The sequence below is a fragment of the Pituophis catenifer genome, unplaced genomic scaffold, assembly GCF_029215685.1.
Source record: "Pituophis catenifer annectens isolate HBS135680 unplaced genomic scaffold, rPitCat1.0.hap2 SCAF_8, whole genome shotgun sequence".
NCBI lineage: Eukaryota > Metazoa > Chordata > Lepidosauria > Squamata > Colubridae > Pituophis > Pituophis catenifer.
This window is the reverse complement of record NW_027256888.1, coordinates 69,948,312-70,020,400: the sequence shown is the minus strand read 5'-3', so window position 1 is coordinate 70,020,400 and position 72,089 is coordinate 69,948,312. Positions and strand designations below refer to the sequence as shown.

Genomic DNA, 72,089 nt, shown 5'->3' with positions numbered 1-72,089 from the left:
AAGACAGGGATGTCCGTTGTCCCCACTTTTATTTATATTAACATTGGAAGTCTTGCTAAATACAATACGGGACTCAAAAATTTTGAAAGGTATAGTGATAAGGCAAGAGGATTATAGAATAAAGGCATTTGCAGATGATCTGGTTGTTACCCTATCACAACCAATGGAATCAATAATCCTGATGAACGACATTATACAAGACTATGGTAGAGTTTCAGGTTTTAAACTGAACTCAAAAAAGACTAAAATGATAGTTAAGAATATGACACAAGATCGTAAACACGAGCTTGAAAGGAGGGCAGGTTTTGAAATTGTACCTAAGGTAAAATATCTTGGAATTCAGGTTGCAGAATCAAATATGAAATTGTTTCAAAATAATTATGAGGTGTTGTGGCGAGAGGTTCAGAAAGACATGGAGACTTGGAAAAAGCTGCAACTGTCTTTACTTGGAAGAATAGCAGCAGTTAAGATGAATATTTTGCCAAGATTTCTGTTTTTGTTCCAAATGATTCCGGTGCTTAAAAGTGATAAACAACTGAAAGTCTGGCAGTCTGGTGTGAATAAGTTTGTCTGGAACGAGAAAAAGCCGAGAGTGAAATTGAAAATTATGCAAGATGTTCCAGAAAGAGGAGGCCTTAAACTCCCAAACCTACAGTTATATTATGATGCAGCAGCTTTAACTTTAACAAGTGACTGGTTTGGAAATAAAAAGGCTGGAATATTGAATGCAGAAAGTTTTGATCTTGAATTTGGATGGCATGCTTACTTATTCTATGAAAATAAAGTGGATAAAGTATTTAAAAGTCATATACTTAGAGACTCCCTGATGAAAGTTTGGAAGAAGCACCGACTCAAATGGGATTATAAAATACCGCTATGGCTGGATCTTGGTCATACCTTGTGGAATACAAATATAATGTCACTCGGGGGGTTTTTATATAAAGAGGTTCTTTTTACAGATGCGGGCAGATGGCAGCTGAAGACATTGCAGACACTGTTGGACGAAGGGATTAATTTAACCTGGTTACAATATAATCAATTACAAATGAGATGGAAAGAGGACCAAAAAACTGGTATTATGTTGCATGAGGAAGAATTGGTTAGACATATAAGAGAGAAAGGTCCAATGCATATTAAAAGGCTTTATAATGTTTTGTTAGAAAGAGATTCAGAAACGGAATTAGTTAAAGATTGTATGATTAAGTGGGCACAGAATTTTGAAGAACCAGTGATGCTGGAAACTTGGGAAAAAATTTGGGTTCAGAATGTTAAATTTACACAGTCGCAAAACCTGAGAGAAAATTTTTATAAAATGTTTTATAGATGGCATTTAGATCCTAAAAAGTTGTCATGTATGTACCCTAATGTTCAGCCAAAATGTTGGAGATGCGAATGTTTGGATGCTACGTATTATCATGTATGGTGGACCTGTAGGAAAGTTAAGGCTTTTTGGATAAAAATTTGGTGGGTCATGCAGAATGTTTTGAAGAAAAAAATTCAATTTTCTCCACAATTGTTTTTATTGGGTATAGTTAAGGGTTTTACACGGGGTGAAATAAAACTAATATTGTATATGATAACAGCAGCAAGATTGTTGATAGGTAAATACTGGAAGAATGAAGCTTTGCCTACTATCGAGGAATGGACTTTGAAGATGGCCAGTTTTGCAGAGATGGCGAAGATCTCAGCGTATTTAAAAGATTGTTCACAAGAGACTTATGAATGGGAATGGAAAAGGTGGATAGAATATGTTCAGAACAAATACCAAACTAGAAAGTATCAAATAGCTTTTATTTGAAAATAATGTATTAGAAATATTTTAATGTAAAGAGACAAAGAGGAAAAATTATATAGGGGGAGGGATGGGTTCAGGTTTATTTATTAGTGTTATTAGTTATGAGTATGTAATAGGGAAGTCTGGGGGGGGAGGGTTAGGGAGGGTTAGGGAGGATGGGAAGTTTGGGGAGGGTGGTGGGGGGGTGAAAAAAGGGGTGAAAATGTAATTGTAAAACTTTTGCAATAAAAAAAAAAAAGAATATCTGGATAGTCTCATGACAAAAAATACAGTGTCTATATAGCCTTTGACTGGGTGAAATGGTGTATCATAAAACAAAACTTTTTCAACCCAAATACCATTAATGGGCTACTGGACAGAACGCATCCAAAATCTGGAACCCATGACTCCTGTGGAATTGCGATTTGGCAAATTTTATAAAGCACTGTATGACATAAACATTGTTACAAAGCTTTTATGATATAATACAAAATGTTATAAAACATTTCCTGTGGTCAACTGCTGATCTTTAACAGTAACACATTTACAGAGGAACGTGGGCTACTTTCAAGGCAGATTCATCTCTGAATATCTATTTAAATTTTTAAGAACTTTTCAAGTACAGTTAGTCCTTGATTTACAGCAGTTTGTTTAGAGACGGTTCAAAGTTACCACAGCACTGAAAAAAGTGGCTCGTGGCCATTTTTCACACTTACGACAGCTGCAACATCCTGGTGGTCACATGATCAGAATTCAGATGCTTGGTAAGTGATTCATATATGCAGTATCCCGGGATCATGTGATCACTTTTTGGGGACCTGACAAGCAAAGTCGATGAGGAAACCAGATTCATTTAACAACCATGTTACTAACTTAACATCTGCAGTGATTCAGTTAACAACTGTGGCAAGAAAGGTTGCAAAATGGGGCAAAACTCACTTAATAAATGTTTCACGTAGCAAGAGAAATTTTTGCATTCAATTGTGGTCATAGGTTGAGGACCACTTGTACCAGGGGTGAAATCCAGCAGGTTCTGACAGGCTCTGGAGAACCAGTAGCGGAAATTTTGAGCAGTTCGGAGAACCAGTAGTGGAAATTTTGAGTAGTTCAGAGGAACCGGCAAATACCACCTCTGGCTAGCCCCAGAGTAGGGTGGGAATGGAGATTTTTCAGTATCCTTCCCCTGGAGTGGGGAGGGAATGGGGATTTTGCAGTATCCTTTCCCTGGAGTGGGATGGGAATGGAGATTTTGCAATATCTTTCCCCTGCCACACCCACCAAGCCACACCCACAGAACCGGTAGTAAAAAAATCTGGATTTCACCACTGTCCTGTACCTGCCATTGTTGAAAGCATTGGTAAGGACATATCTCTGAAACAATGACCCAAGAAGTCACTGATTGTCTAGTTTTACTATTATAGTTAAAATATTCCTGAATACTCACCCTGACTATCTATCTAAATTTAAAAGACATCGATGGAACCTAGCAGTTTTTATAAAAATAAAGTAGGTTATGCAAGTTTATTCAGTTATAATGTGGAACTAGACATAGAAGAGCAATCACTGTCACTATTTTAAACTCTGTGTGTGTGTGTGCTTGAAAACCTGATTTTTTTTTTCTGAAATCACATTTTTCTTCTGAATTCAGACTTGTTACTGTGCTGCAGATGTGGGCATTCAGACAATATTACATAATTTGCCAAATTCACTGCAATTTATTTGCATGCTTTGAGGCCTATCCCCATCTGCTCCCAAGCAAAGTACAAACCTTGAAAACATCTTTCTGCTTATCTCTTTGACATTCTTTCACCCTGACTCTAGGCCAAGGGTGTCAAACTCGCCATGTGACATTGTCGTCACGTGATGTTTCGTGATGTTTTCCCATTCACGGAGCTGGGGTAGGTGTGGCCTGCACGTAACGCATCCGGCCCGTGTACCGCCAGTTTGACATCCTTGCTGTAGGCCCTGAGAAGGGCAAGCTGAGGTGGTCTCCAGCTGTAGGAGCGAAAATGTTTACAAAATTAAATGTCGTAAGGAAAAGCTTTGGCCCTTCAGTAAAATTAGTCTTTGTAACTGTCCTAGAAAATATGAAGCTTTTATTTTGCGCACCACACAAAATTCATAGGCTGCCTATTTTTTAAGCCTGTCTAAGAGCTGTGCTTATTTTTTCCAGAAATAAAATACTTTTTTTGCCAAGCGTTGCAAACTCCAATCCACTCAGAGTGTATTTCAAACTTTCTGTTGCTCGGCCAACCAGCTTTTGCTCATTTGTTCCAGTTCAGGATAACCATCTAACTAGCTGCAAATTCCAGAAGAGTAGCCAGATTAATCTGTAGAAGTAAAAAATACAAACATAATTGCAGCTACTTTCAGTTTGTACTATAAGCAGGGGTTTTTTTGTATCCCATTCCTTTTCACATAATATTATTTGTTTGTAACTTACTTATATACAGGATGGTTCACAGAACAGAAGACAGAAAGTCCTGCTACAAGTAGCATATATTTTAAAAGTTAATTTTAAAAAAAAACCACAAGTGATAATTATTTGAGACAGATTTTAACAGCTAAAAGAGCTAAACTATAGTTGCAAGCTTACTTATTGGGCATAATATATCTTAAGTTATACCCTTTTTCTTGCATTGCAATTCCTTCTGTGGATAGCTCATGCTGTTATTTTTAGTAACATGCCTTTGGTATGATGAAATGAGCACATTTTGTACAACTACTGTTTTGATCTACAAAACTGATTTGATGCATTGTTTTTGGCAACATCTATCATTCAGTTCTTATGTGGGAAGCCAGCCCCGCTCCTAGAAGAATGAAATATTTTGAGGAATATTAAAAAAGGCAGGATATTATATTTCTCTAAATGAGAAATGGAGAAACATGTTTTTTTTAGAGGCAGGAAGCAGACTCAGTCTTTCTAAATAGCCCCCAGCAGATATTTTGTGCCCATTAAGGAAGATTGAGCCAGCCTATTCAAAAACCAGCCCCAGTCTCCCTGTCCCCAAGCAAAAACTGAGGAGGCAGCTTTTAGAAGTGCAGATTTGGTAATCCATTCAAGACAGGTTATTTTGAAACAAAGGCAAAATGGTAGGATTAGAAGCAACCCCCCACCCAACAGCCAACACAGGATGAAAGTCTTTAGACACAATAAGAATTGCCTAACTCCCTTTCAGAACACGAGCCCCTTCATTGCATAACCCCCAGAGCAGTCCAAACTTCAACCAAATTAGCTCAGACAAACACCCAGGATTTGCATTTCCTTTTTGCCTATAGAGCCAGCTATGATCCCTACATAACCCCTACATGACCCACATAGGAATCTGACAACAGCCAATAGAATATCAAAGGACAGGTTCTTGCACAGGAACAGGAAGCTCAAATACAAAGCCCAAAGAAGTTATTTTTTTAAAAAAACCATCAACTCCATTTTATCAGCTGCCCAGAATCACACATGATTGGTGGTTCTGTTTCATCAATAAACCATCTTTCCAACCAGCCTCCATGTTGTTTCCAGCTTCTTTCTCCCAACTTGGAACTGCACCAGATGGATATTTCTTCAAAAACAGTTATTTTATGGTCCACTGTTACAGGGAAAGGATTGATCTTCATTGTCGGTCTAATTCAAAAGTGATATGATTTAACATAGTTTGCTTTTTAAAAAGTGGGAAATATGTAGAGTACTTTCATTTCAGAGATGGGTTTCAGCAGGTTCTGACCAGTTCTGGAGAACCGGTAGCGGAAATTTTGAGTAGTTCGGAGAACCGGTAGTAAAAATTCTGACTGGCCCCACCCCCATCTATTTTCTGCCTCCCAAGTCCCAGATGATCGGGAAGAAATGGAGATTTTGCAGTATCCTTCCCCTGGAATGGGATGGGAATGGAGATTTTACAGTATCCTTTTCCTGCCACGCCCACCAAGCCACGCCACGCCCACCAAGTCACACCCACAGAACCGGTAGTAAAAAAATTTGAAACCCACCGTTTCATTTGCACTATAACTTGACACATCTGTTCAGATACTAAAAGAAATCCCTGAATTTTAAGTAGAGGTTGGCAATCTGATCATCTCTAGAAATTTTCGATTGCAATCCCTCACCATTAGCCAGAACTGGTAGCAGTTGAGAGCAAAACCTGTTCTAATTTTTTTTCCTATTGTTCAAGTGGGCAGTAATAGGTACTATGCAAACTTCTACAAAACTTTCTGTTAATTTAGCTTTTGCAAGGGTCCCTATTTCTCTGGCAAATACATTTTACAATTTCTAATATGTAATTATGTACATATAAGTGTATGTGTAAGAGATTACAATATCTTGCCTTCTTCATCCTGATATCAGTTGAAAGAGGACTTCCATTTTAATCAGCTTTGTAAAAAATTTAATGAATTTTATAGTTTATAATTAACTTTATAGTTCTTTTTGTTACTTTGCTGCTGTTTTGAGCCTTCTGGTCTGGCTGGCTTCCAAAAGAGGCTGAGTAACTCTTTTGGCCTATTTGGGATGTTTAAAATCTTTAAATCCTTTTGGATGATTTCTTATAGAGCATGTTGTAGAAGAATCTTTGCAATAAACTGCATTTGCGGAGTAATGCTTTTTAAAACATCAATTTAGCAATGTTTGTAAATAGTGCACCAGCATTGCAATGTATTTATATGCTGTCGCCATTGGTATCATTGTTATTGTATTGGTCCTGAGAGAAAAGTTGTTAACTACTACTAAGACAGAGATAAACTTACTTCCTTACCTAGAATCATGTGTTGTTCCACTAAATTTGTATATGTGTTTCTCAGATTATTATTATTATATTATTTTTTCCCTACAAAAGCTATTTCCATATCTTCTAGTAAAAATTGCACAAAGTGCATTTTGCTGGCCACATTCTAACTTGGTTAGTCTTATTGGCGGTTACTGTTCTTCTGCTTGAACGATCTTAGCAGTGCTCAGAACTGCAGTGATGTAATATTGATGCAAATGATATACAGCCTTAAAACCACATTTGAGCCCAAAAGTGCCATTGCTAAACAAGACAGTTGTTAAGTGAATTTTGCCCCATTTTACGACCTTCTTGCCACAGTTAAGTGAATCTTGTGGTTGGTAAGTGAATTTTGCCCCATTTTACGACCGTTCTTGCCACAGTTGTTAAGTGAATCCTGTAGTTGTTAAGTTAATAACATGGTTGTTAAATGAATCTGGCTTCCCCATTGACTTTGCTTGTCAGAAGGTTGCAAAAAGGGATCCCATGAACCTGGGATACTTCAACCATCATAAATATGAACCAGTTGCCAAGTGCCTGAATTTTGGTCATCTGGCCAAATGGATCCTGCAATGGTTGTAAATGTGAAAAGTCGTCATAAGTCAATTTTTTTGTGCCGTTGTATCTTTAAACATTCCCTAAACAAATGGTTGTAAGTTGAGGACTACTTGTAATCAGTTATCGCATGTTAGGTAGCAATCTTTCACCCCTGTCTAGTTCTTTTCCTTGTTGTTCTGGTTAGTAGGTATAACTTATTGAACTAATATAAAGTAGTGAGGGCGAACCTTTTTGGCACCGAGTGCCCAAACTGGAACATGTGTGCACACTGGAGCCCCGGAAACTCAAAAACCGCCTGGTCTTCCGGTTTCCAGCGTGCACTGGCCAGCTGGTCTTCACACATGCCGAAGCATCAGGGTTGGATTCTACTTACCTTTACTATTGGTTCACAGCAGGGCCGCGCGCACATGCTCGCTTCACTCGCATGCATGCGCACTCTTCTGCACATGCGCAGAAGCGTTTTGATTATGTCGGTGGGCGGAGCCTCCCGCCGGTTTTACTACTGGTTCTATAGAACCGATGCAAACCGGGAGCAACCCACCACTGGCGCACATGCATGCCAGCCAGCTGATCTTTGCACACGCCGGAGCCCCGGAAACCCCAAGACCAGGTGGCCAGCGCCACATGCACACCAGCCAGCAGGTTTCGGGTTTCCAGGGCTCTGGCATGCGCAAAGACCAGTTGGTTGGTGTGCATGCCAGAAACCAGAAGAGCAGCTGGCAATGATGCGCATGCCCACAGAGAGGGCTCTGCGTGCCACCTCTGGCACACGTGCCATAGGTTCACCATCAGGGATATAAAGTCAGTCTTGTACTAATCTTGTAAGGTGGAAGTAAATGTCCAAGCTTATACATCAGACTAAACAACAGCAAACCATGACTAGCTTCTACAGATGCCTTTAATATATCAGTACATTATATTTATTATGGATTCCTGGTTATTCTTTTTAAGGTCTGTGGGGTACTCGGCTCATGGAAGAAACTACAACTCGAGAGAAATACTTGAAAAGTGTTTTGCGTGAGCTAATAACATATTTGATTTTTCTTGTGGTCCTATCAGTCTGTAAGTAGTCTTTGCTGATATTTTAATGTGATGGTAAATTGATATTTCATATATAATGGAATAGCGTTCCGAACGATTTCTTCATTCAAGGCCAGAATTATTGCTAATCCAGTCAAATTTGATGTTCTGAAAACTGCTAATTCATATATGCTATAATAACATCCAAAACCTGTTCGTATTGCTGTAGATTGATTCAAGTACAGGGGTTTAGTGCACCCTGTTATTAACACAGCTGCCTACAATTTCTGCTGGTTTGAATCTCTCCAAGGCTCAAGGTTGACTCAGCCTTCCATCCTTTCTAAGGTAGGTGAAATGAGGACCCAGTTTGTGGGGGCAATAAGCTGACTTTGTATAAAATATACAAAAGAATGAAGGCTATTGCTTAACACATTGTAAGCCGCCCTGAGTCTCCGGAGAAGGGCGGCATATAAATCAAATTAAAAAAAAAAAAAAAGATCTAGAGAAAATAGTCTTAAGAAATCATTTTGGTAAATCTAAAAGTATGTTACAATTTCAGTCTATAATTTAAAAATAAGAAGAGAAAATGTATACTCCGAGATTTTACAAAATCAGCTGCAGTGGATATATCAATTTTGTAGAATTCTACTGCCATAAAACAATGAATGCCATACTATTAGTTTTACAAGGTAGACCAGATCAGGAAACAGACACCTCCACACCCACCAAAAATATTACTTTTTATATGCTATAACAAGGGTGTCAAACTCGCAGGCCGCAGGTCGGATGCGTCATGTGCTGGCCCCGCCCCCACCCAGTTTAGCGAAGGGGGAAAAGTCCCGATACGTCATATGATGCTGCCATAGCGACGCGAGTTTGACACTCCTGAGCTATAATGTTAGAATCTGGAAAATCTGTTAGCCTTTCTCCTTCCTTCCTTCTGTCTGTCTATACCAAAGAGTCTCAAATTGACATAATCTTGAGTTTTCTTCTCATGTGTTCCTGTTTTCCTGGGTTACCTTCATGTTTGCCCAGCAGCTACTGCATATTTTCTTCAAGGCTATTTCCATAGTCCTCTACACTTATTGTATTCAAGTTATATTTCTTACAAAAGCCAGCTGTTGTGGGCCAATCATTTCCAGCACCACAATTCGAAAGCACGATTTTCCCAGTTTAACATTTTTATTAAGTTATAAGATTAAAATACAAAATACAAAACTAAATAGGAAGACAAAGGGGGGAGGGAAAGGGGGAGAAAAAATTGAGCAGAAACTGGGAAAAAGAAAAGAAGAAACATTGACTCCCGACTCCCTCCATTGCAATAAAATAATAGCATTAGCATCAAACCACAACTTTTTGTTTTTCCATCATAATATAAACTAGCCATTTCTATAAAAACATATCAATCTAATCAGTAAAACCCAAAATCAAAGTTTCATTTTTTTCCCACTTCAAGCACAAAGTTCAGAAGCAGTCTCCATGTGGAAACAAAGGTATTTATATTCCAGGGGTGTCAAATTCAAGGCCTGCGGACCGGATCCAGCCTGCGAGGTGCTTAGATTTGGCCCGCGGGCCACCCAGGAAACAGTGAAGGAACGGGCTGTGGTGCCTCTGCCAGTGAAAACGGAGATTGGGGAGGGCTGCAATAGGCTGTCGCGGCTGAAAATAGAGCTCGGAAGCCAGTTTTCACTGGCAGAGAATTCAGGCCACCACAGGCGCCACAAGCTGCCCACACCATCCCTGGCCACGCCCCCTCAGCCCCCCCTCCCGAGGTCAAACACAACCCTGATGTGGCCCTAATTGAAATCAAGTTTGACACCCCTGTTATTTTCTTTCCTTTAACCAAAATGGTCAATTTAGCCATTTCTGCCAACTCCACCCAATTCAAAAGCATGATGAGGTGTGTGTATTGATGATATTAAAAGAGCTATTCTCTCTTTAATTATGGGATTTTTTTTTATTTGTCCCTTTGAGTCAATCTTGACTCTTGACAATTACATGCACAAATCCTTGGTAATGTTTTTAAAACTAATTTGCCATTTCGTTCTTCCTACGGCTGAGAGAGAATAACTGAGTCAAGATCCCCCAGCAAGCTTCATGCCTAAGGCAGGGTTAGATCTCACAGTCTTTCAGTGTCTAGCTTGGTGGTTTTAACAAGCACAACAAACTGGTTCTTAGAACATGTTTAGGGATACATCAAATATTGAAAGAGCTCTGCTTTTGTCTGCAATGCAGTCTCCTGCAGAGTTTTATTTCTGCTAGAGAGTATAATTGGACAGGCGATTAACCAAATGTAGCTACCGTTAAGTGCTTCACTGAGTAAACCAACTTCACTGCAGATGCTTTTCTGGATACCAAAACAAATAAATTAGAAATGCATGTATATTTTTTATGTTTCTGCTTTTTCCTTTTTCAAATATTAAATATAAACAAATAGGTTTAGTATTAGAAACTAGTCCATGTTCTAATGCCGTGATGGCAAACCTGTGGCACACGGAGCCATATCAGTGGGCACGTGAGTGTTGCCCTAGCTCAGCGCCGGCCAGCTGATTTTCGGGCCTTCCGTGCCCACCAGAAGTCGGGAAACAGGCTATTTCTGGCCTCCGGAGGGCCTCCAGGGGGGTGGGGAAGGCCGTTTTCGCTCTCCTCAGGCTCCTAGAAAGGCTCTGGAGCCTCGGGAGGGCTAAAAATGGGCCTTCCAGTCCCATCGGAAGTCGGCAAATGGGCCATTTCCAGCCTCCGGAGGGCTGGGGAAGGCTGTTTTTGCCCTCCCCAGGCTCCAAGAAAGTGTACTGGAGCCTGAGGAGGGTGAAAAACGGGCCTACTGGGCCCACTGTGCCATCACGTGCCAAAAGCGGGGGGAGTGCAGGGGTGTTGCGCGTGCATGCGTGGGGGCCGGGGCACACTGAATTATGGGTGTGGCCATGCGTGGGTGTGACCCCCCCCTGCGCTCCCCCCGCTTTTGGCACACGACGGCAAAAAAGTTAGCCATCACAGTTCTAATGATTGGATAAGAGGACTGCCTTCCATGTACATTTTCTTCAGAAATTGAATCTAGATAATTTCAGTTTCAATCCAATTTTATGACAGCATTTATCCAGCAAATAAAACAAAGTAAAAGAAAGAAGAAAATAAACAACGAATACACATATACATCAGTCCGTCTTCTTATTTTAGATGGCTACAGGTTTCCCATTGTCCTAGCTTCTTTGAACACCAGTGTTCTTGGAAAAATATGAAGGATCTGATGAAAAGAATTTTAAAAAAAAACCATCTATATTTTTCAATTGACATTGGGAAAAGTCATACATAATATGTGGAGGAAAACCTACTCCTCATGCATTTAGCATTAAACATAGACAATCTCTAGCATCTAGGTTTATTCATCCTAAAGAGCTCCATGTGAGATTATTTTTGATAATAAAGTAGAAAAGAAAATATTACTTTACACTATCCTGTTACGGATGAAGATGATTAATAAATTTCTATCTGAAATACTTATTATTTCCAAATTCCTGTTTACAGTATCTTACGGAATGGTGAATTCTAACATTTACTACTACACAAGAGTAATGTCCCAGCTCTTTCTCGACACACCAGTATCAAAGATGGAGAAGACCAATTTCAGATCTTTGTCCACAATGGAAGATTTCTGGAAGGTACTAATTGAATGTAATTCTTGATACTAACGCTATATGTACCTCACACAGATTTAACATATTATCAAAAGAAAACAAAAAAACCCACTGTTCTAAGTAAGTTACGCATAGATTTGCTTTGTGAACAGTTGCATGGATAGATATGACCCGATTCATGGTATAACATAAAATGGTTCAACTTCCACTTGTGCACAATAGTAGTGAAAAGGATTTGGGTAAACATTGTTACAGATCATCTATAGTTTAATTTTAATAAACGTTTTATATTTTTTTATATTGCTATATTTTGAACAGGGAAATTAATTGCTAGTATATAAAATAGGTAAACAGTCTTTTCAGGTAACACTGTCACATGATTTGACACAATGAGAGTATCAATGAATGTCTGTATGTGTGTGTGTGTAGAGAGAGAGAAATAGAGAGAGAAATAAAGAAATAGGTATAGATAGATTCATTCTCCCTCTCCCCCCTTCTCTCTCTCGCTCTCCCTCTCTCTCTCTCTCTCTCTCTCTGTATGTGTGTGTGTGTGTGTATATATATATATATATATATATATATATATATATATATATATATATATGGAGAATGAATCTATATCTAGTAATATTTAATAATAAAAGTGATATTTAAAAATTAAATTAAATGTCCAAATGGCAAAAAAGTTTACGTGAGGCGACAGTGATCCTCAAAGCAACTTATAAGCTTTAATACGAATTTAAAATAATTCATTTTAAAAATATTTTTTAAATGGCTGGAATTCGGTAGAGTCCAGCAAGTCGTACCATCGCTGATCCTCAATCAAAAACATTTCGCTTAATCTTTCAGTTCACTGAGGGTCCGTTGTTGGATGGACTGTACTGGGAGATGTGGTACAATAATAAAACAGTAGCAGAAAACAGAAGTTTCATCTACCATGAGAATCTGCTTTTAGGAGTGCCTCGTATCCGGCAGCTAAAAGTGAAGAATGCCTCATGTTCAATACCTGAAGATTTAAAAGATGAAATAAAAGACTGTTATGATGTTTACTCGGTGACCAATGAAGACACTGCTCCGTTTGGGCTCCGTAATGGGACAGCGTATGTATTTCTTCACATTCATATAGACCAGGTGTGGGTAACTATGGCAACTTTACAACCTGTGGACATCAATTTCCAGAATTCCTGAGCCAGCTATGCCCCTGATATACATAGATGTCTTAATCTCACAGCTATTTAACCAGAATTTAAAGATTCTAAGGCAGGGATGTCAAACTCAATTTCATCAAGGGCCACATCAGGGTTGTATTTGACTTCGTGGGGCCAGGCTGGGCCAGCCCAACGTCACTTGTGCCTGTAGTGGTCCAAGTGCTCTGCCAGCAAAAACAGGCTCCCGAGCTCCGTTTTCGGCTGTGATGGCCTCCTGCAACCCTCTGGCAGCGAAAATGGAGCTTGGGAGGGCCCTCCAGAGCTCTGTTTTTGCTGGCAGAGGCACCACGGGCCGGTCCTTTGCTGTTTTCAGGGCGGGGCCACAAGCCAGATCTAAGCATCCCACGGGCCAGATCTCATGATTCTAATGTTGTGTTTCAGTTGGACGTACACCAGTGAAAAAGACTTGAATGGAAGCAGCCACTGGGGTTTGATTGCCACGTACAGTGGATCTGGCTATTACCAGGACCTTTCGAAAAGCAAAGAAGACACTTCTGCCTTGATTGCTGTCCTTAAGAACAACTTGTGGCTTGACAGAGGCACAAGGGCAGTATTTTTCGACTTTTCAGTCTACAATGCAAATATCAATCTCTTCTGCATTGTCAGGTGAGCCTGGAATGTTTGACTGTTGACTGACTATTAACTCTTGATTTGTAAAGCCACAATCTGGTGCATGTAGATCGGGTGAAATGCTCTGAAGTCTGCGGTTAAAAATAATTTTAGTTAAAATGTTTTAATAAAATACTTAAAGCATAGGATTTCCATAGGTATTTTTACTTATAACTTTGACTCAATTGTCCACACTTGGGTTAAAAAAGATTTTTAATATTAGCTGAGCCACAAAATAATAATCTATGACAAAATAACTTTTATTTTTAAATGCAGGTTATTGGTGGAATTCCCACCCACTGGAGGCCTCCTGACATCCTGGCAATTCCAGCCCGTGAAGTTAATCCACTACATTTCCACTTTCGACTTCTTCTTGGCTGCTTGTGAAATTGTGTTTTGCCTCTTTGTTATTTATTATGTGGTGGAAGAAATCCTGGAAATTCACATTCACAGGTTGTTCTATTTTAGGAGTCTTTGGAACTGTGTCGATGTTCTCATTATCACAGTAAGTAAACCCATTTAAATACTGACCAATTTGAAATATTCCTGAAACTTTGGAAGGAGTTGCCAACTCTCAAGCCTCTGATCAAAAAAGAGATGCCTCCTTGTTTGTCCTTTCTATACCATAACTGTTAGAGATGCCTTCCTTCCTGATGCTGCTAGAAAAAATATATAATTTAAAATAAAGCAGAGCCTTCCCATGTTTGATGAATTAGTAGCCATAGCAATGGAAGAGGAAGCCAGATGCTTATACTACAAAGCACTTTAAACTGTATTTTTCTACTTTATTTATGTAGCTGCCCATTTGACTTTTACGTGATGCTAGGAGGCTTACAATAAACAGATAAAAACACTTAAAACAAAATGTCTATGGAGTTTCTTAGTCATCCAGGTCATGTTTGCCCCAAAGGTGCTTTTTCAAAAGGCAACTGGACTTTCTTATTTTTTTCTTTTGAAGACATTTTGCTTCTCATCAAGAAGCTTCTTCAGCACCTTTGGGACTTAAAACAAAAATAAAAATGAATAGCCGGGCATCATCTTAATCCATCATACATACAATCAGATGGTTCTCTAAAATGGGCCCCAGGCTTGAGCATAAAGCAGGGATGAAATCCAGCAGGTTCTGACAGGTTCTGGAGAACCAGTAGTAGAAATTTTGAGTAGTTCGGAGAACCAGTAACGGAAATTTTGAGTAGTTCGGAGAACCGGCAAATATCACCTCTGGCAGGCCCCAGAGTGGGGTGGGAATGGAGATTTTGCAGTATCCTTCCCTGCTGTGCCCACCGAGCCACACCACGCCCACCAAGCCACGCCCACAGAACCGATAGTAAAAAAAATTGAATTTCACCACTGGCATAAAGCCATGTTTTCAAGACATTCTGAAAGGACCAGAGGGATGGGCTACAAATTTCAAAGTGGTATCCAACTGTGTGGACAATCTTTTTGAATCTCTTTTCAATACCGTTTCCTCAATATTCTATATATCTACTTACGGTACTAAAGATACCCCAAATGTTTTCTTCTGATGGTATCATGTGTTAATTAGAAGTTAAAAGAACAGTTGTCTTTATTGACAGGATTACAATATTATGCAGGAGCGGTAAAGTTAGTCCACTAAACTTTGTGTATGTTTTCTTTTCCCCCTGTTCTTTTGTTCTCAGCTATCATTGGCAGCTATTGGATTGAATATCTATCAAATATCTACTGTGGATAAGCTACTGAAGAAACTGCTGGAAGATCAAAATAGCTTCCCCAATTTTGAACCTTTAGCATACTGGCAAACCCAGTTCAACAATGTTGCAGCTGTTACCTTGTTTTTTGTCTGGATAAAGGTAATTTGAATTTTACTGAGATAATTCAAGTAAATGAAGACACTTTATAAGAACATTGTTTTTTTCTTTTGAAAAACTAAATATTTATAATTTGTATTCAAGGTCTATTGCTTTTTTAAATGTGTATCTATCCTAAAAGTCAGGAACAAAGAACATTTTAAAAGCCCTTCAATATACTGTAATAAATACAATCCTTGCAATTAAGGGGTTTTTTTTACTCCTTTCTGACATGGCATATAAAAATTATTTTAAAAGCGTTGGTTGACTAAAAGAGTTTTTCCTAAAAAGGAGGAGAAATCCCAATCCAATTTAGCTTTTCCCATAATTGCAGGATTAATAATACAGTTTAGAATTAAGTATATGACAATTCATGCTATGAATGAGTATTATGTGGTTGCATGGAAAATTAAAAAGCAGCTCCTAAAAATATTTCTGCCTAAAGCGGTGGCTCAGTTCACATGCTATGATAAATCATGGTTTATGAGGGGGAAAAAAATGTAAGCCCACCATTGGGCTTACACTTTCCATCTTACACAGCAGAAATTTAATAATAAAATTCACTGAAAATGAAAATGGCTTACAATTGATTTGCTTTGAGACAATCCACACAATACTAAATCATATTCCTAGGTTTTATACATGTTTTGGCAAAAGCAAAATTAAAGGTCATTTGAAGACCTTTTAGCCTTGCAAAAGAATAATAGGTAGGATAACTGTTTAGGTTCTAAAGCATTTCTCTCTCTTGTGCCATGCCAATCACATCTAGAGTAATGAAAAGCTTCCATCATCATGAATTTGTCCACTGGATAGAGGTCGCCTTCTAAAGATGATCAGGCCAAGATAAAGTTTTGTAGAGTATTTAAGACATGAAATACAGTAGACATTTTAAGCTTCTACAGGGATTAAGGCAACCATTTTACTCCTTAACTTTCTCTTCCCAAATCAAAACAAAAAAAGAGACAAAGTTATCCGAGTCATTGGTAGGGATGGGGGGTGGGGCAGAGAGAGAGAGAGCCATGAAAAGGATAAACTACATGCTGTCTCCAATCCAGGAGGTCCAGTGAGGAGGAGAATCAAAGATGGCAGCATGAATTTATGGGATGAGTTCTGAGGAAGAGCTGTAGTCAAGGCAAAATCAGAAAAGGGCAACCTGAGTCCAGAGCAGGAATGGAATTTGAGAAAGTATCTCAGACCCTCTCTAGTTCTCGCTAGGAAAAAGGCTGGGAAGGGAGAGGGGCACATTCAGAATTACAAAATTCTGTTACTGTAACCTTATAATTAAATATAAGTATTCCTCGACTTGCAACAGCTCATTTAGTGACAGAGGTACATTTCAATTGTGGACATAAGTATATTTTCAGTATTCATGACGTTGGCATTCATGTTTGGTCTACCTCAAAAGGCTGAATTTTGCCTGTATCCTAAAAAGAACTTGAAAGAATAAAGTTTAAGACACATTCTCAAATTCCATTACTACTCTAATCATTGCCAGGGCTGTAGCTTTTCCTCCTCTTCTTCTAGATTATTCTCACGGCTCATTACATCATACAATCAAAGCCCCACCACTGTTTTACATACTTCATGCTTAATATGATATAAAAATACAAACTATTTCCGCTATAATTGATATTTACAGTATATTCTGTCCCCAAGAATGACTTTCTTTTTTGTCTCTTCTAATAATATATTACTGAGATAGTACATTCAGAGTTTGAGGCAGGGGTGAGCTCCTGGGGGCTCAGCAGGATTCGGGCGATCCTCTAGCCAAGGATTGCCGGGGTTCAGCGAACCCCCAAATGCACCCCTGGCTGGCCACTCCCACCCTGCCCTTCCCCTCCCAGAAGACGCCATGTGGCCCGTTCATCACTCCAGGTTAGTGCAGGGGCTGCGCGGAGGGTCTGGGAGGGCAATAAACGGGCCTACCAGAGGTTCTGGAAGTCTGGAAATAGGCCTGTTTCCGCCCTCCAGAGGGCCTCTGGACCTCGGGGGAAGCTGTTTTCATCCTCCCAGAGGCTCGAGGAAAGCCTCTAGAGCCTAGGGAGGGCAAAAAATGGGCCTCCCTGAAGTTCCAGATGTCCAGAAACAGGCCTGTTTCTGGCCTCCGGAAGGCCTCTGGACTCCGGGGAAAGCAGTTTTTGCCCTCCCGGAGGCTTGAGGAAAACTTCCAGAGCCCGGGGAGGGTGAAACACACACCCCCGCCGTGGTGCAGGTGGCCGACTAGGCCATGCCCACCATGGCCATGCCCACCCAGCAACGGGGCAGCAAACCCGTTGCTAAAGGATCTGAAGCCCACCCCTGGTTTGAGGTGAAAACATCCAAGCACCAAGATAGACAAATGACCACCAAAAATGAAAATAAGATTACTATTTAAACCTTTAATATACTATTTACTTTGTATATATTTTGAGTTGCCAAAAAAGCAATCTTTGGAATAGTCCTTGACATAAAGTTTCTTAATATTTAAGATATGGTTTCCATATAAATTTTAATATATGAGATTGAAATATCCAACTTAACTATTTGGTATGGAATTGGTTCACTGCAATTCTTTCTAGTCGGTAGCCCAATTCTTTCAGCTACTGTTTGTTCCTTGTTTTAAACCATTTTCTCTTCTTTATCAGCTTTTCAAATTTATCAGCTTCAACCAAACCATGAACCAGTTGTCAACAACCATGTCAAGATGCGCCAAAGATGTTCTTGGCTTTGGAATTATGTTTTTCATCATCTTCTTAGCTTATGCTCAGCTAGCTTACCTTGTCTTTGGGACACAAGTTAATGATTTCAGTACTTTCCAGGACAGCGTGTAAGTAGAATGAACTTCTTCGTTTGTTTGTATATTATAATTTAGATTTCTAAAGCTGTCCAATTCAACAATTAAGGTTGGTGAATAAATTCAAAACACAATCATAGTTCATTAAACTGGAGAAAATAAGAACATAGAGGTACCCCTCAACTTACAAAAGTTCATTTAGTTCAAAGTTACAACAGCATTGAAAAAAAGTGATTTATGACTGTTTTTCACACTTGCAACTGTTGCAGCTGCTCCATGGTCACATGATGCTTGGCATCTGGCTCATATTTATGACAGTTGCATTGTCCCGGGGTCATGTGATCACCGTTTGCAACCTTCTGATCAGCAAAGTCAATGGGAAACAAGATTCACTTAACAACTGTGTTATTAACTTAATAACTGCAGTGATTCACTTAACAACCATGGCAAGAAGGTAGTAAATAGGGCAAAAATTGTTTAACAACTGCCTCGCTCAACAACAGAAATTTTGGGCTCAGTTGTGGTTGTAAGTCCAGGATTACCTGTAATACACTATATGCGCCCCAGAAGTGACAGAAAAATCATCCTTCCTTGGCTCCATCACAAGGCATTACTTAATAGATAGGATGTAAGGGATTATATATGTCTGATTAGCTTGGGGATATTTCTTACATATCGTAATCCCATGGCATGAAATGCGTGGGCATCACCCCTGAAGGCAGCCTGAGTCAAGCCAAATGGAGATGGCTTTGCCAACAAGTGGACTCTGCCATAGCACAAGAATAATGCTAGGAAGAAGAAGCGCATCCTAATTACACTGTTTCCTTTCAAAGCAAACATCATATTGAGAAGTGGGGGAAAAAGTAAGAAATACAGGTAGCCCTTGACTTCCAACCACAACAAATTTCTGTTGCTAAGTGAAACGTGTTAAATGAGTTTTGTCTCATTTTATGACCTTTCTTGCCATGGTTGTTAAGTGAATCACTGCAGTTGTTAAGTTTAGTAACATGATTGTTAAGTGAATCTAACTTCCCCATCAGCTTTGGTTGTCAGAAGGTCACAAAAGCTGACCACCTGACAAGGGAATACTGCAACGGCTGTAAGTGTGAATAAGTCATTTTTTTCAGTGCCGTTGTAACTTTGAACGGTCACTAAATGAACTGTTGTAAGTCAAGGACTAGCTTTAGAAACCAGAGAAATTAAAAGACAAGAGATATAAAAATGAAAAAGACAGAACTGTATATTTGCAAATTAGCTTTGTTTTCACTATATCCATACAATATTTCAACCTTTGCTCCTTAAATTATCTCTTCCATCGGCATCTTAATGAAATCCATCCAACAACAGCTTTCTTGCTTGGGCTTCCTGTCAATTTCAACTCATTCACTGTTCCATCGTATAGTCATTTTGCAATATGGTCCTCGTTCATTTTTTGTGAGCATACAAAATCTCAATGAATTTCCTCCATCCTGATCCATCTTGAATTCAAACTGCTTTTACCCATTCATTCTTGAACCTGTTTGTTTGTTTGTTTGTTTTAGCGCACACTTCATCAATACTTATTTATTTATTTATTTATTTATTTATTTATTTATTTATTTATTTATTTATTTATTCGATTTATATGCTGCCCTTCTCCGGAGACTTGCAGGCAGCTGGTGCTACTTAACAGCACTTTAGTCTGCTGCGCCACCAAGGCTCTTTCCGTTGTATTCAGCTTACTTCAGCCTCTCGGCTACAGAATACATTCAAACACCTGATTTTGCACTGGAAATATCCTGAAAGATTAAAGTTCATTGGTAAAGAAAATTCCAGTTCCACGCAGTGCCTTAACTGTTGGCTAAACTTTAGTGTGTTATTCTCTTTAAAGCTTTACTCAGTTCCGCATCCTGCTGGGAGATTTTGACTTTACAGAGGTTGAAGAAACTAACAGGATCTTAGGACCCGTTTATTTCACTTCATTTGTGTTCTTTATGCTCTTCATTCTTTTGGTATGTAACTTTTTTTTGTTCCTTCACATTTTTGTTGCTGGTCATCTTTTCAAATGGAAGTTTATTTTGCATTATTATTTTTCAGTACAGCTAATACCAGTTTTATGCTATGTATCTGTGTACCAGAAGAACAAAACAAAAAAAAAGACCCAATCTCACGAGAAGCATGCACCTTCCAAATCCTTACACTAGTACTGGGAGAATCTCATTGCTGTATTACTATACTAAAAAGTGGGCAGGTTTCACAAACATCAAATCAAAAAGGTATAGATTCCTCTGCATCCAACTTGCTGTGGCCAACTTGCCATAGCCAACTCACTATGGCCACTGTGGCCAATTTGACATGGGACAGTTTGCCACAGAACAAGAGTTACACTAATATCGAAGAAGTGGTGGAATAGAATCATTAAAGAAAGGATGCCAAAGGAGGGACAGAATGAAATGTGAATGACAAAAAGTAAAATATTTTTTTTAATTATTTGAAATAATTAAATTGAATTGTTGAATTGTCCTTTGCCAAATTGTCCCACAGTGAGTTGGCCATGGAGAGTTGTCCTATGGTGAATTGGTCACGGCGAGTTGCCTGTGGCGAGTTGTCCCATTCCATCTTGGTCTGATAATCTGCCAAGTGCCTGTCAAAAATCAAAACCAGTGGTGCTATTCAGCCGGTTCAGACCGGTTTGGGCGAATCGTTAGTTAACTTGCTGGCTGGCCCCACCCCTTCCTGCCCCACCCCTTCCAGGAGTCCCCACGCGCCCCATTTTGGCTTCCAGGTAAGTGGAGGGAGGTCTCCTAGGCCCAAATCGGGGCATGGGGATGGCATGCCCCCCTGTGGCCCATTTTTGCTCCCAGGAGACTTTAGGGAGGACGCTCCCAGAAGGCATCAGGGAGGCTTCCTAGGCCCAAAATGGGGCGCGGGGGGTGACGCCTCCCCCCCATGGCCAATTTTTGCTCTCGGGGTTGCAGGAGGCCGAGTGCTGCCTGTCACACCCCCGGGCCACACCCACCAAGCCATGTCCATAGAACCGGTAGTAAAAAAATTTGTATCCCACCACTGATCAAAACCCATGTGGTTCACATTGGGCGTACATGGAATGCTGGCCTGAAATCTCACAAGTATCCTGTGTTAGCAAGTGATGAAACTGCTTCAGTTTCTGAATATATGAATAGGCATTAGTACAAATGGCAATCTAATATCCAGTTTTCATATCAAAATGAATGAAACTTAAGGGTGTGCCCTGCTATATTTCATTCTGCATTGTCCACATGCCACATAAATGGTTTTATTTTTGTTTTTAATAATGACCACTCTGGTAAAATACATAAAATCAATTTAAAAGGACCAGAAAAGCATTGTTTAATATTTGCAGTTGCCAATCCTATTTTTTTTTTTAATTTGATTTATATGCCGCCCTTCTCCGGAGACTCAGGGCGGCTTACAATGCGCTAAGCAATAGCCTTCATCCTTTTTGTATATTTATACAAAGTCAGCTTATTGCCCCCACAACTGGGTCCTCAATTTACCTACCTTAGAAAGGATGGAAGGCTGAGTCAACCTTGAGCCTGGCAAGATTCGAACCTGCAGTAATTGCAGGCAGCTGGTCTTAATAACAGGGTGCTTTAGACCACTGTACTACCAAGGCTCTTACCTCTACCAATTGCTAGAGGTACTGAAAAAATTACTGGTTTTGTACTGGGATCCTTAAAAACAGGAAGTCAGCATTTTTTTTGTTTTTTAAAAAAATATTTCTAAAGTGCTTTTCTTAAACAGAACATGTTTTTGGCTATAATCAACGACACATATTCAGAAGTCAAAGCTGATATGATACAGCAGAAATCGGAAATGGAACTTTCAGATCTTATTAAGAAGGTAATCTCACCCTTGGATTGTTTAACACTGTATTATCTAGTTGTTGTTTCCATAATGGGATGTGGGGAGGAAAAACATTTTATCATTTTATTCAAAGATTTTAAAATGAAAGAGATTGGAATATTTTCCTAGCTAGCACAATCTGTTGTTACCAGAACCTCACCTGACAATCAGCTATCATACCTATATATAATAGAGTCTGGATATGATTTATAACAATGTTTTTCAAACTTGTCAACTTTAACTTGTGTGGAATTCAATTCCCAGAATTCCCCAGATGGCTGGGGATTTAGAAATTTTAAGGATAAGTAAATCAGTTACTTTAACAAATACTTCTAAATCAAGAAAAGCTATAGAAATGGATCCAGGCAACTCATACAAGTACTTACAGCCTCACACTTTTATGTAAACATCTCACACAGGATAACTGTGAGGTAATATATTGTTTGAAAAGGGAGATTTAGTTTATCAAAGCAAAAACGACCCATATGGGTAGAAAATGAAAAAAAAATAATCACCTCATTTATACTATGTAAGTCTGCAATTGCTAAGCCATTAGCTTCTGTTGGAAACCTCAAGGCACTGGATTGCATTGCTTGCCTAACAATTATATCCACATAAGGAATATATCGCTCTCCTTTTTCAGGGATACACCAAAGCCATGGTGAAATTAAAATTGAAAAAAACACCCGTCGATGACATTTCAGAGAGTCTGCGTCATTGTGGAGGCAAATTAAATTTTGATGAACTGCGGCAAAACCTAAAGGGGTAAGTTTGCACAGTTCCTTCTTCTTTCGTACAAAGACTAAATAACAAATAAATGATCGCACAGTTGCTTTCAAAAGAACTACTGTTTTCCACAGCCCCAAATGGAGTAAAGAAATAGTACGCCAAGGAATTTGATAAGAAAAAAAAAGAAAGGAAATGTAGTTAAATCTAGTTTACCACACAACCGTTTGCAATTTCTCTCCATATCTTTCTGTCCTTGCAAACTAGTCTTCTTTGTATCATATCCGTTGCCTTTTGTTTAATTTCTCACATCTCATTTTCAGATTCTCATCATTTCTTTCAAATCATGAATTTTTTTTTTTATGGTCTTTCCCTTCCTCTCAGCATATTTACCTCCCTTTATGTTTGTGATTCGATCTTTATTTCCTCTTTCCATAAACCAGACTATCTGAACTACTTTGTATCATTTGCATATGAAAATATATGTCCATTCTCCTAATCACAAGCATTTCTTACAAGTATCCATAAAACATACTTTACTTCTATCATACAGCACTCTTATTTATCTCAATTAACTAAGTTACAAGAAAGTGTCTGTCTCCCTTATTTACTGGCTTAAAGTAAAGGTACAATTACTCCACAATAGTACTTTTTCAGGGCATACTTTTATACAGAGTAAGAATTCTGGTTGCATTTAGTGACTCTGCTAATTTTATGACAGTTCTACAAAACAGTAATATAATTAAGTTGCTGGATACCGAATGCCTCTGCGAAGGCCCCTTATTTATTCCTAGCACCAGAAAATAATTTTTACTGAAACATTTAAAGCAATCATATTTAAAACCTTAACTTCCAGAAAGGGACGTACGGATGCTGAGATTGAAGCCATCTTTACAAAGTATGATCAAGACGGAGATCAAGAATTGACTGAGTTGGAGCATCAACAAATGAGAGATGATTTAGAGAAAGAGAGGGTGAGCTTTACATTGGATGGCATGATTATATTCTTGAAAAAAAGGGCCGGGGGGGTGGATTATTTGTTAGCCTGCACCAGTGGTGGTATTTAGCCAGTTCTATCTGGTTCGTGCGAACCAGTAGCGGTGGCAGCGGGAGGCTCCACCCACCCACCCGGACGTCATCATGTCCCATTTTTGATGCTTTGTGCATACGCGGAAGGTCCTGTGCATGCATGGAAGGTCCTGCGCATGCGTGGAGGTGGTGCGTGCGAGCAAAGCGAACGTGTGCGAAAGTGCACTCACATTTGCCAACAGGTAGCAAAGGTAAGTGAATATCACCCCTGGCCTGCATTGCAATTGTATCAGAAAGAAATCTTTATGGCTATGAATGCAGTACAGAATTCTGGAATTACATTTCTTTGGAAATTTGCTTTTTGATTTTCAGAGAAGCATTTTTTCCGAGTTCTGTTTACTAAATTTGTACAATCTCATTTTATTGCTAGTGAAGATCTCTGGCTGCTGAGTGTTGAATGACGAGGCAACAAAATAGTATACAGGTAGTCTCTCACCACAATTGAGCCCAAAATTTATGTTGTTAAGCAAGATGTTTGTTAAGTGAGCTTTGCCCCATTTTATAGCCTTCCTTGCCACAACTGTGAATCACTACAGTTGATAAGTTAGTAACCTGGTTGTTAAGTGAAACTGGCTTCCCCGTTGACTTTGCTTGTCAGAAGGTTGCAAGATATGACCTTGGCACACAGCATTGGTCATAAGTATGAACCATTTGCCGAGCATCTGAATTTTGATTACATGATCATGGGGATGCTTCAAAGGTTGCAACTGTGAAAAACGGTCATAAGTCACTTTTTTCAGTGCTGTTGTAACTTTGAACGGTCACTAAATGAATTGTTGTAAGTGGAGGACTACCTGTATTAGGCTTGGATAGGAAATGTTTTGCTCATCCTGAATTGTAGTAGGTTGGTTTGGGCAATCTACTATTTACCTTGAAAGAACCACAAAACTATTCTGAGTTGGTCAAGCAGGTTTCCATTGTCTGCAAATATGACACACTGACTGTAGGAGTAAGGAAGAGTCAAATTCTAACAGTTGTGTTTGTTTTCACTAAGGAGGACTTAGAGCTAGACAGAAGTTCTCTAAACCGTCCACTCAGTGGCCGTAGCTTCCCACGAAGCCTCGATGATTCGGAAGAAGATGATGATGACGACAGTGGACACAGCTCCAGAAGAAGAGGCAGCAGCTCAAGTGGTGTCTCATACGAAGAGTTTCAAGTGTTCGTGTTACAGTTTTTTTTTCTGTCAAATCTCACTTTATTCATTGTAAAATACAGAATTATGTCAAGAACTCGTGATACTTAACCATACAAATCTCTTTCCATACAAATCTGCTTCTCAATTGCATCTTGTTGGAATAGCAATAGCAATAGCACTTAAGACTTATATACAGCTTCATAGTGCTTTTACAGCCCTCTCTAAGCAGTTTACAGAGTCAGCCTGTTGTCCCCAACAATCTGGGCCCTCATTTTACCCACGCTGGAAGGATGGAAGGCTGAGTCAACCTTGAGCCTGGTGAGATTCGATCTGCCAAACTGCTGGCAGCCGGTGATCCGCAGAAGTAGCCTGCAGTACTGCACTCTAACCACTGCGCCACTGCGGAATAGAACTGAGGCTACTTCAGTCTCTCTTATCCAAGAAATCCACTAGACTCGTGGACATAGATGTTCCTAATGAAAGTAGATGAAAGATTATTTTCTCACGAATGAAGGCGAATATACGTTTCCCAGGTTAATGTTGCAGGATCCAGTCTGGGTCGATCACCAGTATCAGAGGTTTTGTCTTCTGAGCTTTTGGACTCATGATGGAGCCCACCTTCAGGGAACTTCTGTCTAGCAGTATTTGTGCTTTGGGCTATTCTCTGTGTGTGTGCCTGTATTTACACAGAACAGCCCAAAGCACACGCTCTGCTAGGGAGAAGTTCCCTGAGGATGGGCTCCAGCATGAGTCCAAAAGCTCGGAAGACAAAAACTCTGGTCCCGGTGACCAACCCAGATTGGATCCTGAAAGATTTATTTTAACTGTTATTCTGCCCATCTTTGGGATAGAGATTTAAAACAAAACATGTTCCTACTGTTCTTGAAACCATAACTCTTTATCAAAATGCATTTTGCTTTCAGTTTGGTCCGCCGAGTGGATCGCATGGAACATTCCATAGGCAGCATTGTATCCAAGATTGATGCTGTCATAGTCAAGCTGGAAACTATGGAGAGAGTTAAACTGAAGAGGAAAGAGGTCTTGGGCAGGCTGCTTGATGGAGTTGCAGAGGTAAACTTACTTAACACTGGCTAAATATTCAGTATTTATTTTGCAAAAGTTACTGTTTTAATTTCTTCAGTTGAAAGAACATTGCTAACTGATCATGTGCCATATGCCTTGTTTCCCCCCAAATAAGACATCCCCTGATAGTAAGCCCAATCGGGCTTTTGAGCGCATGGCAATAAGGTGAAGCACTTATTTCAGGGTTCAAAAAAATATAAGACAGGGGAAATACGGTAGCCATTGTCAACTAGGAGCCTGAGTGGTGCAGCAGACTAATGCTACTGTTAAAAGGTAGTATTTAGCTTCCAGCTGCCTGCAATTATTGCGAGTTCAATTCTCACCAGGCTCAAGGTTGACTCAGCCTTCCATGCTTTCTAAGGTAGGTAAAATGAGGACCCGGTTGTGGGGGCAATAAGCTGACTTTGTATAAAATATACAAAAGTATGAAGGCTATTGCTTAACACATTGTAAGCCGCCCTGAGTCTCCAGAGAAGGGCGGCATATAAATCAAAATTAAAAAAAAAAAAACCTCTTAGCAAGCAATGTAGATGGATTTTCATCATGATAATCTGTCTCTACACTTGCTCTTTCTAGTCCAAACCCCTGCTTAGGCAGGAAACTCTATACCATTTCAGACAAATGATTATCCAATCTCTTCTTTAAAACTTCCAGTGTTGTATTATATGTTGTACTAAGTATTATAATCAATAATTCATAGCAAGTTATTTGATCAGAATTATACCATTCTGATTACAGATAGTTCTCGACTTACAACCATTTGCTTAATGATCGAAGTTAAAATGACACTAAAAAGACTGACTTAGGACTGGTCCTCACACAATTGTTACAGCATCCTCAGGTCACACGATCAAAATTTGGGCACTTAGTAACTACCGTGTATTTACAACAGTTGCAGCATCCTGGGGTCATATAATTGCCATTTGCAACCTTCCCAGGTGGGGAGCAAAGTCAGTGGGCGAATCTGGATTCGCTCAATGACTACATGGTTCCCTTAACAACTCTCTTGACCACCATGGCTAAAAAAGATCATATAATCGGGCACAATCCACTTAGCAACCGCCATGCATAGCAGTGGAAATCCTGGTCCCAATTGTAAGTTGAACACTACCTGTTATTATTAAAAAACAATTTAGAAATGTGTTTATTTATTTGCGCTAAAAGAGAGTTTAGCCATTTGAGCATGATCAGAGACCGTGGTATTTCTGCTTAGGATGAAAGGCTGGGTTGTGAGAATGACGCGCACAGGGATCAGATGGAGAGGCTTGTACGAGAAGAACTGGAACACTGGGAATCTGATGATGCTGCTTCCCAAGTAAGCCAACGATTGGGAACCCCAGTGGGATTCAACAGCCACGGACGGACAAGGAATCCACGGCCTTCTTCCTCACAGTCCACAGAAGGCATTGATGGAGGAGTGGGAGGGGGAAGGGGAGGGGGAAAGGAAGGGGGAGGGGGAGGAAATAGAGGGAGCAACATCCACGTCTAGTAGCATTTCTATTTGCTCAAAATATTTTCCACAAATCATGAGTTAACTAAATAACAAGATGCCTTGGGACAAAGCTGTGATTTTATAGAGCAGGGTTGTCAAACTCGATTTCATTGAGGGCTGCATCAGGGTTATGTTTGACCTGGGGGGGTGGAAGGCAGAGCCACAATGGGCATGGCCATCTCGACATCACTTGTGTTGGGGGCACCTGTGGAATCCACTTTTGCTAGTAATTTGTTTTGCTAGCATTCTGCCAGCGAAAACAGAGCTTGGGGGGCCCCACATAGCCCCCCTGGGCTCCATTTTCAGCTGTGATGGCCTCCAGTAGCCCTCTGCCAGCGAAAAGGGCAGGGGTGAAATCCAGCAGGTTCTGACAGGTTCTGGAGAACCGGTAGCGGAAATTTTGAGCAGTTCGGAGAACAGGCAAATACCACCTCTGGCTGGCCCCAGAGTGGGATGGGAATGGAGATTCTGCAATATTCTTCCCCCAGGAGTGGGGAGGGAATGGGGATTTTACAATATCCTTCCCCTGGAATGGGGTGGGAATGGAGAATTTGCAGTATCCTTCCCCTGCCACGCCCACCAAGCCACACTACGCCCACCAAGCCATGCTCACAGAACCGGTAGTAAAAAAAAATTTGGATTTCACCACTGGAAAAGGGCCACTGCGCATGGCCCTCCTGAGTTCTGTTTTTGCTGGCAGAAGCACCGTGGGCCAGTCCTTGGCTGTTTCCAGGGCAGCTCCATGGGCCGGATCCAGCCTGCGGGCCTTGAGTTTGACACCCCTGTTATAGAGTAAGATAGAGGAAACTATCATGTTGAGATCTGATCTAGTTTTAAAAAACCAGAGCTTCTTGTTTTAAATGCCCTTGGTTTCCTTTCCAATTGCTTTCATTAGAAAGATGTACATTTCTCTACTGTTAAGAGAAAATAGGTAAGCTAGTAAATTTATTTTCCAGTTCTAGAACTTAAGGTAACAGTGCTTTGCACATTTACCTGGCAGTAAGACATATTGGAACCTGAGACATACTTCTAAAAGAAAATGTGCATAAAATACACTATTCTTAGCTGTTTCATGTGGAGTAATCAAGTCTATATGATTTTCTTCTGACACTCTTCCCTTTTTTAATTGAAACAGGTAGTCTGTAATACATTCTCTGCAAAATAATACATACAGAAGTAATATCAGTGTTTGGCTGCATGAATTAGCTTATCATCATTTCAATATGATAGATTTGCCTTTTAATCTTTTAAGATTTCAGCTTACCAAAAAGGAATTCCTATTTTGACAAAGCCTATTTTATATGGTTGTTGGGAGGATAACCTTCATTATTCTTAAAGCCCCTTTGAGAAAAAAAATGTACGACACAATTTAGCAACGTTAATCATCTTGCAGATGAAAATGCACGATTATAGGAAAAATTTCCCATAATAGCATATTGTTCTGAAAGGGCCACTTATAATTGTCCTTGTGAAATTATGTACTGGAAAAAGCATTCTCTGGAGCATAATCTTCATAAGACCATAAAACAGGGATTTGATTAAATATATTCTGAAAGCATTTATGAAAATAATTTCAGTAAAAAATAAATAAATAAACGCAGTAAGTTAAATGAGCTGTTCTAACAGAAAACTGGACAGCAAAACGAACAGTATTTAATGGGGTGCTTCTGCAAGATTTATATTCTTGTATTTCATTGCATGTAAGTCAAGCCAGAGAGGTTGGGGAAAGATGTAGAAGTGCAGGTCAGATTAAGATGTAGAAGAATTACATCTAACATATTTCAAAATGTAACATGCATATATGATGCATATCTGGCAACTGGATTGCTTCTGGCAGGGAGGACCAGATATGTTCTATACCAGTGGTCTCAAAATTTGGCAACTTTGAGACTTCTGGACTTCCAACTCCCAGAATTCTGGGAACTGGGAATTGAAGTCCACAAGCCTTAAAGTTGCTAATTTTGGAGACCCCTGTTCTATACTGTAGATCAGGGGTGTCAAACTCGATTTTCTTAAGGGCCGCAACAGGGTTGTGTTTGACCTTGGGGGGGGGGGGGCGGGGGACATGGCCATCTCGTCATCACTCATATCGGGGTCACCTGTGGCAGCCTGAGAGCTCTGCCAGTGAAAATGGGCTCCTGAGCTCTGTTTTCAGCTGTGACAGTGTCCTGCAACCCTCTGACAGTGAAAACGGAGCTCAGGAGGGCCCTTGCGAGCTCCGTTTTCACTGGCAGAGGCATTGTGGGCCAGTCCTTTGCTGTTTCCAGGGCGGCCCAGCGGGCCAGATCTAAGCACCCTGCGGCTTGGATCTGGCCCCCGGGCCTTGAGTTTGACATGCCCGCTGTAGATGCTTCATCTTATGTTGTTCTGATTTTCATGGCAAGAACACTCCTTGGGTTACTCAAAATAGTGCCAAGCAAAGCTTTGTAAAACACTTGTATCTTTAACTCCTGAAATCACCCACGCTTTGGGTATTGAGGTATTGAGTGGGAAACTGTTCACATGGCTTATTATGCTTGCTTTTAAGTTATATCTTCCTGTTCTTTTTAACAACCCTCACAATAATAGAGTTTCACATAAAAGAGTACTATGAAAACCAAAGGTTTGCATTCATATGGTAATAGCTTACATTTCTGTAACATGTTGTTACTTCATAACAAACTTCATTTTGAAGTGCATTCAGATTTCATGGATAGCCATGTGTGTTGACAATGTACACATACATTTAAAGTATGACAGCAAAGAAGCTTGAGTATCTGCTATTTTGCACACTATATATATATGGTTCCAAAGTGCCAATATATTTCTAGGATAATGTTGCCTTAGAAAAGAATATAAATGTTAATTTTGAACATTTCACATAATGGTAAAAATGTACCAATGAACAACTTCCTGACCAATAAAGATTTTGTGTGTTTTGAAGTTGTTTGAGTGGCTAAAAGGGGGGGAAATGGGCTTTGCATCCATTTCAAAGGAAGGAGTATTTTTTTACTCTGCTCTTAAATGCCATCCAACTAATTGTTTGTGAAATAAAATAAAAGATTTATAATCATGTATTTTTATTTGCTTTAATATTTCTGGTTATGGGACTTTGCATTTTACTGTTTACAATCTAAATCATAAGGATGACTTTCTTTCTATGGTCATTTTGGGAAGCTACACAGAAACTTTAAATGAAAACGGATGTTACTAGTCCTTTCTCTTTTCGATCTTTTATCCCATGAAAAGACAGTGAAGTTGGTTGAAAGCTTGTAAACAACATACCTGGTCATATGGACCAGATCAGCAGATTAAATGTTATTTTTGTCTTCCATGGTCACACGGATTAAAAATAAGAAAATTCCTTTTCTAATTCTGTCATATCAATTTAGTTATTTATAAAAAATATTGCTGACATAAAATTGTATGCAGGTAGTCCTCGACTTACAACCATTCGTTTAATGACCATTCGAAGTTGCAATAGCACTGAAAAAGTTAATTATGGTCGCTTTTCACACTGACCAGTGTTGGAGCATTGTTGTGATCGTGATCAAAATTCAGATGCTTGGTAACTGGCTTGTAATTATGGCAGCTGCAGGGTCTTGGGGTCATGCGATCACCTTTTGTGGCCTGACAAGCAAAGTCAATGGGAAAGCCAGATTCACTTAACAGCTGTATTACTAACTTAACAACTGCAGTGATTCACTTAACAGTTGTGGAAAGAAAGGCTGCAAGTGGGGCAAAACTCACTTAACAACTGTCTTGCTTAGCAGTGGAAATTTTGGGCTCAGTTGTGCTGTAAATCAGGGACTCTGTATAGGAATGTATCCTAAATATAATCCAGCTGCCTACATGAAATAGTAAACATCTTATATTTCAAGCTTGGAACAAAACAACTTTACCTGAAACATGTATGTGTTTCAACATGGAAACACCCTCCACAAAGACACAAGAATGGCTTTGAGTTTTCCTTATTCCATTGAAATAAAATTTAAATGTTTTGACTCTTTGAGTCATACAGAATAGGGATGGAAACAAAATCCTCCTGCTCCTCTGGGATTTTTTTTGTCTAGTTTCACCCAAGGTTATTAATACTCTTTTAGTTCATTAAATAACGTGTTTACCAAAATAGCATTAATTTCTTTTATCAGCACTCTTTTTCAATTAGCACTTAACAGGTTAGACTTTAGCAAGATTTGTTTTACCTGGAAATTCAGGGTGGAAGAAGCAGACCAGCCAAATGAACTCATCTTAAATTACAATTTAAAATGTAAATTTAATCATGAATTAAATCACAGCCAGAGCTAAATTAACTGATTAAATGAAAACCTAACCCTGCACAATAAAAAAAGAGCAAAATCTGCACATCAAGCATTTAAAGCAACATATTTTTTACTCTTCGCATCATAAAAGGCACACACACCAAAGCTTGAACACAAAAAGCAGAATTAATCAACCCAGGTCAACGTAGAGGCTTTGCATTTTAAAATGCATCCTGAAACTCACCATCAAGAAAATACAAAGGAACGTATTTTTTTTAAAAAGCCACAGTTTTCTTTTCAAGCTCAGAGCCCAGACCAAAACTTTAGATGGGTATTGCTTCAAGGTCAGAATATTCTGCAAAATACTTCACACATCCCTAATTCAGTGAATTAAACAAGTCAGTACTATTATAGGACTTGTCTTCACATTTCATTTACCACTAAGGAATAACTTGATACCTGATTTTAAGAGACACACATCTTTATGACATCCTCTGTAGTTGAGACAATCTAATTATCTTCAGTTATCTCACTGTCACATGAAATTTTTCCTTTCCAATATAAATCTTCAATGTGGAGAATCTGTAGTGCCTCAATAATTATACCAACAATACAGTCAGGAGCCAGGATCTGGCCTGCTCCTACTGGCCAATTAAGTCTGCTATGGGGATACCATCTTCCCATCCAGTTGTGAGTGTTGACCTCTATGTCTATTTTTTCTTGGATTGCAGGAGATCAGCTATCTGGCTTGTGCAGTATAGATACCTCAGATAGAATTTTGAGGGGCTTCATGTTATTTTATTTTTCACCCGAAACGACAAGATTAAACTGGCCCTCAGTTTGAAGACAATAGCTGTACAATTGCAATTCCATTATTACTACAAAATATGAATCAGGAAGGTATTTCAAGAACTGTATGCCGTATGTTACAAGAACTAAATGTTTATTATAAAAATACAATGCTGTGTTAAATAAGAATAGTCTCTTGCTAAGTATACTTCTTCAGAAATTTCAATTTCAGATATGCAAGTGTGAGAAAAGTTATAGTCATACATGTAAGTGCAACGTGATTCTGCCACAAGTCCCAAGCAGTTGTGCCAATGCCTTGCATTTCCAAATAGTCTTCTCCAGTGCATCTAAAAACATGGGTTAAAAATTTTAGTATTAGGACAATGCAACTCTTAATTTACTTTTTTTTTATTTATTGTAAATTCATACAGATAGTCCTCTGTTTACAGCCATAATACAGCCAGCCCATGATTTTAGAACCTTTTTCCTGACACTCATTAAGCAAACACTGCAGTCATAAGGCAAATGCCACAGTCATTAAGAGAATGGTCGTTAAGCAAACTCATTATTCGCTATGGCATGTTTTGGCTGAAAACTAGGTATGAATAGCAAGTTTTTGGCAAAAATATGTTTTGGTGAATCACAATGAAACATGCTAAGAATGCTTCCCCTGTTGTTTTCATGTGAGCTTTCTTTGCTTTTCTGGAAGCCCCAGTAGACGGAATGGGACGTTTAGTCTCTGACTTTTCATTCTCCTCGGGCGTTTCTCCTCAGGCAAAAGGAAGAGGAAGAGGAAGGAAGGAAGGCATTTTGGCAAATTCTTTTACACCTCTCTCCTTTTGCTGGATTTCTATTACACCCCCTCTAGCCAATTGGTTCGGGGCTAACTGTCACAGAGGGTGGAACACCCAGGACGAACCCTCTTTCTGCGAATGGGCCATGTCGAAGGGTCTGGGACAAGGAGGCCAGTGGCCCATTCCCCACGGCAAATGACTGGAGGCGTACCAGCTGAGGAGATAAGTCGGGGGAGATTCACCCGAGGAGAATGAAAAGTCAGAGACTAAAAGTCCTAGACCCCCAGTAGAAGTGTGGTGCATATACACCTTCAGAGTCAACTGTCAAAAACAGGGATGCAGCAACCTTAATGCTTCAAGGAATGATGCTTTGCTTGATATGTTTTGCAAGCCACCCTTCCAAACGGTTTTCCCTGTCAAGTTGGCAACAGTTCCATCTTATTCACTAGCAAGTCCTGAATATTTTTAGGTAATAAACATATCTCCTTAAAAAAAACGAAAACAAAGCATGAGTAATCATTAAAGAAACTTGGGCACTGTTGTTTGTTTGTTTTACTTTTCTAGATGGTGCAACAGTTTGCCATGTGACAGATGCTTACACTGTAAATGCAGTAGTAGAAACACATGTTACGTTGACCCCTTCTGGGGTTTCATTGCAAAATCTGAGTCCAGTAAATTCGTTGATTTGCAAAGCCTTTGAAAAACAGACAGATAATGGAATTACTTGCTTATATTATCTGAAAGGTTTCCCGTGCAGTTGGACCTAAAAAGCAACAAAATGACAGGAATGAGAGTGCTTTGCTAAAATTAAAGCAACATCAGAATTTTTAAGTCTTAATAGATAGGGATATATTGATGCCCTGTTATGTTGATGGGGTAAAGTGATGAAAGACCAGGTTGGTTATGCAAATGCAGGTCACCCCTAAAACAGATTTCTGGTATCTTACATTTTTAATGTGTTATAAGGCCAGACTACTTTTCTTTTTTCTTTTGTTTGCCACTATGTAGGAGCTACTTATGTAGGATAGAATTGTTTCTTCTAAAGCAGAAATCACACAAAGTTCTCAAAATAAACCACTAGATGTCAACATCAGATTAGGGATTATTCAATTTTTCTGTTTGTAACTTCAAAAGATTGCACTTCCTTGGACTTGGCTCTGGAGAAGAAGAACATTTGCTAAAGAGCTTCCATGAAAGTAGTTTGCTCACCACTATAAGTACTTCATTTAATTATAAAGGTTAGGTTGCTCGAATACACAGCTGGCTCCCAAGAAACAATAGAAATAGACCAAAGGATGTCTGTCTGGACAATGAGCGCAGTGCAAGACATATCCTACAATCCCTCAAGTAGTTGTTTAGCAGATGTGCTAGAATTCCTTAGCAAGCAGAATAACAATGAATAATAAAGGAATAAAAGCAGAATAACAGGCAGATTAACAATGTTTTCTCCAAAGGGGTCTCGTGCAAATGGGTAAAATGTATGGAGTGGTGGCGCCAGTGAAGAGGACAAGCAATGATTACAATAGAAAAGGTGCTTGCATTGTCTTCTAACACTTCTGCAAGTGCTGCTTCTGAAAAGTGGGGCTTTGCTTCAAATGCTTCTCTTTTTAAAAAGAGATCCTCCCCAATCCTGCTTTAAACCAAATAGAGAATATCCTTCTAGCTCAGAGGTGGGGAACTATGGCTCTTTATGACTTGTGGACTTCAACTCCCAGAATTCCTGAGCCAGCATGGCCATAGTTTACCGTCCCTGTTCTAGCGTATAAAAAAGAGGACATGTCTGTATGAACGAGGACAACTTTAGAGAGAAAGTGTTTGGAATTCAATCCCCAACATCTTTGGGGATAGCAGAACTTCCATGAATCTCTGGGAACTGCTGAATGGTACTGACATCCTGGAAGCAGGTAAGACAATGGCCTAAACTCAGAATATTCCTGAACAGGAACACTTTAGCCCCAAGAGACTGCATGAAGCCATGCCAAGGAAGAAAAGACCATTCTCCAGTCAATTCTACCAGTTTGATAGTTCCGGATGATGAGCTCTTTCACAAATAGCTAACAAATAAAACTAGTGCTAATAATAATATTTACATTTAGGCCATAGCGAGGGATACTGAAGTATTCCAGCCACAATAACGAAGATGTAATGGTTGTGAGATTTACCAATACACCAGAAAAAACCTGCAAGAAAAAAAAGGGGTGGGGGAGAGACATCTGTTATAGCATAGAATTTTGTCCAGAGCTCCACAAAGAATTTCGCATTTATACCCAGGATTCATTCCTCATCCGTCATTGCCATTGCATATACAGTATACAGAACACGGGTAGATTTGTGACTTCAACATTTCCTGGGAAGCAAAGTTCCTGCAATTTGCTTATTTATGATTCATATTTTAGGCTTTTTTTTCAAAAGAATATTGTCTTTGGAAACACACAAGCTCTCTCTTGCCAGCAAATTGAAAGTCACTGGCCTTTCTGTACTAGCCATTCATAACAGTAACTACTCATCCCTGACCTGTAAGAAAACAATCCAACATGAAATCCGCTATCCCTGATCCTGCCTCTATTGTCTCTGGTCCTAATCACGCCTGATCATTTGCCTTCTTTCCAAATTACTGGATGACAGAGTTTTAAGAGATTCTGTGCACTCCAAAGATATCTTTGGAGGGTGGCAGAAAAAAAGCGAAGAGCTAACAACTAAAGCTGAGTTTTGCCTGTTTTACTCATAGACGGGAGATGAAAGTAATGTCATGGGGACATGACAAAAAAGAAGCCTTCAGGACACATTTATCCCATGATTAGGTGCAATCAGGGGTGAAAACCAGCAGGTTCTGACAGGTTCTAGAAAACCATAGTGGAAATTTTGAGTAGTTCAGAGAACTGGCAAATAATACCTCTGGCTGGCCCCAGAGTGGGGTGGGAATGGAGATTTTGCAATATCCTTCTCCCAGGAGTGGGGAGGGAATGGGGATTTTGCAGTATCCTTCCCCTGAAGTGGGATGGGAACGGAGATTTTGCAGTATCCTTCCCCTGCCACACCCACCAGGCCACACCCACGAAGCCACGCCCACAGAACTGGTAGTAAAAAAAAATTGGATTTCACCACTGAGTGCAATCATGTGAACTTCAGTGCTTTTCATGCTCCAAAACCTGTATTTATCTGAATGGGGAAATTAGTAGCAAGGAAGAATGGCAAACAAGTTATATTTCTAATTCCAAAGCAACTAAAGAAACTGGCTTGTTTCCAGAGAGGCAAAATATGTGTCATGTTTCAGGTATCCAGGAAAAGAATATCGGGCCCAAATTCCTGAGTTGATAACCCTGTTAAAAAACTAGAAAAAGCAACGAAGTGTCCTATTATATTTTGAAGAGTGAACCTTTTATGATTATGGTTAATTTAGTCTAAATTAAGCTAATCAGAGTCATGAACTTATCCTGTATTACAGATATACATATCCGAAGTAAGTTATTCAGGATACTATCTCATGAATCTTATGTGGCCTGATTTCCTAAAGACTGAGGATATGGATTAAAGTTCCCTTCGGCTACTTTTTGTCATTCTGGACAATGACCCAGATGGTTAGAAAGTTCTGGGAGCTGGGAGAAAGTCCTGAGATGGTTAAAATGGTTCTTTTATCCAAATAAGAGATTATATTTAATTTTGTCTCTAATTTGCAATTGCTTCTGGATTTTGTGTTTCCACTGAGAGGGGGAAAAAATGAAACTTTGATTCCGTTTTTATAAACTAGACAGGCTTACTGTTATAGAAATGTCTTATACATACTGTTGCGTAAAAGCAAAAAGTTGTGGTTCTAATGCTACCTTTGTCTGTGTCAAAGAGAGTCGGAAGTTGATGCCTTTTTCTTTTTTTCTTTTTTTCTCCCATTACACTATACCCCCTTTCCCCCCTTTCCTCTCTTCTTACTTTTCCATGTTTTTTTTCTTTATATTTTATACTTCAATAAATTAATAAAAAAAGTTAAATTGGAAAAGAAAGTTCTGGGAGCTGGTGTCCACATATTTGGAAAAAAACCAAACGCTTAACGTAAGTCATAATTAGCTTGGACCTAACATTCTCCAAGACTGCCAGTAATTTTTATTTATTGAGGGACTCCTATGTTAAACTGTGCAATCAGAAACTTTTTAATTCCCGATAATATTTGGGGTTGTACAATGAGCCAGAATATCCAGTTGTAGTTGACTGATTGGAGAATACTGGCTCCTGCATGAGGCAATCTGCACTGTGATTGGTTGCTGTGGGTGTAGAGGGGGAGTTTCCCTTTTTTCCCGCCTTTTTCATCTGTGCACCTGTGCGCTCTGTGATTTACCTCATGATGCTCCTAGTCTGCCTGACTATCTTGTCCACTGTAAATATAGATGTAAAATGTATTTACAGGTAGTCCTCAACAGTTTGTTTAGTGACCGTTCGAAGTCACAACAGCACTCGAAAAAGTGACTTATGACCATTTTTCACACTTATGACCATTGCAGCATCCTCACAGTCATGTGATTTACACTCAGATGCCTGACAACTGTTTCATATTTATGGCAGTTGCAGTGTCCTGGGGTCATGTGATCCCGTTTTGTGACCTTCTGACAAGCAAAATCAATGGGAAAGCCAGATTCCCTTAACAGCGGTGGTTGCTAATTTAACAACTGCAGTGATTCACTTAACAAATGTGGCAAGAAACATCATAAAATGGAGCAAAACTCGCTTAATACATTTTCTCACCTAGCGACATAAATTTTAGGCTCAATTTACGTCGTGAGTTGAGGACTATCTATATTAACATAACACTTGAAGTTCGTGTCAGCGTCTCTGATTTCATTTGGACATCTGCTGTGCAATTCCCTGACATACTTTCCTATATACGTTTCTTTCTTGCAGTAAACAGAATTTAGGTATATATCTAAGCTAGGACCGCAGACTTGTGTAAAGTGTGCCCAATTGGTAAGGCTTAATTGTAGTAGAAAAAAAAAATGGAAAGCTTCAAAAAGCATGATGGATTTCATAGGTTCATGGAGATGGAGATAGAAGGAAAGAGAGGGAGATTGGAATGCATGTTGTGATTTCAGATATCAGAGGAAAGGCCATAAATTCTAATGGATGCTAAATATGAAACAAAATGCATTGGGACTGCCATTCCCCTAATTTCCCTTCAGCATGGCCAGGGTCCCAGATGAGTGCCAATCTAGTCACACAGGTATACAGTACATGATAAGATATTGTGTGGCACCTAAATAATATATTTTAGTCAGTATAATCTTTTTTACTAAAAAAGGGGGGGGGTCATCCCTGTGGATTTTATTCTACTAGTTATTGCTGACTACAAGAGGCGGTACTCCTCTCCGTTCAAAGACCTTTCCATGGTTGTGTGGCCAGCATGATGTCATGGAGCACTGGTACCTTCCCAGTGAGTGGTACCTATTTATCTACTTGCATTTGCATGCTTTCAAACTGCTAGGTTGGCAGGAGCTGGGGCGAGGATGGGAGCTCACCCCATTGCGTGGAGCTCGGGTCTTGAATCTGTGCTGCTGGCTTTCCAGCCAACAAACCCAGCATCTTAACCTCTGTGCTACTGTGCCGCCTCTCTTTTATTAAATAGCAATTATCTCCTAATATCTCCTTATAGTCTAATAAGGTAGAAGCGAGAATGTGGAGTGGCTCACTATAAGAGCTTCAAGGGTCAACACTGCTTTTTCTCTAACATCTGAGGGTCAGTCCACCTTTTTAGATGGCTGGTTTAGCTGAGGCCGGTGAAGCAGCTAATCTATTTCTAGGCTCTGAACTCAGCGATATTTTTCAGGCACCCTCTTTAAACAGAAATATTTTGAAGTATTTTGAAATGTAGCAAGCCAGGCTTGCGGTCTTCAGGAACCTCCTGGACCAAAGGGGCCAAGGATGACATCATTCCACAAAATTTGTCCTTTGGCAGTGATGTCATGACACACAATGTATCACAGTGAATCTGCTGGGCTTATTGTGGACATTGCTGCATCTGTCCTGCTGAAAGGATCGCAGGGATCCTTTTTCTAAATTCCTGTCCTGTCTATACCACTGGCTGACCCAGCACTGGTACCCATCGCCATTACAAATCAAACATGCATTGGGATGCATTATTCCAATTCTGATTCTGATTCTGATTCTGATTCTATACATAATGGAGTTTGCCAGCAATTAGGCCAATGAACGGAATATCGAAACCTAGCTTTTTAAAGACAGGCAAGCTACATATAACAAGTAAATATTAAAAGGCAACACTCACAATCATAAAAACAAAGCAAATATTTATGAGGAGGTTCGCAACTGATGTGACGTTTTGTCCTGTTGCAACTGCCAGCGCGAGAGAACTAGAGGCATATGCAATTAATACAATAGTCAACATCATGATAAAGAAGGACGCCAAAACTGGCTTGAAACCTGCAAGGAATTAAAATATACACATATAAATATGTTGAGTGTATACAAATGTACACATACCACACTTAATATCAACCTTAACAGAGATGTATACAGGTACTCCTCAATTTACAACTATTGATTTCGTGGGCATTCAAAGTTATAACGGCATATATAACGGTGACTTCTGACCATTTTTCATACTTGCAGCATTTCCACGGTCATGTACTCCAAACCGTGGTGCTTTGGGTGATTGGTAACTAGCATATATTTATAACAGTTGCAATGTCCTGCTTTTGCAACCTTTTGACAAGCACAGTCAATGTGGGAGCCAGATTCATTTACCAACTGTGTTACTAACTTAACAACTGCAGTGGCTCACTTAACAACTGTGGCAAGGAAGATTGTAAAATGGGGCAAGATTCACTTAACTATCTTCCTTAGCAACATAAATTTTGGGCTCAGTTATGGTCATAAGTCAAGGACTACCTGTGCTTCAGCCATGCAATCAACTTTCTGCATGTCCACTCAGAAGGAAGCGCCCCTAAATGCAATCAGTGTTTACCGCCATGTATCAGAATTTGCTTTCATTTGCTAGGGTTCTACTGCTTGTACTTTGTGTTGACTAGTCAGTTGAAAATAATTTTATTAAGGCTTCTATATGTGAGTTGCAAAACATTCAGACAATCCTAAAAGGCAAGAGTTGGAGTTTTCTGTATTCCTCTGATACCCCTTAGTGGTGGATTTTTGCAGCCCAGATATAGTCCCATATTTTATTTTGCAAATATAGTCCCATATTTTATTTTGCAGATATAGTCCCATATTATATTATAATAGTCCCATATTATATTTTGCAGCCCAGATATAAATTTGCAGCCAAGTTTATATTTGCCTCGTAAATTTTAAAAGCTTAACAATTCCTATAACTCATTTATCACAATCAAGCATGTTGCAAGTGGGACATCTATCCAATTTCTTTTGTGCATCGCTAGGCCCTTGCAACAGAGTTTCTACCCAGCCCTGTCCTTCTTTCCAGGATGGCATGAGCTGTAAGGCAGTGTTCCTTAACCTTTTGGACACCAGCGACCAGTTCCGTGGACAATTTTCCATGGACCGGGAGGGGCGATGGTTCCATAAGCTACCTAGAACCCATATCTGTGCAGATGAAGCATTGCTCACCTGCATGGCCCAGTTCCTAACAGGCTGCGGACCGGTAGCAGTCTGCAGCCTGGGGATTAAGGATCACTGCTGTAAGGGACAGAAATAAAATATTTGATATTGCATTTTTTCCCTTTAAAATAGAGAATTTCTGTCATTCCCAAAACTACTGAATTTGCTTAGCAATCATGAACCATTGGGTTTGGTATTTTGGGGGAGGGAAGGGATTACTATCTTTTTAAACTTTTCATATTGCTTGGCCATCCTTGAGCACTTCTTCCATTTATTCTTATTCTTATATTTTTATCCCACCATTTTTATAATATTACCCCAGGTGGCAATGATACCTTATATTCCTGCCTTCCATTTCTCCCACACCAATAATTCTGGTCTTCTGATTTCTAGGCCAGCATCCCACTCAGGGGTGAAATGCTCCCGGATCGGACTGGATCGCCCGATCCGCTAGCGATTTTTCCCTGTGGTTCGGCGATCCGGTAGCAATCGCCGCCCGTGTGTCATTGCTTCCTGGTTTTAACCAGGAAGTAATGGGTTTTTTTTTACCTTCGGTGCATATGCAGGCTTTGCGTATGCGCAGAAAGTGTGTGCGTGCATGTGACGCACACTCGCAAAGCAACTGTGCACATGCACAGCGCATACACTTCCGAACCGGTAAGGAAGGTAAGTAGATTTCACCCCTGATCCCACTACACCAAAGTGGCTCTCAGTGCCAAGCTCTAAACCAATTTCTGCCTCCTTATACTTCTCCTGAGAGAATAAATCATCCAATTGGTCAGTTGTTTGCATACAAGAGTGATTATAACTAAAGAGAGCCAATTTAGGGTAGTATTTAAAGCACCAGGGTAAAAACCGGGAGACTGTGAGTTCTAGTCTAGCCTTAGTCATGGAAGACACCCTGGGTGATTTTGAATTAGTTCCTTTCTATCAGGAAAAAAAATAGGAGGAGGAAGGAATATTAGCTACGTTTGCTGTCTTGAGGTATTTAAAAAGTAACAAAGGCAGAATTTTTAAAATATAATAAATAAAACAGAAAGCAAACAATATGTCTCATTTCTCTGTACCACAAAAAAGGGTGCAGGACTGAGTTCACTTGCCTATTGTGAAATAAGTCAAGCTGGTGAGGATGATGCCTGGCAAAGTCCTCATGGGCAACATGTCCGCTATTATTTTTGAGAAGAAATATGCGGACACTCTATAGTAGCCACTTATATATTCATGTCTGCAAGAAAAAAGACACTTGTACACATATATATAGATACACAAAACCTGAATAATCAAATAAATGCATATAGCGGGTTTCAGATTGGGGCCTAGGCCCATGTAGGAATTTAGTGAATTTTCTTCAGTTATCTTAAATGCTCAATTAAATATGAAATAGTCTTTTTAGCTACATTTCATATTCGCTATTTACATCCATTCACCACCCTGGGCGAAGGGAGTGATACCATGGATGTTCTTTTGTGCTGCCTGGAGGCTGTGGGGGCCTGGATGGGGAACAACAAACTTCAGCTGAACCCTGGTTAGATGGAGTAACTGTGGGTGGGCCATTCTGCATCTAGGACAGTGATGGCTAACCTTTTCCGGACCGAATGCCCAAAGCGTGCGTGCACGAATGCTCGCATGACACCCGAACCCCCAAAATGCAACACACATGCGCCCCCATGCATGCACCCCACCCCCATGCATGCGTGTGCACCTCCCCGCACATGCCTTGCCCTCCCTGCACATGCGCACGCGGCCCCCCGCACACGGCCCACCCCCCATGCATGCGCAGCAGAGACCCAACGACCAGCTGACCAGCGGGAGGCGCACGCGCATGTGTGGCAGAGCTGAACTGGAGCGATGGCTCCCGTGCCCACAGAGAGAGTGGTGCGTGCCACAGGTGGCACGCGTGCCATAGGTTCTCCATCATGGTCTAGGAGTTTATCATCTTTGGTCTTGGGTGGGGTTGCAGTACCCCAGACAGACCCAGTGAGTAATCTGGGGATCCTCTGGCTCCTGCTCAAACAGTAGGTGGCAGCCTTGGCTAGGAAGGGCTTTGCTCAGTTTCATGTTGTGCCAGTTATACCCTTTCCAGGATAGGAAAGCTGTCTGCTTGGTTACTTATGCCCTCGTCATCTCCCATTTGGCCTATTGCAATGCACTATATACACTATATACTTTTCAATGGACTACCATTGAAAAGTATCTGGAAACTTCAGCTTGTGCAAAATACGGCCATCTTGGGCACCCAAAGATGTAAGCTGCATTGGGTACCAGTTTGCTTCTGAATCCAAATCAAAGTATTGGATACGACTTTTAAAGTCCTACACAACAACTGCCAAAGCAGAAGTAGAAAAACTTCATCACTGAGTGGAATTATTTTTTTAAATTTAGACTCTGAAGACTCATGCCACCACACTTGTGATACGGAGGAATGTTCAGTCTTTGGAATTCTTAAGGCAAGATTCCTCATTACTGTTTTGGACTGAAGGTAACAAAGTCAAAAGGACATTTGAAATACAATTTTTCAGTCCTCATGACTTGAGGGTTCTAGGACCGTGATGGCGAGGTGGCACATGGAGCCATATCTGTGGGCACGCAAGATCAGCTCCAGCATGCATACGTGTGCCGGCCAGCTGATTTTCGGGCCTTTCGGACCCACCGGAAGTTGGGAAACAAGCCATTTCCGGCCTCCTGAGGGCCTCTGGGAGGGTGGGGAAGGCCCTTTTCGCCCTCCCCAGGCTCCAAGAAAGCCTCTGGAGCCTGGGGAGGGCAAATAATGGGACTACTGGGCCCACTGGTAACCTTTTTGCCGTCACATGCCAAAAGTGGGAGTGCGGAGGGGTTGCGCGCGCATGCATGGGGCGTGGGGGTATTGAATTATGGGTGTGGGCATGCTCACATGCAACCCTCCCATGCTTCCCCCACTTTTGGCACGTGACAGGAAAAAGGTTAGCCATCACTGGTCTAGGACAACTCACTGTGTGATGCCTCACCCTGACCAACTCTCTGTGGGGAGCAACTCACCATGAGACTGGGCCTTCCATTCTAGTTTCCAAACCTGGCCTGGATTAAGGGAGGCAAAAGTTCCTGCCTTTCCCAAACCAGGAGTCATTCTTCTGTGGCAAACTGGCAAGCTCCCAATAGCTCCCAAGGTTCAGGAGTAGGACCTCTCCCTCGGTATGCTGCACTGGACCCTGATGGCTCCTGGGGGAGGGAGGGAGAGAGGGGCAAGCAGCTCTCCCTGCTGAAGCATGGAGCCCAGAACAATGACTCCTGCTTAACCCGCCTTTCATGTGGGGTGAGGGGAAGGAAGGGAGGGGCAGGAACTTTCGCCTCCCTTAAGCCAGATCTAAGCTCGTGGCGAGTTGTCCCACGGCAAGGTGGCTGCAGTGGGTTGTCTCATTCCATGAATTGAGATTTTACTGGCAAATCATTTTTATTTATGTCTTTATATTTATTTATTAAATTTATATGCCTCCTGTCCCACCATCCAAAGAGACTCTTGCCCATTGCCAATGAATTCATGAACATTCAGTGCTAAGCAAGAATTCAAGAAGAGGTTTGTTCAGATTACTCTTCACACCTTCATTAAGACTTAAAAACAATGCTTTTAAGCTTAATTTGTCCCTAAAGCCTGATTTACTACAGGTGCCCAAATAAGATGAGAGCTTCCTGCCTTGAGAGAGTAGGAGTAGCTTTTCCACTAGAGGGAGATACTGACTACAGTTTGGTGCAAACAACAAGCCAAAAGAACATGCATGGGCACTGTGATTGAAATCAACAAATGATTAACCGAAGAGTAAACAAATGCAATTATTAACTATAAGAAAAAAAAACCTTAATGTTCCATTACATGTAGATTTACCTACATAAATATCCTTTTTTCTGTGATAAAAAGTTCAACGGTTGTAATACTGTTCAAAACCTGATTCGTCGCCAAAAAGAACAAAGCACCAACTCTACAAGAAAACCCAAGAATTTTCAAATTAGAAAGGGAGAACATATGGACCACAAATACGAAGCATTAATGACACAGCGCGTGATAGGATCACAATATAAGAAAATCAAGGGTGCCTCCAAATGAGAATTTTACATGGGATACATATGTATATACGTTGTAATTTACCCATTGACTACTAGACGGTAGCAAAGTAATAGAGAAAGCTTCAAACTTTGCTTCTGTCCAGTGGTTATCTGGAACCCAAATCTAGTGGCTGGTTGTTGCATGATACAACACAGCAACCAGGAAGCCCTGTCTCTCCTGCTGAAATACAGATAGTGAGGACATAGACACCCTATACATAGTGGCTTTTGCCAATCAAAAATAGATGCACTTTTAACTATACTGGAAACCAGAAGCATCAAGGGCTTGGTTACACAACTTAGGTGATCGAACCTTTTATAGCAGAGGTCTTCAAACTTGGCAGCTTTAAGACTTGTGGACTTCAACTCCTCTGGGAATTGAAGTCCACAAGTCTTAAAGCTGCCAAGTTTGAAGACCTCTGTTTTATAGGCATGCAATATAAGCTCATAAAAGAGCATAAAGTATCAATAGAAGTGAATATTTGTAGCTCAGGGTTGAACTTTGAGGTCCTTGGTGAACTAATGATATTACCTAGTTTAGTAATGAAACATCTGCAAGAAAATAACCAAGCTCAGAGACCCCATAACATATCAAAATTTCCCCCCCAAAAAAACAATAGTTTCTATTGCCAAATCATGCCCACCATTTTGATGCTCTTGATCTCCCTAGGTACATTCACAATGGAAATTACCTAATTTTCCTGAAAACAAAACAAAACAAAAACAAAACACAATACTTTGATCAAGTAATCGAAACTGATGTGATTTATCTAATTTCCTAGGAAATTATTCTTCCCTGCTCTACAGGCAAAGGAGCAAGCAAATAAAACAATATTGGAGATTGTGATGCTAACATTATTTTTTTTAGTACAATTGTTCTACGCCCGGCTAATCTCAAAAGTTAAACTGTTAACTGAGAAAATGCATTTAGTTTAGAAGAATGTTTCTTACATTAACTAACCTATTTTGAATGCCAGTTGCATCATTTTTAACGCCAGAAAAAACAGCTCCAGTAATTATTCCCATGACCGTGATAATAGCTATCTAGGAAGAAAGGGTACTTCAAATTATCAATGTTAGAATGAAACAGGGATGACATGTTTTGACAAATTAATGAGCTTATGAAAAATATAGCTGTTTTCCGTAGCTCCACAATTTAAATGATATGACAAATATTCCATTCCAATGACCCTGCTTTTATAACTGGAAGGGTGATCTAAACTGCAAAAATCTAATCAACCACTAAACGGAATCAAAGAGTTAAAGAAAACTCTCATTTTTTTGTACCCTAGATCTGGTAGTCTTGGCTGGGGAGATAGGTATCTTACATTGTACTAATCAATGGTATGTACCTCTCTTAGCCATAGTTCATTGACTAAGATACAGCGGATTGGATTCCTATAACCCACTATTCCACAATCAAAGCATATTTTGCATATGTGTAAATCCAACCTTATCCAAGTTTTGAAAACATACTAAGTGGTGGGTTGGGTTAAGTTAGGTTGAGTTGAGTTGAGTTGGGTTGGTTTTGGCCTAACCAACAAATCATTTGATCTAGAGTCTTTAGCTTCCATCATTTTAATCAGTATGGCCATTAGTTGAGAATTCCTGTCTGGGAACTCTATGGACTTCCAATGTCATTGTACAGCAGCAGTTTAGGATAGAGGGCATTAAAAATAAAGTAAACTACGCTTGAATGTGTTAACCAAGTAATTCTAATGTCTACTCAGAATTACCATTTGGTTAATGGGAATTACTCTTACATAAATATGCCTAGGATTGTGGCACCAATTATCATAATCAAACTGACGGATATCTAAGATTTTTATTTTGAAGAATAAGCACACATAATTAAAATCTCAGCTAAGGTGATGGTAACAGGCTGCTCTGAAGTGTTGAACAGGAAGGATTGCCTCAATCAACATGACAGGAAGCTCTTAAATATGATTCTGGGGCTCAAGAGAGTTGCGGAAAGATCCAAATGCCAGCATTTATTCTACCATTAAACAATTGGAGTGGGAAACAAGGATCATAGCTAGACCCGTTTAAGAGGATTAACAAAGGGGATTAATTCCATGAAATGTAAGGGCTTTTGGAAGAATGCCTTCAAAAATCCATCTATAATGAGGTTAGGGAGATAGAAATGATTGTGAGAAAAAAGTCAGAGCTCTTAGCTGAGGGAAAAATTGTAAGCTCCTAAAATCATAATTCTTGTCACAAGGTCAAATTTTTTACAAAGCAATTTATAAGATCCACATAAGACCAGCATACACATAACAAAACTTTTTAACTTCGTGGCCTCTTTGCGTAGAAAATTTAATAATTACTATGTACTTTTTTTTTAACCACTTGACAATTTTGCAAGAACCTTAGCTGGACCCAAAGATCACAGTAAGAGAGGCAGAGATGCTATATAAAGGAAAACATTCAAAGCCTTTCAGATAGAAGGCCTGAAAGTCTTTTGAGTCCCCCAAAATTTCAGTCTTTCCAAATCCATGTCCTAATTTTGACATATGTTTAAAAACCCACATTAGCCTATTCAGTATTAAGATGTTAGACCACAACTAAAGAGATCCAAGTTGAAGCCAAGAGTCAGCTTAATGGGTATATATGCAACAATCAAACAAACAAAAATTAATCGGTATGTGTAACACTTATTAGATCTGGGCCAATACTTTTTCATAGGGCTATGGTGTTTAAAAAAAACTGAAAGGAATATATCACGTGAAGTGTTAATACCATTTTATAATGCCTTGGTAAGGCCGCACTTGGAATACTGCATCCAGCCACAATGTAAAAAAGATGTTGAGACTCTAGAAAGAGTGCAGAGAAGAGCAACAAAGATGATTAGGGGACTGGAGGCTAAAACATATGAAGAACGGTGGCAGGAATTGGGTATGTCTAGTTTAATGAAAAGAAGGACTAGGGTTAACATGGTAGCAGTGTTCCAATATCTCAGGGATTGCCACAAAGAAGAGGGAGTCAATCTATTCTCCAAAGCACCTGAGGGCAGGACAAGAAGCAATGGGTGGAAACCAATCAAGGAGAGGAGCAACTTAGAACTAAGGAGAAATTTACTGACAGAACAATTAATCAGTGGAACAACTTGACTCCAGAAGTTGTGAATGCTCCAACACTGGAAGTTTTTAAGAAGATGTTGGATAACTATTTGTCTGAAGTGGTGTAGGGTTTCCAGCCTAAGCAGGGGGTTGGACTAGAAGACCTCCAAGGTCCCTTCCAACTCTGTTATTCTATATGCATTATGTAGTGCTGCATATTCAATTCCAAACTTGAACTTTGGAGCTGGATGTACCAAGGCTTTGCATTTAATTGAACCTTGATTCTTGCATGATTCTAGAGAAGACTCAATTGCTTTAAAGAGTTGGAGACATATGCTACATTCTCCACAAATACCAAGCCACCTTTCTGAAATCAGATCTAAGGTATTGCACAGCCTTGTTGGCATTTTTGTCCTTGCCAAGGACCTGGGATAGGCAGATTTGAATGTTTGACATCGTTACAGATATTGTTGATACAAGCTGTTCCAAGTAAAGCTGCCTTTTGCAGTTGACTGATGGCCAGTCCTAACCAACCACTGAATAACAAAGAAACTGTTAAATGAGCTCTTAACCTGTTTTTAATCTAGTCTTGTCCTCAAACATTTAAGGTTGCATCTAAGTCACAAAAGTTTGAAACTAGTTACAATCCCAAAGCCTCCACTGCCTGGGGACTGGCTGCCAAAAAAAATTAAGATGGCAACTACAAGCATGCTATCAAAGCTGCTCCTGTTTGGTGGTGGTGGTGATGGATGTGATGTTTTGAACACTGTCCCAGTCATAATTTGATTTTGGGGGGGGGAGATCCTGGCATCCCCACATATGCATGCTTGTTACAACCATTAAAATTTCCTTCTAGTACGTTTGGGAAACATTGTCAAGCACTGATCAAAGGAATTATCTATCCAACAAATTATTAAGTACAGCTGCTGGATCTTCTAGCTAGCAGGCTCCCTTAGCTGAGCTTAATACGACATATTAATGCTCAAAGGTGGTTTCATTATCCAGAAGATTCGAAGGACTCCATTTGTGAATAGGCCTAAATGCAGTAATTCTAGATCTGCCACAGATTAGCTATTTCAAAAATGATATATACAGTTAAATGATATATACAGTTTATTTCATAATATATCAAACAGGAGGAGGAGGAGGAGGAAGAGGAGGAGGAGGTCACTTTGTTTACCTGAGCTGTAGAATTTTGTGGATTGCCTATCAAATTTTTAAATGTGCGCCTGGACAGCCACTTGAGTTGATGAAGAAAAGGAGTGGAATACGGAAGTCCTTTAATCATTGTTCCCTGTCTTTTCTGCTCCTTAGTTATCACATCCAGCTCTTCAAGCATTTTTTTGTAGAAATTGCATTTGGAAAACTGTACTCCTAATGTTAGAGCAATGGTCTCCTGTTCTCTCTCAGTTGCCTCAAGAACTGTTTGAGTGACAATGAAAAGCCAAATTAGTGCATTCAAATAAAATGAGAGACCCATACAGGTCAGTTGATCCATAGTTTATATTCTCGGTCATATCTGTGCTTTGCAAACAGCAGCATTTCCGCTGGTGAGCAGCCGCTGAGCTCCACCATGATTCCAGAGTCATGTGATTTTGCAGTTTTTCATTGCTTTTCAAATAGCCCTGTGTTTGAATCTTAAAACAGCCTATGAGGGAAGGCAGCGAAAGGCATGCCCTGTGTGTGTTTTCAGACACGTTTTCCTCAGTATCCAAGTCAGTCTCTCCTCAGACTGGAATTACAAATAAGTCTCTGTGTGTGTGTGTCTGTGTGTATGTACAGTATGTCTGTGTAGGTATGCATATATACACACAGCACATGTTCAAACTCTCTAGATTTTTTTTTATTGAAAGACTTCAGTGTTTTTCAAACAGCAATTTTAAGATATATGGACTTCAACTCTCAGAATTCCCCAGTCAGCATGAAGTTCACACATCTTAAAATTCCAAAGTTTGAAAAACACTGAAATAAATGATAGCAATAATTTAAAATAATTTAAACAGGAATAACCAGGAATGAATGAATGAATGAATGAATGAATGAATGAATGAATGAATCAATCAATCAATCAATCAATCAGTGTGTGTGTGTGTGTGTGTGTGTGTGTGTGTGTGTGTGTGTGTGTGTACAGGTAGTCCTTGATGTATAATTGTAATTGAACCTGAAATTACAGTCATAAGTCAAGCCAGTTGTTAATCAAGTCATCACCTGACTGACCTGATTTTATGACTTATTTTGCAGTGGTCATTAAGCAAACACGGTGGTCGCAAACGAAACCTATTGACTGCAATGGGTGCTTTTTGCTGGAAACCAGAAGTAAATGCCAATTTTTGGCAACAAAGCAAAAAATATTGTAAATTACAGTCGCATGACTACAGTATGGTTTCCTGCAAATGGCCGTAATTGCGGACTAGTTGCCAAACAGCCAAAATTCAATCATGTGACTGTGGGGGTAGGGTGGGCTAGCCCTCAGAACTTCCAATCCACATTGTAAGTACCTTTGGGGAGGCATCCGTCGTAACTTCAAATGGTTGCTAAGCAAGCCAGTCATTACACAAGGATTGCTTGCACCCTTACAAATGAATTTTATAAATACATTTTATTTATAATGTCTTCCTTCCTTCCTTCCCTTTCATCTTTCATTTACAGACCCCCTCGCATCCTGGAAATAAATTGTTTCAACTCCTACCCTCAAAACAACGCTATAGAGCACTGCACACCAGAAGAACTAGACACAAGGACAGTTTTTCCCAAAGGCCATCACTCTGCTAAACAAATAATTCCATCAACACTGTCAACTGTTTACTAAGTCTGCACTACTATTAATCTTCTCATCGTTCCTATCACCCATCTCCTTCCACTTATGATCGTATGACTGTAACCTTGTTGCTGGTATCCTTATGATTTATATTGACTGTTTCCTAATATGATTTGATTGCTTATTTGTACCCTATGACTATCATTAAGTGTTGTACCTTATGATTCTTGATGAATGTATCTTTTCTTTTATGTACACTGAGAGCATATGCACCAAGACAAATTCCTTGTGTGTCCAATCACACTTGGCCAATAAAGAATTCTATTCTATTCTATTCTATTCTATTCTATTCTATTCTATTCTATTCTATTCTATTCTATTCTATTCTATTCTATTCTATTACCTCGCTGAGGTTATTTTTGGCTGTTCTGCCCACACAGTTCTCTTTTTATTTTGGAGCTGGAGTATAGGAAAGAGAGAAGGCCCCTTGGAGCAGAATCTCCCTCCCACCTCCCGTTGAGACAGAGGACTAATGAGTTAATTCCTTTTTCTGAAACAACCACCCATGTATGGGTGGCTCAGGGCCAATGTATGGGTGGCTCAGGGCCAATGCACAGATGCCCCGATTTCTTCTGCAGAATATCTGAAAAGGTCGGTCATTTATACCCGCGCTGTGAATTGTCATTTTACTCGTTGCAACCGCCGAGGAATCCCCATTGATGATATCCAGAAAAAAATCAGCAGGGTTGTTGTACGGTTCGCACACAAAACCTATAAGGAATTTAAAAAAAAAAAATCGTTACCACAGCAGTCTTAATGAAAACTCATAAACAATTACAACTTGGCATGTTTTTTCAGTTACGTCCAAATTTGGCTACCTCATCATGCTTTATGAGGGATAGCCAAAAAGGGTACTGACAAATCATTTTTTTTAAATTAGACATTACAAACCATAACTTTCTAACTGACGTAATTGTTTTCAGAGATAGTAGAGTTTTACTATATTTAGATCCTAAAACTGCCCATCCAGCCAAAGGTGCTATACAGGTAGACCTCGAGTTACGACTACAACTGAGCCCAAAATTTCTGTTGCTAAGTGAAACATTTGTTAAGTGAATTTTGCCTCATTTTACGGCCTTTCTCGCCACAGTTGTTAAGTGAATTGTTGTTGGTAAGACGGTTGTTAAGTGAATCTGGTTTCCTCATTGACTTTGTTTGTCAGAAGGTTGCAAAATGTAATCACATAACCCTGGGACACTGCAACTATCATAAATATGAGTCAGTTGCCAAGTGCCCCAATTTTGATCACGTGACTCTAGAGATGCTGCAACGGTTGTAAGTGTGAAAAACGGAAATATTATATAAGTCACTTTTTTCAGTGTTGTTGCAACTTTGAACGGTCACTAAATGAACTAGTCATTAAGAATAGCTATATTCTTAAATTGCCCAAATAGGAAAATTAACTCCAATTATTGGCTTCTTAAATAAATACAATCCAATAAAATAATAAAATGATGATACAACTCCAGATTCGGAAAAGCAAATCCTCCCTCCCTCATTAATTGGCAACTGTTTATTTATTTTTTGATGTATAAACAGGAAAACATCTCAGAATAAAAATATAAATCTAGGGATAATATCAGTGGTGGGATTCAAATAATTTAACAACCAGTTCTCTGCCCTAATAACCAGCTGGGTGGGTGTGGCCAGGGTGGGCGTGGCCAGGGGGTGTGACAGGCAGCACTCGGCCTCCTGCACCCCTCCGGGAGCAAAAATGGGCCGCGGGGGTGTGTGCCCCATTTTGGGCCTAGTAGGCTTCCCTACAGCCTCCTGAGAGCAAAAACAGGCCAGGGGGAGGGGACTGCCACACACCCCTGTACCTGATTTTGGACCTAGTAGGCCTCCCTGCACTTACCTGGGAGCCAAAATGGGGTGCGTGGGGACTCCTGGAAGGGGCAGGGCGGGAAGGGGCGGAGCTAGCCAGCAATTTAAGAATCGGTTTGCCTGAATTGGCCCGAATCCCACCATTGGATAATATTCATTTTGAAAACACTGACCTTTCTCCCGACAGTGAGATTTAATAACTCCCATCTATTGCAACATATCTGGAATATATTAAACTTAAGGCTATACCAGAGGCCAACTGTTTGCCAGGCCCTAACAGTTTTTTTTTCCTATTCTATATGAACTGTATAACTTTGACTTGCTCTGAACTTTCTGAGGTCCTTTTTCAGGTGGTAAGAGGTTGCTGTTTGTGAAATGTGCTTAGTACCAGTGACCACAAGGAGGCAGGGGAGTTAAGGACTTATTTTGAGTTTCCTCTGCAGGGATTGCTAACACCAACTGAAACGCAACTTTTCATTCAATAAGGCAAGCATGCCACAAAGTAATTTATGACCACTAGACTCCAAAAATGTTTAACTTCAACAAATCTTAGTATCCAAAATTAGTATGTCCTAAAAACAGACATAATCTTTTTATTTTATGGATTAATAAAGCAGCACATATATTACTACATTGCATATTGGTTTATTTTGTTAATATTTAGATAAGATATTTAGATATGATTTAGATATTTGAGCATAATCGGTTTCCTTTGCAATATATGATTTATGTCTAAAGCAGTATATTTTGGGGTGTTTTGTTTTGTTTTTTGCATTTAAACATTCATTCATTCATTCATTCATTCTGAAAAGGGATCTGCAGGTTTTATCAGACTCTCAAAAGTTCCATGGCGCCAACAGGCAAGGAATCCCTGCTCCAAGAGATTTTTAAACTCAGATTATTTCCTTCTGTTTTCATTCCCAGACACAAACATATGAACCATTTTTTATTTTATGTTTTCTTACAATTTATTTCATCCCAATGAAATAAGCTGTCCCAATGTCTATCACATTTCTACCCAGTGTAAAAGTAGAATGATTAGTGCTAAAACAGCAATTTAAAAAATTAAATATACAGTACATATACACTAGTGACATTTGCCAAATATCCATTCTGGGTAGAAGATTGTTATGAAAACAATCAGAACATCAAATTGCTATATTAAGCCAAATCCTCCCCCCCCCATCCTATCTATTTACCTACCTACCTAGCTATCACACACAAAAACAAACACACATACACCATCCAAAGTCACCATCCAAAATGCCAGATTATCAAGGCTTCACAAAAGCACAACACCATCAGGTACAGAAATGCTGTTACAGAGGTAAGCAAAGCTCCATTTTCTTAGACTTTCCTCCAGATCGGATATAGATAACTAGGTGCCAAGCTTTGCTTACCTCTGCAATGTGTTTCCCTAAATAAATCTTTTTTCACTAATCATTGGCTCAAGATATATTTCTTGCTGTCCAAAATATTTACAGGCACATCCATAATTTGCACCTGTAACCACTTGCAAGTGATGGAAATACAGGGCCTTGTGTTGAGCTCCACTTTCTCTGCTTTTAAAAGGTAAAGGTAAAGGTTCCCCTTGCACATATGTGCTAGTGGTTCCTGACTCCAGGGGGCGGTACACATCTCTGTTTCAAAGCCGAAGAGCCAGCGCTGTCCGAAGACGTCTCCGTGGTCATGTGGCCGGCAGGACTAAACGCCAAAGGCGCACGGAACGCTGTTACCTTCCCACCATAGGTGGTCCCTATTTTTCTACTTGCATTTTTTACCTGCTTTCGAACTGCTAGGTTGGCAGAAGCTGGGACAAGTAACGGGAGCTCAACCCGCTACACAGCACTAGGGATTCGAACCGCTGAACTGCCGACCTTTCGATCGACAAACTCAGCATCTTAGCCACCGAGCCACCGAGTCCCATTATCTCTGCTTTTAGGAAAGATGAAATTCTTCCTTTTCAGCCAGGCCTTTTTCACTTGGAGTTTGTACTCCACTGATTTTAACTGTTTGTTTTTTTAAAATTAAAATGATACCTTTTCCATTTTTTTATACTGGAATGTTAACTCCCCAAATAGAAAGGCAGAGGGCTAATGAAATTGGATAAGAATGGGGAGCACCCCATTAAAAACTCACCAAGACTTTTGAAATAGGGAAGCGCGTTGTCAGCAGGCCCGTGATACAATAGCCTTCCAGCAGCAAGTAATGTCAGGCTGTCAAACAACTTGAAAATAGAGTACCGGGGTTGATGGATTGAAAAAATGATTGTCTTTCCTTGCAGTGACATCCTGGGTGCAACACAGGGAAGACCATTAATTTGTGTAAGAACTCTTTGCTTTTAATTGCTCTGCGTTAAAGTACAATACATACAGCTTGAAATGAGAACATGGATCAGGGTCTTGTATGAAGCTACCAGTCAAAAATTGCTGAGGTTCCTATAGCCTTACCCCTGCTCAGCTAAAGCCACCTATTTTAGCCCAGTTATGTCTTAGCAATAGCCAATCAATCAATCAATCAATCAGAATAGAGCTGGAAGGGACCTTGGAGGTCTTCTACTCAAGTGGTGGGTTGCTCCCGGTTCGCACCGGTTCTATAGAACCGGTAGTAAAACCGGCGAGAAGCTCTGCCCACCGACCCAGATGTCATCAAAACGTCAAATTCTGTGCTTGCGCAGAAGAGCACACGCACGAGAGAGAGCACCCCTGTTCTACTCCAACCCTCTACTCAAGCAGGAGACCCTATACCATTTCAGACAAATGGCTGTCCAGTCTCTTCTTAAAAACCTCCAGTGATGAAGCATCCACAACCTCTAGAGGCAAGCTGTACCACTGGTTAATTGTTGTTAGAAAGTTTCTCCTTAGTTCCAAGTTCCTTTTCTCCTTGAGTAGTTTCCATCCATTGTTTCTTGTCCTGCCTAAAGGTGCTTTGGTAAATAAGTCGAGCACTTCCTCTTTGTGGCAACCTCTCAAATACTGGAATACTGCTATTATGTCCCCCATAGTCCTTCTTTTCTCTAGATAGCCAAACCCAAATCCTGGCATTATGTGTATTATAGTCAGGTCCAGAAATATTGGGACATTGACACAATTCTAACATCTTTGGCTCTATACACCCCCACAATGGAGTTGGAATGAAACAAACACAATGTGCGTTAACTGCAGACTGTCAGCTTTAATTTGAGGGTATGTACATCCAACTCGGGTGAACGGTGTAGGACTTACAGCAGTTTGTATATGTGCCTCCCACTTGTTAAGGGACCAAAAGTAATGGGACAATTGGCTTCTCAGCTGTTCCATGGCCAGGTGTGTGATATTCCCTCATTACCCCAATTACAATGTGCAGATAAAAGGCCCAGAGTTCATTTCAAGTGTGCTATTTGCATTTGGAATCTGTTGCTGTCAACTCTCAAGATGAGATCCAAAGAGCTGTCACTATCAGTGAAGCAAGCCATCATTAGGCTGAAGAAACAAAACAAACCCATCAGAGAGATAGCAAGAACATTACGTGTGGCCAAAACAACTGTTTGAAACATTCTCAAAAAGAAGGAATGCACCGGTGAGCTCAGCAACACCAAAAGACCTGGGAGACCACGGAAAACAAGTGTGGTGGATGACCGAAGAATTCTTTCCCTAGTGAAGAAAACACCCTTCACAACAGTTGGCCAGATCAAGAACACTCTCCAGGAGGTAGGTGTATGTGTGTCAAAGTCAACAATCAAGAGAAGACTTCATCAGAGTGAATACAGAGGGTTCACCACAAGATGTAAACCATTGGTGAGCCTCAAAAACAGGAAGGCCAGATTAGAGTTTGCCAAACAACATCTAACAAAGCCTTCACAGTTCTGGAACAAGATCTTATGGACAGATGAGATCAAGATCAACTTGTACCAGAGTGATGGGAAGAGAAGAGTATGGAGAAGGAAAGGAACTGCTCATGATCCTAAGCATACCACCTCATCAGTGAAGCATGGTGGTGGTAATGTCATGGCGTGGGCATGTATGGCTGCCAATGGAACTGGTTCTCTTGTATTTATTAATGATGTGACTGCTGACAAAAGCAGCAGGATGAATTCTGAAGTGTTTTGGGCAATATTATCTGCTCACATTCAGCCAAATGCTGCAGAACTCATTGGACAGCGCTTTACAGTGCAGATGGACAATGACCCAAAGCATACTGCAAAAGCAACCAAAGAGTTTTTGAAGGGACAGAAGTGGAATGTTATGCAATGGCCAAGTCAATCACCTGACCTGAATCCCATTGAGCATGCATTTCACTTGCTGAAGACAAAACTGAAGGGAAAATGCCCCAAGAACAAGCAGGAACTGAAGACAGTTGCAGTAGAGACCTGGCAGAGCATCACCAGGGATGAAACCCAGCGTCTGGTGATGTCTATGCGTACCAGACTTCAGGCTGTGATTGACTGCAAAGGATTTGCAACCAAGTATTAAGAAGGGAAAGTTTGATTTATGATTATTATTCTGTCCCATTACTTTTGGTCCCTTAACAAGTGGGAGGCACATATGCAAACTGCTGTAAGTCCTACACCGTTCACCTGAGTTGGATGTATATACCCTTAAATTAAAGCTGACAGTCTGCGGTTAAAGCACATTGTGTTTGTTTCATTCCAACTCCATTGTGGTGGTGTATAGCGCCAAAGATGTTAGAATTGTGTCGATGTCCCAATATTTCTAGACCTGACTGTATGTGCATTAGTGTATTATGACACTACACACATTTACTTTAGCAAAACGTACAAAAACATATTGAACATTTATTTTTATTTTGGAAGAGAAAATCGAAAGTGAAACATGATCCTTCATAAAACTGCTAAATTTACAACATGCACTGATCATAGCAAATTGAGTTTTCAAAACAGCACTTAAATTTATATACTGCCCCATAGTGCTTTACAGCACTCTCTGAGCAGTTTACAAATGTCAGCATACCGTCCCCAACAATCTGGATCCTTATTTCACCGACCTCGGAAGCATGGAAGGCCAAGTCAACCTTGACCCCTTAAGGATTCAACTCTAGGCTGTGGGCAGAGCTTGCCTGCAATTCTACATTCCAACCACTGTGCCATCAGGGTTGTAAAAGACATGTGCAACAAATTAATGACACATAATGGAGAAGATTATCCTGGCCACCAGGAATGACACAAGTACAGGTGGTTCTCAACGTAATGAGCACAGTTGAGCCTGACATTTCCATTGGTAAACCAAGCAATTGTTTAAATGAGTTGCACCCTATTTTACAAACTTTTTTTTTTTGCCACGATGGATTAAGCAAATGTCTGCAGTGGTCATAAGGGCGAGGACTGGTGGTAAGTCACTTTTTTCAGTGCCGTTGTAACTTCAAAAGGTCGCTACACGAATGACCGTAAATCAAGCATCACCTGTGGCACAGATTACCTTTTTAAGAGCAGTAGGACAGCATTGGCTGTGCTAGCATCCAATCCTGTTGTTGGTTCATCTAAGAACAACACTTTGGGGTTAGTAATGAGTTCTAATCCAATGCTGGTCCTTTTTCTTTCCCCCCCTGAAACTCCACGAGTAAAATAGGTGCCAACCTGGTGCAGCAAAGGAAATGGCAAAATTAACTTCTTGGAAATGTAACATTTCATGAACAGTATGGGGGGGGGAATGTATTTCAGCATAAAATACTTCAATAATGTCCGCTCCTGGTAACAACCGAGTTTATCAAATGGGACATCACTGAAAGAATATGGGATCCCAGAAAGGCAGTGATACATTAAGGCAGACCTTGGTATTTTATGCCCCCCCCAAGTCACATCCAGCCTTTTGACTGTCCCCATCAGGCTCACATGAGATCAATCAGAAATTAGAAATCAAATGTAAATAAGTGCACGCCATGCATGCAATACAACTGCATTGCTTTCAATTTGAAGGCAACCGCTTTTTTAAAAAAAATTATGTGTGTGGGTATGTGGGCATGCATGCCTACACGCCTTCACAACCCTATTGGTTCAACCCTCCACAACAGTCCCAGTTTCTCACGTGGCCCCTTGGGAAGATTAATTACCTGCATTAAGAGTCTCAGATGGTCATCTTAAGCAACATGTCCTCATGCACTGGTGAAAGAATGTACATTTATATGGAGTTCACTTGATCTTTTGTTGCCAGAAAGATCTATAACAGTGTCAAACTCGATTTCATTGCGGGCCGCATCAGAGTTGTGTTTAAAATCGGGGGGGGGGGGGGCTTGGCCAGCTTGACGTCACTCATGTCGGGGGCACCTGTAGTGGCCAAGTGCTAAGGCTAAGGCAGTTTGTTTTTCTAACCCGCTGCCAGCAAAAACGGAGCCCGGGGTGCCAAGTGTCCCCCCCCAGGCTCCATTTTCAGCCGCAACAGCCTCTTGCAGCCCTCTGCCACGGAAAACTTGAGTGACACCCCTGATCTATAAGAACCCTGCAAGCTAAGTCCTCACCCAAAGATAGCAATAACACTTAGACTTATATAGCACCCTCTCTAAGCGGTTTACAGAGTCAGTATTGCCCTCCTCAACAATTCAGGTCCTCATTTTACCCATCTCGGAGGGATGGAAGGCTGAGTCAACCTTGAGCCAGTGAGGATCGAACCCTTGGCAATCAGCAGAATTAGCCTGCAATACTGCATTCTATAACCACGGCGCCACCACAGTTCTTTTAAGATAGACAACCTCTTTGGACCACTGGGTGCATTTGGAATTTTGAGAACCTGTATGTCCTTGAGGCACTCACAAAATGGACACCTTGAGCAAATCTTCCCTCACAGATTAGTATCTACAATGAGGGTGTCCAGTCTCAAAGTACCCCTTTACAAAAAAGGGAGACTTGTAAAGTTGCTTCTCTCTCTTCTCCCAATGCTCATCTACACATGTGGTTATTTTTCGGTTTTTCTTCTCTTTCTTCTCTCCAGCCCAGATCAACAGCCTCGTCTATATGCACCCCCATTTCTGTTGCTCTGCTTGCACTCACTGGCCCCTCCTTCTCTTTCATGCTCTTTTCCCTCAGATCGCTAGAGATCTCTCCAAAGAACAGTTCATTTGCATCCCATCCCATAATCTCATGCCCTATTGCAGTGATGGCTAACCTTTTTGCCGTCGCATGACAAAAGCAGGGGGAGCGCAGGGGGGTCCCGCGTGTGTGTGCCCACACCCATAATGCAATGCACCCCCCATACATGTGCGCACGACCCCCCTGCACTCCCCCCACTTTTGGCACACAATGGCATAGTGGGCCAGGTGGGCCCATTTTTCGACCTCCCTAGGCTCCAGAGGCTTTCTTGGAGCCTGGAGAGGGCGAAAACAGCCTTCCCCCCCCCACCCCTGGAGGCCCTCCGGAGGCCAGAAACGGCCCGTTTCCCATCTTCCGGTGGGACCGGAAGGCTCGAAAATCAGCTGGCGGGTATGTGCATGCGTGCTGGAGCTGAGCTAGGGAAATGCTTGCGTGCCTACAGATATGTCTCTGCGTGCCACCTATGGCATGCGTCTCATAGGTTCGCCATCACAGCCCTACTGCATTCTCACTTAACCTTATTTTCTTGGTTTTTAACTAGTTAAGTCCAGTTTTGCCACCAAAACACAGTCAGCCTGTGCTATTTTCACGTGGATCCAAGAACGGAAGCAATGCGGATGAGAGGATCCACAACTGCTCATTTTTGCAGGCCCTTCAGCTACTACATTATGTTAAACTAAGAGTGATACAGCAGCTGCAGACTATATGCTTTCTACAAGCTCAGCACAGCCCCAGCTGCAGTTCCTATAAATCTCAGGGATCGTTGTTCTTGCAAAATAGAGTAATACTAATGGGCTAAAATTTCTCTCGTGTTCTGATTAGGTCAAAGGTGGACAAACACCAAGCTGTAGCTTACATACAACCCCAGACATATTTTTGTGGATTCCAGAAACAAACCACCCTTTGTACCGTTCTTTATAGGCATAAATATTTACACCGCTAAATGTTGGTACCTCATTTGGCATTTAAAAACTATGCTAATGTATGTATAGATACCTTAGTATCTGCAACTTTGGACAAATCCAATTCCTTGAGAACCTGTTCAACCCTCTGCTTCTTTTCATATTTGCTCGTAGATAAAGGTAGCCGAAGAGCCGCTGAAAACATTAAATTTTCTCTGACTGTCAAGGTCCCCATCACGATGTCATCCTTAGAGATTAAAAAAAAAACAACTGAACATTTTCATTTGGATATTAGACTTGCTTAGACTGCTGTAGTACAATCATTATTAGACACTTAAGAGCAGTGGTGGGTTTCAAAAATTTTTACTACTGGTTCTGTGGGTGTGGCTTGGTGGGTGTGACTTAGTGGGTGTGGCATGGCTTAGTAGGCGTGGCAGGGGAAGGATACTGTAAAATCTCCATTCTCTTCCCACTCCAGGGGAAGGATACTGCAAAATCCCCATGTCCTCCCGATCAGCTGGGACTTTGGAGGCAGAGAATAGATGGGGGCGGGGCCAGTCAGAGGTGGTATTTACCGGTTTAGATTTTAGATTTTTTAGATTTTATTGAACTTCTATACCGCCCTTCTCCCAAAGGACTCAGGGCGGTGTACACCCATATTAAAATACATATAAACCACAAAATTTAAGAACAATTTAAAAACAAATATATAAAATTTGGCCTACGAAATTAAGAACTAACAAACACCCAATTTAAAAATTCCTATTAGGCCAGCCTAATAGTTCTCCGAACTATTCAAAATTTCAAAATTTCAAAAATTTTAAAAGTTCTGCTACCGTTTCTCCAGAACTGGTCAGAACCTGCTGAAACCCACCTCTGCTTAAGAGAGTATTGAGCATTCACAGCGTTCCTTTAAAAACTCTGTGGTTTCATCCCCAAACCCCCAAAATATTAACCTAAGACTGGCTATTGTTGACCTCACCCCATTCCTAAGAAGTCTGTAAGGGGCGTGCATAAGCGCACCAGCGTGCCTACCGTCCCTGTCCTAATGTTTCCTCTATTTGTATCTATTTTATGTATCCAAGCCATGCTTATACTTATTACCGAATACGTTCTTGATTAAATAAACAAACAAACAAACAAAAAACAAACCTCTCAAAGCAGAGCTAGATTTTATATATGACATGCCCCCACATACATCGGATTTTCCAAGACTTCCATCCCCCACCGCTGGTAAGTCCTCGACTTACAACCACAATTGAGCCCAAAATTTCTGTCGCTAAGTAAGACAGTTGTTAAATTAATTTTGCCCCATTTTACGACCTTTCTTGCCACTGTTGTTAGGCGAATCATGGCGGTTATGAAGTTAGTAACATTGTTGTTAAATGAATCTGGCTTGCCCTATTGACTTTGCTTGTCAGAAGACGACCAAAGATACTCACGTGACCCCAGAACACTGCAACTGTCATAAATACGAGTCAGTTGTCAAGTGTGTGGATTTTTATCATGTGATCATCTTCCTGTTTAAATGTTCAGCATCTGTATATTTTGTTTAACAATATTCTTTGTTAGATTCTACAATATAAGCATGGAGTGTTGTGTCTCAACAGTGAGGAGGTTGGGGAGGAACTTGGGCCTGTCCTGGGTGTTGGGGTGTTGGGAAAGCTCGGATGAGGGCTCTGCATCAGAGGCAGAGAGGGGGCCAAGGCCATCTGATAGTACAGATGGCCATCTTATGTACAGCCTGCGGAGTCTGACAGCAGCAAAGCAGAAGAACAGTGGGAGCCTGTTCCCAGTGTGCGCATGCACAGAGTGCCTGATAACAAGAACAATTAAGAAAACAGGGTCGACTTGGGAGTAAGGCTTGGAGATGATTGGCCCCTCCCATAAGATATAAAAGAAGAGCGAACGGGACGTGAGCTTTTGCAGGAAGCAATTAGTTCATCTGGCCGATTCAAGATTTGAAAATTCTGTTTGTGACTCTGTGCCAAGTTTGGCCTTGCCCTGCATCTGGCAATTAGCTCTCTGGCAGCATTCCACGTGAGATAGGTGGGTGTTGATAACCTTCCCCTGGAAGATTGTTTATCAAGCCTTGCAGATTCTAAATGAAAGTAATTTACAGCCGTATGAATTAAAGAAGTTTTGCGGGACTAAGATTGTGCTTTATACTTTCTAAGAAAGCCTAGGTTAGAACACAGAGGATTTTGGAACATATTCCTGAAGCAAACTATTCTATTTGGCCAATTTATAATAAATAAACAGCAGTGATTAAGAAATGAAAAGGGGTTCTATACTACAGGCTGCTGGGAAATAAAATGTGTGGATTGTACATAGCAACAAAAGGCTTACCTGTACTACATATCCAGACATGCATTTAAAATGTGTTGGCAGGCCCATGCCATCTAACAAAATATCCCCAGACAGCCCCTGGGGATCTTTCCGTGTAGATAAAATGTCCAATAGCCTAAAAGAAAAATAAAACCTATTTCAAGTAAAGTGATTTGAGACCTACATTTCAGGAATACATAATTTGCGGCTTTGCAATCCTTCGAAATCATAATTTATCTGTGCATGCACGCACAGCTGCATGTCAACGGGAGCTTTCAAAACAGCTACATAAGCAGGAGAAATATGGAGTTGTTTTTAACTGTTCAAGAATTTAATTGTTCAAAAAGTCCTGTAAATTTCTAGCTTGGACTGAAACTCTAAAACTTATGAAGGACGGTTGCAGGAACTGGGTATGTCTAGTTTAATGAAAAGAAGGACTAGGGGTGACATCATAGCAGTATTCAATATTTGAGGGGCTGCCACAAAGAAGAAGAGTCCTCCACTCCTCTGCTCTTAACAAAATACCCTATGCCACCAGACTTGAAATTCTGTGGTTAGAAAATTTAGAACTACGCCGCCGTCGTTATGACCGAAACATAGCTCATAAAATCATCTGCTACAATGTCCTACCTGTCAATGACTACTTCAGCTTCAACCACAACAATACACGAGCACGCAATAGATACAAACTTAAAGTGAACCGCTCCACACTCGATTGCAGAAAATACGACTTCAGCAACAGAGTGGTCAATGCCTGGAATGCTCTACCTGACTCTATGGTTTCTTCCCCAAACCACCAAAACTTTAACCTTAGACTGTCTACTGTTGACCTCACCCCATTCCTAAGAGGTCTGTAAGGGGCGTGCATAAGAGCACCAGCGTGCCTACCGTCCCTGTCCTAATGTTCCCTTTAATTGTATATATTTTATGTATTCAATTCATGCTTATACCTATGATGTGAATAAAGTAGGAATTATAGCAAATAAGAAATAATGTGAATAAAATAGGAATCATACAAAGTCAGATACATAAAATCAGATACACGAACTCTGAAGGACCCTCTCTATTCACATTATTATTAGAGAGAATCGTGCTTATTAGAGGCAGCTGAACCCCATTATTGGTAATATATCTTCTGAGAGGCCCTAGCTGTCATCCATCAGGAAAGCTAAGAATGGTGGATAACTGACTCTGATAAGGAGAAGAAGCTAAGCAATTACATCATAGATTTCCTCATAATTACTTGAACTATGACACTGTGTCAAACACACTGATTCTATATATCTTCTTAATAGAATCAAAACTACAGAAATACAGCTATATGGGAACATCTGAAAGGACATGCATAGGAAACAGAAAGTTACTTATTGCTTAAAGTATAGCCATAAATTTCTGCATTTAAACATTACAGCACTTAAGGAAAGTTGTAAACTATAAAGTGATGGGTTAGTAAAGTTGTAACGGTTTAATAATTAGTAAAATGATGGGGTAGTAAAATTGTGTAGCCAAAATGATTTTATTAACTAGCATGTAATGGTTTGGTAATTAGTAAAGTAAGTAATGTAAGTATAATGTATTTATAATGTAACCATATATGGAAGCCGGAAGGGCTCATAGAACTCCTTGTCTTGAAAACATATAAAAACCGTGAAATCATAGCTCCTTTTTGTTCAGATTTGCGAGAACCAAACACTGCACTGAACCTTTGCGCAAATAAAATGCATCTGTCTGACCCAGGAATGTTTTCCAGTCTTTCATTTCTATAACACTTATATATATATTATCTAATATGTACTCGACAAAATAAATAAATAAATAAATAAATAAGAGGGGCTCAAGTAATTTTATTTTATTTTATTTTAAATAAATAAAATTAATAAGAGGGGCTCAAACTATTGTTCAAAGCACCTGAGGGCAGGACAAGAAGCAACAGATGGAAACTAATCAAGAAGAGAAGCTACCGAGAACTAAGAACAATTTTTCTGACATTTAGAACAATTAATCAATGGAACAACTTGCCTCCAGAAGTTGTGGATGCTCCAATACTGGAGGTTTTTAAGAAGAGATTGGCCAACCATTTGTCTGAAATGGTATTGGGTTTCCTGCCTGAGCAGGGAGATGGACTAGAACAGGGGTCTCCAACCTTGGCGACTTTAAGCCTGGAGGACTTCAACTCCCAGAATTCCTCAGCCAGCTCCAGGCTTAAAGTTGCCATGGTTGGAGACCCCTGGACTAGAAGACCTCGAAGGTCCCTTCCAACTCTATTATTCTGTTATTCTTAGAAAGGTGCCATTTCCCCCCAATTAATAAATATATCCTTGGTGATTGCTGGGACTCACTCAGTGACTGTGACTGTACTAAGTTGCAATATACATTTAATTGGGTCATAAAATAGGGCTTTTGTTCCATTATTTTAACACTTACGAAGATTTGCCACAGCCAGTGGGTCCTAGAATTGCATTAAGACCAGGTTTCATGACACCACTGTAAAATAAAATTAGTTTGTTACTCTGGAGATGTTTACTGTATATATACAGTATATTACTAACTACACATTTTGCTTTGTTATCTTAGATTCACAGGCAGATAACATGTGATTATTAGCTATACGTTTCTCATCATTGGAACTGATTACCTTCATCGGTTTCAAAGCTGCTTCTAAATACCTACTGAGTGGTTCTTCAGCATCATTAATGGCACTAAATCACTAAAGGCAGGACAAGAAGCCTTGGTGGCGCAGCGGACTAAAGTGCTGTTAAGTAGCACTAGCTGCCTGCAATTACTGCAAGTTCAAATCTCACCAGACTCAAGGTTGACTCAGCCTTCCATCCTTTCAAGGTAGGTAAAATGAGGACCCGGATTGTGGGGGCAATAAGCTGACTTTGTATAAAAAAGAACACCGCTTGGGGGGGGGCGAAAGCCCTACTAAGCAGGTATATACAAAAGTATGAAGGCTATTGCTTAGCGCATTGTAAGCCGCCCTGAGTCTCCGGAGAAGGGCGGCATATAAATCAAACCAATAAATAAATAAATAAATAAATAAATAAATAAATAAATAAATAAATAAATAAGAAACAACAGATGGAAATTAATCAAGGAGAAAAGTAATCTAGAACTAAGGAGAAATTTCCTCATAGTTAGAATAATTAATCCATGGAACAACTTGCCTCCAGAAAGTGTAGATGCGCCAGAACAGATTGGACAATCATTTTTCTGAAATGGTATAGGCAGAGGTGAAATCCAAAATTTTTTACTACTACTACTGGGCGTGGTGTGGTGTGGCTTGGGCATGACAGGAGAAGGATACTGCAAAATCCCCATTCCCTCCCCACTCTGGGGCCAGCCAGAGGTGGCATTTGCCAGTTCTCCGAACTGCTCAAAATTTCCACTACAGGTTCTCCAGAACCTGTCAGAACCTGTTGGATTTCACCCCTGGGTATAGGGTTTCCTGCCTGAGCAGGGGGTTGGACTAGAAGACCTCCAAGGTCCCTTCCAACTCTGTTATTCTTTTATTCTGTGATCCATGTATGGAGATGACACAGAACCCTAAAGTTCAAACAGTACTTGGGCACTTACTAATTTTGGTTGGACGTTAAAAGCCTAGATCAGCAGTTTGGTTTGGGTTAAGATAGTGAAGATGGAATTGTGCACTGCTTCATAGCCATCAAAGGTTCGAGCAAAACAATCCCGTCAAGCTTTTTAGGATGTTATAGAGCTCTTTCCTTCATTTTTAAGAGCAAAATGAAACTGATAGGAAGCATCAGAAGATACCTCTGCACATGTAAAGCACCTATCATTGCAGATCTGAGATGACAGGGTGTTGGGAAGCATGTGGAAGCTTTAGGGAGGAAAAATGAAGCAAACTGGATACTTCACTTTACTACGAGGGACCGTGTGGCTTAACTGAAGCAACCTCAAGGGGATTTTTCACTCAGACCTATCGATTGCAAGTGTCAGAAATGATAAAAGAGGATTTGGCATTGCTTCCTGGAGTGCCTCACTGTGGTGGCACAAAGCCACACTGCGCTGTCTATCTCACCTGAAGACTACATCCTACAACATCAGGGGGAAAGGAATTACCCTAAACAACTGTCCAGGGGTGGGCTTCAAAATTTTTAGCAAGGCTTTCTCTGCCCAGTTGCTGGGTGGGCATGGCCATGGTTAAGGTGACCAGATTTTAACATTGGTAAAGAGGGACATTGTGGGCGTGGCTTATTTTGTGGGCGTGGCTAGCTGGTCATGTGACCGGGTGGCCATGGCTATGTGTATAGGGTAAGGTGAACAGATTTTAACATTGGTAAGAGGGACACCATTGTGGGCGTGGCTTATTGTGTGGGCGTGGCTTGGAGGCCATGTGACTGGGTGGGCGTGGCTAGCTGGTCATGTGACCGGGTGGCCATGGCTATGTGTATAGGGACTACTCAGAGGGCTGGAAAGTCATTTCTGACAGGTCCTCACACTTTTGACTGGTCCTCACACTTATGACCATCCTCACATTTATGCCCGTGCAGCATTCTTAACAACCATGTCACTCATTTCACAACTGCTTCTCTTCACCATGGTGACAAGATAGGGCAAAAACGTAAAATGTGAGGACAGTCGTAAGTTCGAGGACTGGTCAAAAGTGTGAGGACCAGTCAAAAATAACTTTTTCAGCCCTCTGAGTAGTCCATATGCACAAAAGGACTAACCAGAGGGCTGAAAAAAGTCATTTCTGACAGGTCCTCGCACTTTTGACTGGTCCTCACACTTATGACCATCCTCATATTTATGCCCATGCAGCATTCTTAACAACCATGTCACTCATTTCACAACTGCTTCTCTTCACCATGATGACAAGATAGGGCAAAAATGTAAAATGTGAGGACAGTCATAAGTTCGAGGACTGGTCAAAAGTGTGAGGACCAGTCAAAAATAACTTTTTCAGCCCTCTGAGTAGTCCATATGCATTAAAGGATTACAGCAATAGAGAGGGATGAAGGAATGGAAATTAGAGTAGGAGTGAGGGTAAGAGAGGGAGGAAGAGAGGAGGAGAAGGAGAAAGAAAGAGGAAGTAGGGAGGAGAAAAAGAGGGTGGGGGGAAGAGAAAGTAAGAAGGAAAGAAAAGAGAGAGGTGGTAGGTTTGAGGAGAAAGATTGCTGTACAATAAAAAAGATGAAAGGGAAGAAAGCCAACCCCAAGCAAATATAAAGATATTAAGATAAAGAATGAATTGTTAAACTTTAAAGAATAAAAGAGAACAAATATGAATAAATAGCAATAATTAGAAACACACATACAAACATACAATGTATTTTCTTTGAACAGAATATTTGGCTGGTTCACAAATTTAAACAGCGTTTAGTCATTTCAATTAAATTTACAATTTCTATATTTCCTTTTTGCCATATTTATTCCTCATCTATTTTTTAAAAAAACCAATATTACCCTTCATCCTCATCTCTAATCTTAATCAAATTCAATTTTTCCCTTCTATTCTATATTATACCCCTTCCCATTGTCATCTATTTTTATATCCATCCTCACATTGTTTAATTATGTAATTATGTAATACAGTTGTTTAATACAAATTCAACATTTTAATATAAATCAATTAGTTATAAAACTATCTTTTTTGTATATTAATCAATATGAACATGAATATTCCAATTATTTCCATGCAATCCAATTTCTTACAAATCAATTAATTATATTTACCAATAATAATAAACCAAATAATTTCTCCCATATATTCCTCCGAACCACAACTTAACCATTTCTGCTTTCAACACAATATACAATTAATAGTATCTCAATTATTACAATTCCCTAGTTAAATACAGCTTTTTTTCCTTTGTGTTTTAAAATCTTGAACTCTCCTCCTAAATTTCCCATTGTTTGCAGTTTTTCACCTACCTTTTTTGGGGAGGAAAAATAAAAATAAAAATAAATCTCTCTCTGCCTCATTTTGTCACGCTGCACCAAAGACCCTGGTTTCGGTTTCGTTTCTGAAGCTTAGCTAGGGGAAAAAAAAAACTGCTTTACACTGATTGCCTGTAGGGCGGCCCTTTGAAGCCCCGGGCAAGAGTTTAAACAGTTTTTTTTTCTTCTAGCCATCAGCTGGGGCTCAAGAAAAATCGGGACTTTTTTGAAACGCCGCGGGACGCGGGACAAATTGCTCAAAAGCGGGACTGTCCCGCCAAAAGCGGGACGTCTGGTCACCTTAGCCATGGTGGGCTTGGCCTAGTCGGCCTCCAGCACCACAGAGGAGAGGTGGGTGTTTCTGCCCTCACCAGGCTCCAGAGACTTTCCTTGAGCTTACAGGAGGGCAAAAATGGCCTCCCCAGGTTTCGGAGGCCCTCTGGAGGCCAGAAGCAGGCCCGTTTCCAGCTTCCAGAGGGCCTCCGAAGCCTGGGAGGCCATTTTTCCTGAATTTCCAGTAGGCCCGTTTTTCACCCTCCCCAAGCCTCCATGCGCACCCTGCACTTACCTGCATCCAAAATGGGCTGTGTGGGGACTCCTGGGAGGGGAGGGGAGGGGTGGACGGAGTCAGCCAGGAGTGGGATTTGGGGGTTCTCTGAACTGCACAGAATCTTAGCTAGAGGTTCTCCCGAACCCCTGCGGACCCCCAGCAGCCCACCCCAACAACTGGGGTGCAACTGTTCTTGAAACTCAAACTAGTTCTAGAGCACGAGTATCAAATGTGCAGCATCACGTTGCCGTTATGTAATATATTGTGACGTTTTTTCCCCCTTTGCGGAGCTGGGGAATGACACATCCAGCCCACAGGCCGCCAGTTTGACACTCCTGTTCTAGATGAATGAGAAATGTGCCATGATATTGTGATGAATCTGAAAGATACTGAGAATTAAAAGGACTAATGGAGCTAAGGATACTCTTTCTCAAATTCTTTTTGTGTGCGTGCAGATAAACACACACATCAGGGGTAAAATCTACTTACCTTCCTTACCGGTGCAGAAGTGCACGCACCATGCACATGTGCTCGTTTCACTCATGTGCGTGCGTATCACATGCGCACGCACACCTTCTGAGCATGCGCGAAACCTTCTGTGCATGCGCAGAAGGTAAAAAAACATTACTTCCTGGTTAAAACTGGGAAGTAATGACACCCGGGCAGCGATCGCTACCGGATCGCCAAACCACAGGGAAAAATGGCTTCCGGATTGGGAGATCCAGTCCAATCCGGGAGCATTTCACCCCTGACACATATACACACAGCCCTGGGGATAAACAATGACAAGATGACACTCTCTTCTATAGACCAGATAATATTATTCCAAATTAAAAAGCTGTACGAAAAAATGTTCCAACCAATTTTAATTTGGCAATGGTAATCATTTCTCAAAATTCAGATGCATAAAGGAATAAACCAGGACTGCATTCTGGCTCCTCTCCTTTTTAATCATTCTTTGAAGTATATAGTTTCTGGTTTGATTAAAAGTGAGTTACATGGCAACAGATCAACAGCTCTATTGTGTCCGTGACATTAAAAAGGCTGGACAAATAATAAACATTCAAAAAGTTCAATAATAATAATAATAATATTAAAAGGCTTGGCACAAATAGTACATTTTTAAAGGCAACAATAAACCACAATTGAATCGGATTTTAAGGAGGGGAGGGGCTACATGTATGTGTTCATGAATTTTTTGTTTGCAGAAATGGCTGGCCATTGTTTACTTTTCGAATGTCTTTCAAATACCCAGGGAGGCTTATAGCCAGATGTGTCTGCACAATGTGCTCAAAACTGTCAAGATGGCAGCCACAATGGTATGGTGTGATGGAAGCTCTGCCCCAATAAAGCAGGAGGAGCTTCCATCGTACCGTTGTAGCTGCCATTTTGGAATTCCATGGTGTTCCCCCATCCAGTGGTGAAATTCAGCTGGTTCTATCCAGCTCAGGTGAACCAGTAGCGCTGGCGGCGGGAGCTCTGCCCACCCACCCGGACGTCATCATGTCCCTTTTTTGACCCTCTGCGCATGCACAGAAGGCTCTGAACATGTGTGGAAGAGGTGCACACAAGCGCTCACTTGTGAACTGGTAGCGAAGGTAAGTGAATTTCGCCCCCGCCCCCATCCAAATCCTAACCAAGCCTGACCCTGTTTAGCTTCCCAGTCCAGACAAATTTAACCCACTGCACCCCACTAAAACCCCTCCTCAGTTAAAACTTACCTGACATTGAACAAAATGTTTTTCTTAATTTCTTTTCGAAAGCCCAGGTAACCCGTCTTGAATTTCACAAAATAGGAAACATTGTAAAAGGTCACGGTACTCCCTTCTATAGTCATCTTGCTTGAGAAAGTAACCCTTCTCTTCGATATGTCAACTATGCTTTTGTCAGGATCTTGAAAAAAAACAGAAGGAATGATTGGAAACACCATGGCAGATCTGAAGAGAAGAAGCTGGCGGAAGTAATAATTGGCTATCGGATATACACTATGGAATAATACACGTCTCATGCTAAAATAGGGTTGAATGAACCATGGCTTACCATCATAAAAACGATTAGATATTTGTATCTGGGTAACCGTATCGCCTTTGAAAAATGGCCTCCAACGAAAGCCTTAATGCAATATTGTACATCTTCGTTTTAAAAGAAAATATAATGAAAGTGCTTGTGGGAGGTTGTATGTGGCTAACAGCCCATCCATACCATAAAACAAACAATACCTTAATGGCTGGAAATACCCAGCGCATTAAACCCAAATCAAACATCTATGGGTCAGTTCAGTTCTTGAAGAAAAACCTATCTGAATGACATCCTTATGTTTGCAAGTACTTGGATATTTCTTTTATAATTCTGTGGCACCTCACCTTATGCAAATGTGACATGGGAGAATTAGATGATCAAGAACCAGGCACAACAAGAGTTTTCAATTATTCAGGAAGCCTTTGTACACGTATCAAATATTATTTATTTATATTTCTGTACAGGTAGTCCCTGGCTTACAACAGTTCATTTCCCTGATCGTTCGAAGTTACAACGGCACTGAAAAAAGTGACTTACAACCATTTTTTTTACACTTATGATGATTGTAGGATCCTTACGTGATCAAAATTCAGACTTTTGGCAACTGACTCATATTTATGACAGTTGTAGTGTCCCGGGGGGGGTCATGTGATC

The 72,089-nt window shown here is 40.4% G+C and overlaps 2 protein-coding genes across 2 annotated transcripts in view; one reads left to right on the top strand and one right to left on the bottom strand.

Annotated features, from left to right (window-relative positions):
* The window catches only part of PKD2 (polycystin 2, transient receptor potential cation channel), a 32,259-nt gene extending 3,358 nt beyond the window's left edge, over window positions 1-28,901 (top strand). Inside the window, exons 2-15 of the mRNA XM_070949197.1 lie at window positions 8,038-8,148; window positions 11,632-11,765; window positions 12,591-12,841; window positions 13,331-13,555; window positions 13,835-14,063; window positions 15,220-15,390; window positions 18,012-18,193; window positions 20,031-20,151; window positions 21,923-22,021; window positions 22,668-22,789; window positions 23,607-23,724; window positions 24,834-24,997; window positions 25,898-26,045; window positions 27,271-28,901. Of these exons, the coding sequence (XP_070805298.1) occupies window positions 8,038-8,148; window positions 11,632-11,765; window positions 12,591-12,841; window positions 13,331-13,555; window positions 13,835-14,063; window positions 15,220-15,390; window positions 18,012-18,193; window positions 20,031-20,151; window positions 21,923-22,021; window positions 22,668-22,789; window positions 23,607-23,724; window positions 24,834-24,997; window positions 25,898-26,045; window positions 27,271-27,546 (2,351 nt within the window). The 3' untranslated portion in view covers window positions 27,547-28,901. The remainder of the gene's footprint in view (window positions 1-8,037; window positions 8,149-11,631; window positions 11,766-12,590; window positions 12,842-13,330; window positions 13,556-13,834; window positions 14,064-15,219; window positions 15,391-18,011; window positions 18,194-20,030; window positions 20,152-21,922; window positions 22,022-22,667; window positions 22,790-23,606; window positions 23,725-24,833; window positions 24,998-25,897; window positions 26,046-27,270) is intronic.
* A 3,877-nt stretch (window positions 28,902-32,778) lies between these two features.
* On the bottom strand, window positions 32,779-71,548 carry LOC139320730 (broad substrate specificity ATP-binding cassette transporter ABCG2-like). The gene is made up of 16 exons (XM_070949164.1): window positions 71,494-71,548; window positions 71,138-71,309; window positions 65,390-65,449; window positions 62,987-63,101; window positions 60,732-60,884; window positions 58,132-58,289; window positions 54,857-55,008; window positions 51,500-51,604; window positions 49,256-49,497; window positions 45,978-46,060; window positions 44,803-44,892; window positions 42,043-42,167; window positions 39,639-39,793; window positions 35,464-35,553; window positions 33,973-34,067; window positions 32,779-32,926 (listed from the first exon to the last, which is right to left on the bottom strand). Exons 1-16 carry the CDS (start codon window positions 71,546-71,548, stop codon window positions 32,779-32,781), a joined length of 1,998 nt encoding a protein of 665 aa, XP_070805265.1.
* Window positions 71,549-72,089: the final 541 nt, after the last annotated feature.

Coding starts and splice junctions, on each gene's coding strand:
- LOC139320730 (XM_070949164.1), bottom strand. CDS start 71,548: ATGTACAATATTGCATTAAGGCTTTCGTTGGAGGCCATTTTTCAAAGG. Junction 65,450..71,137: donor AACATTTTGTTCAATGTCAG/GTAAGTTTTAAC, acceptor TTTATTTTACAG/TGGTGTCATGAAACCTGGTC. Junction 34,068..35,463: donor TCCCTCGCTATGGCCTAAAT/GTAAATATTATT, acceptor TGTTTTTCAAAG/GCTTTGCAAATCAACGAATT.